General features: G+C 43.7%; 1 protein-coding gene across 1 annotated transcript; it reads right to left on the bottom strand.

Moving 5' to 3' along the window:
• Nucleotides 1-38,526: 38,526 nt before the first annotated feature.
• LOC145341830 (lysine--tRNA ligase-like) lies at nt 38,527-70,572 on the bottom strand. Its single transcript, XM_080186806.1, has 14 exons — nt 70,409-70,572; nt 69,130-69,274; nt 67,255-67,420; nt 61,719-61,812; nt 60,766-60,952; nt 58,337-58,462; nt 56,949-57,068; nt 49,649-49,811; nt 48,847-49,020; nt 46,510-46,595; nt 45,841-45,926; nt 43,499-43,625; nt 41,095-41,238; nt 38,527-39,067 (listed from the first exon to the last, which is right to left on the bottom strand). The coding sequence occupies exons 1-14, from the start codon at nt 70,558-70,560 to the stop codon at nt 38,993-38,995; spliced, it is 1,845 nt and encodes a 614-aa protein (XP_080042932.1). The 5' UTR covers nt 70,561-70,572; the 3' UTR covers nt 38,527-38,992.
• Between the last annotated feature and the right edge of the window lie 1,118 nt (nt 70,573-71,690).

Genomic DNA, 71,690 nt, shown 5'->3' with positions numbered 1-71,690 from the left:
TCGTCATTTCTTCAGGTTTGAATTACTTATTTTGTCCAATTTTTCTGTGCCCAATCTATCTCCTGCTCTTTGTTTTCTGATATTCTTAACTCACACATCCTGGCAAATGCTGCACTACCCATTTATAACTCTTCAAGCTGATTGGTTAAGGAGGCACATAGTTGTTTGCCCTTTTTGCCCAGGTCTGGGTGAAACGGCTCTCAAACCACAGCAGGTTAACGTTCAAATCTCCACCAAGACTCTGGGCAAAAGTGAAAGTAATTAACGGCTTGTGCTATTTATTCTCATGCTGACAGCAAAATCCGGTCCTTTGTACAAAGGTCATAAACAGGAAGAAGACTGTAAGAACTAAAAAGGCATTTTGCCAATAATTTGGGACAGTTTACAGATTTACAGAATGGGTTTCTTCCAGATGCCCTGGTTTCCTTCCACAGTCCAAAAGACCTGCTGGTTCAATGCATTGGCTATACTAAACTCTCCTTCAGTATACAGGGACAGGCGCCAGAGTGTAGCGACTAGGGGATTTTCAAAGCAATTTCATTGTAGTGTTAATGTAAGCCTAATTGTGACACTAATAAACTTTAAAAAAACTTTAGTAAAAGTACCAGAACAAATACGATCAGAATGCTAATCTTTCTTTGTAAGTCCAGCTTATTTAGGTCAATATATTTACTACTAATTGGGCACATAAATTTAACTCGCAACTGAATTCAGATTTTTTTGACTCTTCCCACTAAAGTCTGATTCTTCTTTATGTAGGGCAAAGAAAACTCTGAAGCTGTTAAACCGCAAGTTCAACCCGATGTAAAGTCGTGATTCACTGTCCCACTTGGTGTCAAAACTGATACTTCTGGGAATCTTGACGAAGCCAATCATTTCATACAAACTACATCCCGGTTTAATGTTTTACTTGAAAATGATATGCTTTTTGAAAGTGCCGCACTCTCGAAAATGCCTTTGGGAGGTGCCTCCCTAAATCATGTGAAGTTATTGCTATAAGCGAGGGGATTTTTGACCCAGTTTCAGCGGAAGAACCGATTATACAATGACCAGACTGAGATGCTGAGACATTTCCTGGTGTCCCCCGTGCACCCCAATAACGGACCACCGCCGCATCCAGAGAAGCGAAAGCACTCGCGGGGGTGATCGATACCGAGAGACAGCGCTATCCGCAGAGCGCCATGGGACATGTAGTTCATCAGGGCATCACTCCCCCTTCACAGCTGCCGCAAAGAACTACAGAGTCCAGCATGCACCGCGCGAAACTGACGCAATGCACGAGCAGAGAAAGGGACGCGCGAAAGGACTGTTAATCGTTGGGACAGTCCCGGGGTGAATCTGACTGGAATCGGGAATCCGCTGCCGTTACCTGGAAGGCGAAAAGGGCGCTCAGAAGCGGGGTTACCTACTTTTTGCTCAGTTTGCTGTCTTCACCGCTCGCTGCTGCCTCGTTGTCCGCCATGTTTCAATAGAAACTGAAAGGAGCGTTTCAGGTTCGCTTTAATTCCTTCCGCGGCGCCGACTAGCCTCCGGTTATTTAAATACTCGGATCTGTGGACGTGAAGAAATGAAATATTCTCGCAGTTCAGTATTAACGATGAAACTCATTTGGGTTTAAGAATGTTACAAACTCCAATTAAAGTAATTTTCACCTCTTCAATTTCTCTTTAATAATAATGAGCTTCCCACCCACTTATATGTTTACAATACTCATAAGTGTGTTGACTAGAAAAGTTATGAAAAACTGCCTGGTATTAGGGTCCTGGACTAGAAGCCCAAGGTATATTATGAAGCCAGACTGTACCACAGCAATTATTCTATTTTGGAATAAATGTGAGGAAATGATGCTTAAGAACATAAGAAATAGGAGCAGGAGTAGGCCATCTAGTCCTTCGAGCCTGCCCCGCCGTTCAATAAGATCATGGCTGATCTGAAGTGGCTCAGTTCCACTTTCCTGCCTTCTCCCCAAAACCCTTAATCCCCTCTCTTATCAAAAACCTATCTACCCACGTCTTAAATATATTTAGCGATGAAGCCTCAACCACTTCAACGGGCAGAGAATTGCAGAGATTCACCACCCTTTGAGTGAAGAAGTTCCTCCTCAACTCTGTTCTAAACTGCACCCCCCCCCCCCTTATCTTGAGGCGGCCTCTTCATTCCAGGAGTAATTCCACTACCAAGTTTGGGACTTTTTAAAAGCAAAACAAAAGATTAACTACAACTCCAACAAAATGAAGCAATTTAACAGTTGAACAATCTTTAAACATGAAAAACTCTATTTTCTAATATATATCATTGTTACAGTTCCAAACAAGCAACAATCTTCATACAGACTTAAAACCCACTTTAAATATAGTTAGCAATCGTAAATGTGCTTGATATGAATGTAGATAACCTTAATAGTTTTCAGAGCGATTTAGATGCCTGTTAAATTCTCTCATTCGACCAGAGATGTCCAACTCCTTTCTGTAAAAGCCTGTTTTTCTCTCCCACGGATCAAGGACTGGATGCAAACCACAATATCACATAACTCTGTCAATCATTTTAATCTAAAATCTCTTGGGAATTTAAGTAAACAAAAGTCCATTAACTCTATTTAACCACTTGCAAGGTTGAAATGAGTCACCTTCTGTGCCCGTTGAGCACCGCAGGGGCTGAGGTGCATTATAGATCCCGATAATCACATTTTGATATGATGTTTTAAGTTTCCTTTGTACTTTATTTCTGTTCAGGCTGTTCTCCCTCCTTTTGGGGAGCTGCCTCTTTTACTTTGTCCTTGAGTTTATTTGAGTTGGTTTATTTGGTTTGCTCTAAAAGACAATTACTCATTTCAACCTTTTTTATCAGTTGACTTCCAGACTTACCAACCACCTGCAGAAAAAAGATGAACTTTAAAACATTCTCCTGAAACATAAAAAACTATAATTTGTGCTTTATGATGAACATCCTGAACAATACGTTTTGTCTGTACAGCATACAAGAAACAAACTTTTCACTGTATCCTGATAGATGTGACAATAAATGAAATAAATTAAATCAAATCATTGGGAAGTGGTGTATATAAAGCGGTAACTGCACAACACAGCTTTCACCAAGTGTAATCAGAGGGAAGCCATTTGACCCATCATGTCAGCCTTGCAGTCCCATTCCCCTACCCTATCCTGTAGCCCTTAGTTATCTCCCCTAAGTATCTATCCACTTTTGATGTGGAGATGCCAGCATTGGACCGGGTTGGGCACAGTAAGAAGTCTCACAACAGCAGGTTAAAGTCCAACAGGTTTATTTGGTATCATGAGCTTTTGGAGCGCTGCTCCTTCATCAGGTGAGTGGAGAGTTGGGTTCACAACTAGAGCACGTATAAACCACTTCTCTTTTGAAATCATTGATTATTTCCATTACCACCACTATTTCAAATCTCTGCAAATTTCCTGCAGATTTTCTCAATTTTGTCCCATATTCAGAGGGCATTGGAATTCACTAGTATAATTGTTGCTTCTCAACTCAAAACAAAACTAAGTATATTCTGACCTTGTCCCCTCCTAATCAATACCATCATCCCAGCTTCTTTTCTTTTCCCTTCACAATCTTTTTTGAACACTTTGGGTGAATTCTGAAGAGAAATAAATACGGACACTAACTTAGATTCAGAATGGAGTGTGTATTTGACACAGCCAATCTGTGTGCTTAAAGATACTTTGTGTAGCCTAAAATGTAATTTGTGCTAATCTCAAAATCAGTATTTGTTAAACTAAGGGGAGAGTAAAGGATTATTGGCTAGGATTCTCAGGGAAAAAAAATTAAGTGCCCAATGGGGGGGAAAACGAGAGTATTTCCTGCCTGTTTCTTTGGGCATACTTACCAGAATGAATCTCCAACACTCTAAGCAATGCAGAGTGCCTCAGCATGATTACTTCTGGTAAGTAGAGGGTGGGACTTATTCCCACCTGAGAAGCCAGCAGCATAATGCCAGTCATGAACCTCACTAAAGGCTCCCTGCTGGTGTCCCCTGACCATTACATCATGATCCAATTTTTCATGTTTAATAATTTTTGTTTTCTTGTTGCTAAGACTAATTAGTGGTCCTGCCACTCTGTTCCATACATTTTATAAAAAGTACTAAACGTTTTGGTGTTTTGAACCAGAGCTCAGTTCTGGTTGATTTTTTTTCTGTACAATTATAGCACAACTGGGATCATAGCAAGAGGCCAAAGTGAACATTGACCTCCTTAGCAAATGAGACAGGGGAAATAATAGGGAACCAGGAAATGGCAGAGGAGTTAAATAAATACGTTGCATCAATCTTCACGTTGAGATAGACTGATTTTTTTTCTATCAATAAGCAAAACAACAGTTATAGGGATAAGACAGGTAAAGTGGAGTTCAGGGTTATCAGACCAGTTACAATCTCATTGAAAGGTGGAACATACTTGATGGGCCAAATGGCCTACTTCTGCTCTGATGTCTTATACGAGTTCTTCACTAAGTTTTGTTCAGCCTGTCATCCCATTTTTGGACTTATTTCTTTGATTTAATTTATTGTCTCACGTATTAACAAAGTGAGAAGTATTGTTTCTGGCACTGTATACAGACAAAACGTACCGTTCGTGGAGAAGGAAACGACAGAGAGTGCAGAATGTAGTATCACGTCCCTAGCTAAGGTGTAGGGAAAGATCAACTTAATGCAAGGTAAGTCCAAAAGTCTGACAGCAACAGGGAAGAACTTGTTCTCAGGTCAGTTGGTACATGACCTCAGACTTTTGTATCTTTTTCTGACAGAAGAGGTGGAGGAGAGAATGTCTGGGGTGCGTGGGGTCCTTAATTATACTGGCTGTTTTGCTGAGGCAGCGGGAAGAGTAAATGCATGGGAGGCTGATTTGCATGATGAATTGGGCTACATTCACTGCCTTTCGTAGTTCCTTGCAGTCTTGGGCAGAGCAGGAGCCATACCAAGCTGTGATACAACCAGAAATTATGCTTTCTCTCCTAGTCTTTCATAGTAAAGTAAACCTATTTGCTCCCTATTAAAGGAATCTATCTGCTTTTTGAATGGTTCTCTTTGATCTATATTCATTGTGATTTGTGATAGCTATTTCATTATTTAAAAGCAAATTAGTAGTTCCTTAAATTACATGTAGCTCACTGATACATTTGTTTATAATCAAGTTCCTGTCCAACAAAAAAGCTTAAAAATTGCAGCATGCTGCTGTGCAGAGGGACCTGGATGTTCTTGGGCATGCATCACAAAAGGCTGGTTTTATGGTGCAGCAGGTAATTAAGAAGGCAAATGGAATTTTGTCCTTCATTGGGGAAGGAATGGAGTTTAAAAACAGGGAGGTTATGTTGCAGCTCTGTAAGGTGCTGGTAAGGCCACACATGGAATACTTTGTACAGTTTTGGTCTCTTTACTTAAAGGATATACTGGCACTGGAGGGGGTGCAGAGGAGATTCACTAGGTTGATTCTTCAGTTGAGAGGATTGACTTATGAGGAGAGACTGAGTAGACTGGGGCTATACTGATTGGAATTCAGAAGAATGAGGGGAGATCTTATAGAAGCATATAAGATTACAAAGGGAATAGATAAGATAGAAGCAGGGAAGTTGTTTCCACAGGCAGGTGAAGCTAGAACTAGGGGGCATGGCCTCAAAATAAGGGGAAGCAGATTTAGGACTGAGTTGAGGAAGGACTTCTTCACCCAAAGGCTTGTGAATGTGAGGAATTTCCTGCCCAGCGAAACAGTTGAGGCTGCCTCATTGAATGTTTTTAAGGCAAGCATAGATACATTTTTGAACAGTAAAGGAATTAGAAGTTATGGGGAGCAGGTGGGTAAATGGAGCTGAGTCTACAAAAGGATCAGCCATGATCGTATTGAATGGTGGAGCAGGCTGGAGGGGCCAGATGGCCTACTCTGCTTCAGGTTCTTATGTTCTACCACTTCAATTCACTTTATGATTTCAAACTCTTTAGTCCCAATTCTCATTTGAATTGTTTTCTTCCAATGAGACAGATGAAGTTTCCTAGTTTACAACTCGTTAATTTAAAGCTTAATTTGAATTTCATTGCCTTTCGTTAACACTTGCCGGTACATCCATGTCTTTGAGTGCATTGAACCAAACCGGACACAAGTGGAACAAAGAACAAAATCAGCCCGGGAAACAGGCCCTTCAGCCCAACGAGCCCGTGCCGCCATCTCAACACCACCAGTCCACCTCTCTACCCATGACCCCTATCTAATGTTTTATGGCCATCCAGATTGAGGGAAACTGATTTAGGGACAATTTATTCCTGCCAATCAGCCCAACAGCACATCCCTGGGGTGCAGGAGGAAACCACACCACTAGTGACAGACCTCCAGCTAGAAAAAGACCCCTCCACAACTACTCTCTGACTCCTCTTTGCAAGCCAGTTCTCTACCCATCTAGATACCTGACCACATATCCCATGAATTTTAATCTTCTGTTCCAACCTACCATGAGGGACTTTGTCAAACGCCTTACTGAAATCCATATAGACGACATCAACGGCTCGTCCTTCGTCAACCGTTTTTGTCACCTCCTCAAAGAATTCTACCAGATTCGTAAGGCAAGACTTCCCCTTGACAAAGCCATGCTGCATATCCTTAATCAGATCGCAACGCTCCAAGTGCGCATACATCCTATCCCTAAGAATCCTCTCCATCAACTTACCTACCACTGATGTTAAGCTCACCGGCCTATAGTTACCCGGGCTATCCCTCCTACCCTTTTTAAACAACGGTATCACGTTCGCTATCCTCCAGTCCTCTGGGACCTCACCTGTGTCCAAAGAAGAGACAAAGATTTGCGTCAGAGGCCCAGCAATCTCATCCCTTGCCTCACTAAGCAGCCTAGGATAAATGCAATCAGGCCCCGGAGATTTATCTGTTTTAATGCCCTCTAAGAGCCCTAACACTTCTTCCCTCGTAATCAATAGATCTTTCAATCGGTCTACCGCTCCCTCAATGACCGTACTAGACATCAAGCCCCTCTCCTTCGTGAATACCGACGCAAAGTATTCATTCAGGATCTCCCCCATTCCCTCTGCCTCTAAGCACAATTCCCCACGTTTGTCCCCGAGAGGACCGATTTTACCCCTAGCCACCCTTTTGTCCTTAAGATAGGAGTAAAACGCCTTTGGATTCTCCTTAACCCTACCTGCCAAAGCCATCTCATACCCCCTCTTTGCTCTCCTAACTCCCCGTTTGAGATCCCTCCTACTCTCTCTGTATTCCTCCAACACTCTCTCCGTTCCCAGCTGCTTAGACCTGACATACGCCTCTCATTTCTTCCTAACCAGGTATTCTATATCTCTAGTAATCCACAGTTCCCTAATCCTACCTTTCCCATCCTTTCTCCTAACTGGCTTCTCCAGCTTCTGGAATACTTCCTCGACTTGCACTTTACAGATCTACTTATATACCAAAACGTTATGTACATCTTAGCAAATTGTCAATTAAAGAGACCAAGATGATACGTTAAGGAAGTCTGGACTTACTAGCGAATGGCTCATTCACACCAGCGGTTTGAGAACTCATAAAACTAAAAGGAAAACAAGATTTTGAAGCACATAGTTTAAAAGAACAAAGACACTTGTTTAGGATACTTGTTTGGATTCTCAAAGAGTACAGTGTACAGTTTTCAATGTATTATACGGTGACCTATTAACTTTGAAGGGAGCACAAATCTGGTACTGATAATCTTAACATGGGGAAGAGAATGTTCAGGACAAACCTCATTAAAGTTTAAGATTCCAAGGGGTAAATGGAATCCTTATGTTTTTTCATAACCAAAAACATTATAATCAAGAGGTACAACTCGACCTCAGAAGTGAAGGTGTCCATTTTACAATTTTCACGGTAGATGAGGAAATTCACATTACCAGGAAACTGAAAAAGCATCAAGGAATGGAAATTGGTGAAGTTAAGGGAAAAAAATTTAAAAATCAAGGCACCAATAGGGGACAAGGAAACTGATTTAGAAACATTTGTTAATCTGATTGGAACATTCCAGGTTCCTTTTGATATTGCTTAAGGCGATGCAAAACTGGCTTGAGGAAAATAGTACAAGGCAGGGATACATCCTACTATTGCACTCTTGCTTTATCAAGCAAAATTCACTACCAAATCCTTGTATGTGCACACTAAACTTTTAAAAATTATATAAATTTCAATAAAAGTGAGGTGTTTCATTAGGGGTCATTGTTTAAAAATGAGGGTCGCCCATTTAAGACAGGTGAAGATTAATTGTTCTGAGAGTTGTGAGTCTTTGGATCGCTCTTCCTCAAAAGGCAGCGGAGGCAGAATTTTTCAATATATTTAAGGCAGAGGTAGATAGATTCTTGATTATTAAGAGGGAGAGTGAAAGGTCAGGGGAATGTGGCGATGAGGTTACAATTTTGAGGAGATTTTCACAGTAACTTCATGTAAGCTTACTTGTGAACTAATAAACTTTAAACAATCGGATCAGCCATGAATGGAGGGGGAGGCTTGAAGAGCCAAGTAGCCTACTCACCCCCCAAATTTCTATGTCCACGACTTCTGTCAACCAAGAATCTACCTAACCCAGCCTTAAAAATATTCAATTACCCTGTCTGGTGAAGAGAGTTCTACAAACTAATTATCGTCAGAGCAAAAAAATTCTCATCTCATTCGATGGGAACTTCAAATAACAATGCTACATTGGCCTGGATTTTGTAGTTGATCAAGTGGTAAGGCCATCAGAACTCATTATTAGATATTATATCAAAAGCTGTGCAATAGCAGTATCAAACCAAGAAATGGCAAGACCAAGGAAAGGCTCAAAATGAAGTATTTGCATGTTGGATAAAGTGTTGGGTTGTCTCCATTCACGTGTAAGCATATTTTTAACAACATGCTAATTATTGCCAAACAAAACACACTGCTTAAGCTGCAGTGGCCAGCACCCACAGAGAAAAAGCACTTGCTTTCATAGAAACACACTGCATCGACTCTCTGAAAGAGCATTTTATCCAGCTACTATCACAAGACAATGCAGCCAGCTAACTCTCCAAAGCTCAGCATAGAAACAAAGTGAATGAACTGGAGATGAATCAAAACCTTGAAGCTCTGGATGCATTCTACTGTGGAAGTGTTGAACTGTCACCAAGGGTGAAATATTCACAATGATCATTCCTCTCCGCTCCAACTCGTCACCTCGGATGACGCCATGTATATCAGGAACCACCGTCATCTGTTTCAGATACCTGAGTCAATCCAGCTAAGTGTGCCACAGAGGCTGCCACACCGAGTTTGAAGCCAATGCCTCCTACACCGGCTGGGACAGGCAGAGGCAGATTTACAATGAAGCACACCCTGCCTTGGCACAGGGCTTTGACCAATCGGGGAGGGGGAAGGGGGCATGCCAGTTGGGGTGTGCAGCAATCAGAGCCTAACAATACAGCATTTTCTGGTAAGCATGCAAAGTACAGCAACATCAGACTTTGGTCCAGTCCCCTTAAAGTGGAAAAACAGACTGGTCCGAACATTGAAGCATGAGAAATGAGAAGCAACTAGGCAAGGAAGGAGAGAGGCAAAGGCAAAAGATTCTGTGTTTTACATTTGCAAAAAAGGTGTAGCCAGCAGGTTTCTGGACTCAGGGCTGAGGGCAGGCCAGCCAGCAGCAACGAAGTGAGGCATGAGGTACAGGGCAAAAGCCACGAGCCAAGGTAAGCCAACCAGTCAGAGGCTGTCAAACAGCGAGGAGAGCGGTTGAGGGAAGACTCAACCCAGCCAGGGCTGAGGGGAGACCACCCAACAACAGCAAGGTGCGAAGCGCTGAATCGTGCCTTACCAGCATGAGGAGATGACGAGTGAGGCAGGACGCTGCCTTGAAAACCCAGGAGAGCAGAGTCGGTGAGATTTTGACAATGGGAAACTGAGGGGTGGGGGTTAACTGCACAGATGCAAATTGTGTGTGTGGGGGGGGAGGAAACCAGTGGAGGAGGGCAAGTGAGGGGGTTTAGCCAGGGATGCAGTCTTGCAGGGAGGGAGTGTGTTCGAGGGCCAGGTTGCATTTTGGAGGGTGGGAGAGTTGTTGAGTTCATGTGGGGGGAATGGGTGTGAGAAGAGTAAAGTGCATATTGTTTGAAATCCAGAGACATAGCTTTACAATTAAAAGCTGAATCCAATTTTTACAGAGCTTGAATTAACATGGGATTGACTGTACAGAAGCCTGCTCTTTCTGAAAATTCATTACAGTCAAGATCAGTTTCTTTAGCAATATGAAGCGACACTATTAATCCGGCTGTCAAAAACACAAAATTGAAGGCAAGGCAAGTGGGCAATGCTAGGCAAAAAGACAGCTTGCCATTTTAAGCGTTTTGAACAGTGCCAGTTCATCCTATTTTGTGGCTTCCACCTTTGCATTCTGTGGGGTGAGGGTAGGTGGCGGGGGCAGAAATAAAGATGAGCGCAGGGCTCCACTAACTAAATCTGGGGGCCGTTCCTGCAGCCATCATAGCACCAGGCGAGCCTGGTGTGGGTATCAGCCATGTGGACATTAACCCGGCTGCCTTGGTCTACGAACCAACTTGAATATATGTTCTGTTTCTGAAAAGTGGAAAGGAAGGGAGCGACATATTTGGGCTTTGCACCAGCTTTTAACTCGAGTGCATGTTCTGTGTACCAAAATTCTTCACTCTTTTTTACGACCATTTTGATTTTTTTTTGCATACAGTTAAAAATGGCCCAGCTAAAAATGGGGAGATGTAAAATTCATTCACACATTACCAAATGACCTGTGCACCATAGTGATATGATGTGGGAGAGGGCACCAGATGTACCTCCTACATGGCTACAGGCATGGCATGTAAGATCTATCAAGACCTGTTATAAACAATCACCAGTGTCCTCAACATAATACACTAAAATACTGTACCCTATGCATGTAATCACCAGTGTCCTCATTCCAACACGATACACTAAAATACTGTACCCTATGCATGTAATACTATGCAGACAGAGCTGAAGTAACTTGTAAAATGAAATAAATCATTAAATATAAAAGAAATACAATATTTATATGTTCTTAAAAATCACACTAACTTCAGTACAATAATTTTAGATTGACCAAACTCCATCTCCTGGTAGAAGTTGGTTGGTGTTGGAAACTACTGGAATCCTTGGACTGTCTGCACTGACTAACCTCTGCCATTAGATGGAGCCCAGAAGTTTCAGTTCAGAACTGGAACCAGCAGTAAAGTCAGGAGGAAAACAGCTAAAAACAGACCTTTGGTGTGAACGTGGGAGGGAGGCTTGTGGTGGGAGGGGAGGCGGGGGGGGGGGGGGGTGTGGCAGGCTAGAGAGCAACTTCAGAGGGTGGAAAAATGCTGAGAGGTAAGGGCAGTATTGGGAGAGAGAGCAGAAGTGCTGCAGGAAAGGTTTTGGTGAGTAGACAGGCTACAGAAGTAGTAGTCTGTGGCAAACGACTTTAAAGTCAAACTCAAAACACTAAATGGATATACTAATACTCCTTATAGTGAAACGACATTAACAGAGTTAGTTTTAAGCAAGGACTTACTCTAGTTGGTGCACATTGGCTACTTTGTGTGCTGGTGATGTTAGAAATCAACACTTAAGATGGTGGATGAGGTACCATTCAAGTGGGCTGCTTTGTTCTGGATGGTATTGAGCATCTTGAGTGTTTTTGGAACTCTTTGAGGCAAATGGAAAGTATTCCATCACACCCTGACTTGTGCCTCGTAGATGGAGGAGAGATTTTGCAGGATCAGGGAATGAGTTACTTGCCACAAAATTCCTAGCCTGCTTTTAGCCAGTTCACCTACATTGTTGTGGTGAACCTCTCTCTTCATAACATGGCCCTCCAAAGGGGAGCGGACAGTGAAAAGGGCGAAACGCTGGAACAACACAACTCATGGAGGAAAAGGAGGAGAAAGATAAAAACAGAAAGGTGCAGGGGGGTGGCCAAGGCTAGCACAGGACTCAAAGGTCTCATCAGGATGGTGTCAATGCTAGGGAACATCTGATTGAAGCACATCTCACCTAAGCACTTCTAACCTGGCAGGACTGCATTTTCTGGAATTTATTTTGGGCTTTTTGTGTGCGCACTTCCATTGTTGAAGCCATTTTGAACAGATCCACTCCTAGCACTAATGCATGATGCACATCTGTCCAGATATCTCATTGTCCCTTTCAAAGATCATTGCTCCCCTTTACACTTACCAAGTATCATACAATTTGAAACTAATTGCAGATTTCAGTCAATAATGTGTTTTTATGATTTTGGTTAGGTGTAGAAATAGACTTCCTGTATACTGAAACTTTTTGATTAATGACACAGGATACTTTTCATTAAACCAAGGCTGGAAATCAATGACTGTGTGTAATTGGTAAATATATCCTGTAGCAGTGATACAACCAGGCAAAGTCTGGGTTATTTGGTTGTTGGGATCCCTGTCTGAGGCAGTAACTGAAAGCTAATGTTACTATCCGATTAGTTACTGGTTTGATATACTAACTAGCGTAAAGCAAAATACTGCAGATATCTGAAATCTGAAAAAAAACAAATGGAGTTTTGACAAAAGATCATTTACCTGCAAAACTAACCGTTTCTTTCTTCACAGCTGTTACTGAAGTGGTCCAGCATTTTTCATACTATACTGTGCTTTGATTGGAGCTATTATATGTTTGGACGAGTTTACTTAAACTCGTTGACATCATTCATCATTCTCAAGCAAAGTTTTTGGGTGAATCTTTTAGCTCCAAAGGAAAGTTCAGCAGGATTCTACTAATCTATTTCCTGAACAATCTGTATGTTCACAATTTACATTAACTGAGCGACAAAATGGTTAACAATCGTTATTCAAAGTCTGTTGGTATTTCATGGATTGATGAAAATTATATCGAAAGATTACATTTTGATTGTAAGGACTTTATTCACTTTGGGAAGGATTTGTTTCTTTGAGGTTTTAATCACAGGTAAATAAATTTTGCAGTTAATAACCTATGTTTAGAATACAGCCTGACCCCAACTTGTATCGTATTCCAGCATTTCAAAAAATGGCACACTCAGAAATGATTTCACCTTTACAACTTGCCTAGTTATAAATGATTTACAGATATGACTTAACAAGTCAGAGTTTCAAACAATCCCAGTTCTGAAGAAGTGATATTCAACGCAAAACGTTAACATTTCTCTTCACAGATGCTGCCACCTTTAAGTTCAAGTTTATTTATTAGTGTCACAAGTAGGCTTACATTAACACTGCAATGAAGTTATTGTGAAAATCCCCTAGTCACCATACTCAGCTGCCTGTTTGGGTACACTGAGGGAGAATTAGCATGGCCAATACATCTAACCAGCACGTCTTTCGGACTGTGGAAGGAAACAGAAGCACCTGGAGGAAACCTACGCTGACATGGGGAGAACGTGTAGACTCCACAGACAGTGACCGCAAGCCAGGAATCAAACCCAGGTCCCTGGCGCTGTGAGGCAGCAGTGCTAACTGCAGGAACCCAAGAGTAATAAATTGTGTATGGTAATTTGTACATTTCAAATATTTACCAATGTTTATTTAAAATTCTGCACATCTACAGCCAATGTTATAATTTGTTTCTCGACCACGTCAAGAAGTTTATAACAGTTCTAACTTTAAACTCCTCAAATAGGTCCAGATAATTTCTGTTTTTATAAGTTGAATCTATAAAAGAAAAAGTCTGCAATGAGACTTCCCAGCCAAACAAAAAAGACAAAATATAGTTTTCACTGCTGAAAATTTGCTTCTTTGGGGGAAAATCAAACATTGATTTATAATTCTGGTTATTCAGCCAAGAATTGTGTGGCTAATTTTAGATTGTGCAGCAAAAATCCAACACAGGTCATCTTTCACCAGGTCAAGTAATAATTGTATATTTCTTAATTATAAGATTTTCCAGAACCAGAGTCTATTGATTTTAAATAAAACCAGAAAACGCTGAAAAAACTCAGCAGGTCTGGTAGCACTGGTGAAGAGAGAAAGAGTTAACATGAGCCATATTAACCTGCTTTCTCTCTCCATAGATGCTGCCAGAACTGCTGAATTTTTCTAGCATTTTCTGTTTTAATTCATAATTCCTGCATCTGAAGTTGTTGCTTTTATTTTCGCCCTGATTTTATCTTGGGATGGAACATGTTAACTCTCTTTATCACATTGAAGCGGTACTCTGTCTAGAACTGGCAGATAGCAGCAGCAGCCTGTGCCCAAAAGTGTGCCATGGGAAATGTGTTCAGCATGGCTTTGTGATTAAAGTAGGGGCAATTCTCTGGTTAAAGTTTCAATCAAGCTTTGACAACAAAATTATAACCCAATCTGCATAATTCAAAGAACCTCTGTGGGCTCCACTGACTCGAGCAGATAACTTGAATTAGAAATTGAAGGGGAAAAGCACGCACCCTTGGCAGTAACATTTCTACCAGCTAAATTGTTGACCGACATATGCTTTCATAGAAACTGTAAATTATGTTGCAACACTTTAGCGGTCTTTATTTTTGTTTAAATCACCACATCTGAAGAGTGGATTTGTGGTAGGGTACAATTCTGTAGATAATATTATCCCTGCACAAAAGTAGAAAATGTTGCAAGTACTCAGCAATTCTGGCAGCAACTGTAGAGAAAAAACAGCTAATGTTTCAGGTCAATAATTTTTTTGTCAGAATTTGACACTTTATTCCTGGCAGCTGTTCTGCCAGTATAAGATCTGTCAATTCAAACAGTAAACCCTAGTTACATGAATGCAATTTTTACATTTTCAATACAGATAATTCAATAATTTCCCTTGTTGGCATGTGAAAGCAGCAGTTCAACTCACCTTGAGATCTGAATCACTTTTAGTTGATATCAATCTCGAACTAGAATCAGCAGTGTGATAACTTCCTTGACATCTTGTTAACTACAACATTTTAATTCACGCACCATTATTTTAAAAACTTGCATTAAATGAATATTTTTGTAAAACCATTTTTTTTGAAGAGCCCTCAGGTCATTACTATTGCATTGGCATTCAAAATGCTCCTACCTGCCTGTCTCCAATTTCCTTATGGTAACAAAACACGCTGGTTCTACGGGTTGGCAGAATTTGATCTGCTTTGTTTACTAACATGCTTCAGGAATTCTGAATTATTAAGATCACTGTGTTAACCATAAATAAATTTGATTGACTCAAGTCAAACAGTAATCTTTTTGTCATGTTCCCTAAGTACATGCAAGTTCTAGGTTTCCATGCACCTCATACCTCTCCTCCTGTGCCTGGTTATGGTGTTATTTCCAACATGTATTTTCTTTTGTTTCCTTTTCTCTCAGTTTAAATGTGGTTTTTGATGGAAGAGCTGCAACAAATTCATCGGAATGCATTTATTAAACTATTTTCTGTTACTTTTTCTAAAGCACTCCACAGAATCTTAAATCTATTTATCTTTCAGTAAATAGCTAACAAAATGATTTAAAAAAAAACAAAATTGAGACTATTTAATTTAATACTATTTAATATTATTCAAGCTTCAAATGTTTACAGAATTAGAGAAGGAAATTTAGGTGAAAGTATTGCCATATAGTTTGGAGTGTATCCAACTTGGATAAAATCCATAGCAAAATTTGACATTGGCCTAAAATAAAGGTGGCCACAGGAACCCAGCATCATTTTAGTGGCTTGTTGCTACAAATTAAAACTAACAATAAAGATACAACACACAGGGAGATGCACTCTGTAGACCATAAATGTGTGTTATTAGCAAGTTTTCAGAATGACTTGCCAGAATTTCCATGACTACAAGCAATCATTTCTGGGTCACTGGTTGTTACCATAGAAAGTCCAGACATCCAATTAGGTAATGAACTCACAAAACACTTAATGAATCTGTGCAATGTGTATGATGTGTTGCTGCACTATAAGTGGCAATTAAAAGGCTGAAATTGGGCCCATGGATCTAATAGAGCAAGCATGCGCACACTATAGATTAGTAACCATCTGCTTCCCATTAGTATTACCGATTTTCACCTCTGGAAATGAGATTGGTCTTTTTAAATAGTGCTTCCACTTCAGAGAACAGGAGAATGATTCACATTTCTAATTACTTCTATTGCCTAAACTCAGAGGTGAGTTGAGAGACATCAAGGCAGCATTTGACCAGGAATGGCATCAAAGGAGCCTTAGAAAAACTAGAGCCCATGGGATTAAGAGGAAAACCCTCCACTGTTAGGAATCGCACCGAGCATAAATAGGGTTGTGGTTGTTGGAGGTCAATCATCTTAGTATCAGAACTTCACTGCAGGAGTTTCTCAGGGCAATGTCCTAGACCTGGTTGCTTCATCAATGACCTTCTGTCAAAAGTGGGAATGTTCGCTGATGACTGAACAATGTTCAACGCCATTCATGAGTCCTCACATACTGAAGCCGTCAGCAGCCATAGGTACTGGGACAACGTGCAGACTAATAAGTAACATTTATGCCATGCACATGCCAGGCAACAAAAACTAGGAGGAGTAGGCAATTCAGTCCCTCAAGTCTCCATATAGTTAAATATAATCATGGCTGATCTCCTCTTGGCCTCATTTTCCACCTTCCTGCCCACTTCCTACATCCCTTCATCCTGCTACTAACTAAAACCTATCTTCAAATGTATTTCGTTCCGGCATCCACTGCCTTCTCGGGTACAGAATGCTACAGATTTAAGACCCTTTGAGTGAGGTAATTCCTCATTTTTGTTTTAAATTTCCCACACCTTAGCCTAAAATTATGGCCTCTCATTGGGATCCACCACTGATCCACAGTGACAGCAGTGTGCAACGTCTGTAAGATGCATTACAGCAACTCAACATGGCACCTTGAAACAGCACCTTCCAAACCCATGACCTCAATCACCCTAAAGGACAATGGCGGCAGATGCATGGGAACAACGCTGCAAGTTCGCTCAAAGCTACACAGCACCCTGATCAGGAACTCTATTGCTGTTCCTTCACTGTTGCTGGGTCAAAATCTTGCAACTCCCTCCTTAACAGAGCTGTGGGTGTTCCTACATCACATGGACTGTAGTGGTTTAAGAAAGCAGCCACCACCTTAAGGACAATTAGGGATGAGCAATAACTGCTGGCCGATGAATAATCTAAAGCAGTTCATTTCATCCTAGTTTCTGAAATACCTACTTTTCTCCTTCGTACTGAAATAAAATTACACATAACAGACTGAAGTCTTTTAGAATTGTCCCCAGGTTCTTCACACAATGTTAGTTATAATGCAGGTAATCACTTAGCATTCAGAAAATTCACAAATTATAATATTATTGTCCTGTTAATACATTTTTGGTTGTGCTTTTTAAGCAAGGACATCAGGCAGGATTTTGTATCCTGCCAGTAGGTGCCTCCAGTCATTTTGATTTGATTTATTATCACAACGTATTAGTATATAGTGAAAAGTATCGTTTCTTGAACGCTATACAGACAAAGCACACTGTACATAGAGAAGGAAAGGAAAGAGTGCAGAAAGCAATGAAGTCTTAGAAGCATACAACGAGAGTAAAAGAATTAGAAGCTATGCTGGGCACAGCTTACGAGAAGCTGCCACGTTCTGGTGCCACTTTGAAAGGTGGAGGTGGGATGGGTGACAGGGCTACTGATCCACATGCAGTATGCGGCTGACAACTCATTAATAATTTATTGAGGTCAATTAAAGGCGGCAGACTGGAGTTTTTGTCCCCATAGATATTGGGACTGGTGTCTGGAGGTGGCTTCCTGGTGGTAGATCAAGAAGCCAACTCTCCAGGTAATGGCTGTAGAGGCCCACACTGCTTGCTCGGATGCAAAAGGGTTCCTCTTTTCTGTTGTGACTCAGCTAGAAGATTAATTTATTTTTAAAAAATTAGGAAAACAAAGGTAGTTTTAAGGGATTTATATTTGTAATGGTAAACATTAGAAATAAGGTATGGTTTTTAAGTGGGTTTAATGTTTCTGCACCAGGAAGGGTAAAATCTATGGTTAGATTCATCCTGAGCAAGTGTGTTTGTATGTGAGGGCATTGACTTCAATTACAATGGTGATTCTATTGTGCGAGGAGAGGTTTGTAGTGTGAAGATTAAATGAATTAGCAGTGATTGCTTAGCAACTTGTGGTCTTGTGAAGTAAAAAAGCTTTTAAGTTTTAGCTGGATATATTGCAGTTGAAGGACACCAGGGAGTGAACAACTATGTCAGATAACAAGCTTCCTAAAGAACTAGTTAGTTCAGGGAAGCAGCAAATTGGGACAAACTATCTAAAGACAACTGAAGAAAACAGCGACTAAGGGTGGCATAGTGGTTAGCACTGTTCGCTCACAGCCCCAGGGACCCAGGTTCAATTCTGGCCTTGGGTGACTGTATGTGTGAAGTTTACATATGTACACTTCCTCTGGGTGCTCTGGTTTCCTCCCACAATCCACAGACGTGTAGGTTAGGTGGATTGGCTATGCTAAATTGCCTCTTGGTATCAACAAGATGAGTAAGTAGATACTTGTGTTTACAGGGAGAGGGTCTGGGTGGGATTATGGTCGATGTGGACTCGATGTGTTGAATGGCCTCCTTCTGTACTGCAGGGATTCTATGATTCAATTTACATCCTCATTACTTAGATTTACAAAGCTTTTACAGCACACAACTCTACCAACATTTACCAATGCTAAGTGTGTCCGGCATGGGGGCAAGTGGGCAAAAAAAATGCAGAATGCAAGCTTTGTTGTATCTAACGCACTTTAGCTCATTTTGTGATCATAAAAGGCACTTTATCAATGCAAATTCCTTAAGCATCTGCCCCAGCAGGAAAAGGATGGAAGGGTTATAAACTAAATGCAGTGGCGAGCAGATGTAGCAACCAACATTCCCAAATTTAAATCCCCAGGTTTGGTGTAAAATGACAAGTAAAATAGTATTCATTGAGACTGGCATAAAGCTTCATCAGAAACTCCCCCAGAAGAGATATAGGGGGCATTAAACACTGGTTCACTTGATTTAAATAACATCCAATTATTCGGGAGGTGCAAGTTCACTGGTATACCAATACAATGTGACACCGCCTAACAAAAAATAACTTGCATTTCTAATGCACCGCTTATGAGCACAAGATATCCCAAAGCAACTCACAGTCAATGACACAACTTTTTCAAAGTGTAGTCACTGCTGCAATACAGAAAACACGATTGCCAATATTCACACAGTAAGCTCAGTGTTTTGACAAGTGACCAGACCAGACATTTCTTTGGATGTTGGCCAAGAAACAGACACCAGCTTCAGGACAACGCTCCATCCTGCTCCCCTTCCAACGATGAATCCTCCATATCCACCAAAGAGACCAGTTGAAGGCCTCAGGTTCAATTGTATCATTCAAAAGATGGCACCTCTGACAGTGTATCAGACAGTATCCCTCAGCACCGATACCAAATTATGGAGCTCAAATCTCTGGGGTGAGAGCTTGAATCCAGTTTGTTGGGGGATGGGGACATAGTGAGCAAGTCTGATTGGTTGACCAAGGCTGGCATCCTTGTGTTAAGACCACAGCATATGATAACATATAGAACCATTATATGGCAGCCCTGCATAGAAAGCATGAAAAGGTTTTTACAGTCAGAGAACAATGTATTTCAGGGCATCAGAGAAACTTTTCCTAATCTTAATCACTGCTCCAATGGCTACTATGAATTCTAAGAGTAATTCATCATATGAGCAAAGATATTCCCTGGTGTTTTAAGCTAGTATTCACTCAATTAATGTATTAGCCTTTCCATCAAGATGCCCAACAGAAAAGTGAAGGGTGTGACTTAATTATATCTCACCAACTGCTATTTGTAGGTCTGCACCTCTTTAACACAGGGCCAGATAAACTGTAGCATGTTTACAGCCGCCTGGAATCATTTCTTAAGTCTGAATGTTCCTTTAATTCTATGCCTATCTGTCACTTTAAGATTCATTGAATGGGTAGGAAATTAGGTACAGCCCATGAGATATTGTAGACATCTCTTGATTAGAGAGAAACAATTGGTTATATAGCTTGAGGGGCAGCATCTTGTATCAAGCATGGGGCCAATGTGGAGGCAGGTCACAAGTCTACCTCAACCACAAGGGGAAATGAACCCATGCTTTTGGAGTTATTCTAAATTACACATCAACCCTTTGAACTGACAGGGCCCACTAATTGAATAATTGTGCCTGGACTGCACAAGATGGCAGATCCACGATATGATAACCTTTCAGCAAATGTCACATCTGTTGTAAATATTTTGAATACAGGTGTGCATTCATAGTACCAGTGACAGAACAGATCAAGCACACTTCAGCATAACCTCACTCATCTTCCTCCTCATAAAGAAGAGAAACCATGCCAAAAAATGGTTCCAGGTCTGAAGAATTTCAGTCATGTGGATAGATTGGAAAAGCTGGGATTGCTCTCCTTGAAGAGAAAGTTGACAGGAGATTTGTTGGAGGTGTTCAAAATCATAAGGGGTCTGGACAAAGTTAACAGGGAGAAACTGTTCCCATTGGCAGAAGGATTAGCACCAGATGCCACCAATTTGAGGTGACTGGCAAAAGGAGCAATGGTGATATGAAGAAAAACATTTCTTCATGCAGAAGGAATGTTATGGAATGCACTGGCTGAGAGTGTGGTGAAGGCAGATTAAAGTATGCCCTTCAAAAAAGCATTGGCTAAACACCTGAAGAGAAAAGAAATTGCAGGGACAAGGCGGAAGACTAAGGACAGGGTGGGCCAATAGGCCTGCTGTGCTGTAACCCATTGTATGATTCTGTTCCAATCAGATAATTAGTTATGTATTTCTGTGGCCACCTGTGAATTAGCATTAGCACAATGTTACCACCCCGTATGTTAATCTCCATCACCAATATTAGCACTCTTCACTATACAAACTCTTGGTGTCTCAAAACTGTGAATTGTTTGAAATGTGTATTAGCACAATGAACCATTTCAACTTTGAGGGGTATTAGCACTTTTCATTGTTTAAAGTGTGCAGATTTTGACACTATTCATTTTCTGAATTCTTAAGGGTTATTACTGCAGTGTAACAGTACATTAGCAAATATCCCTATGCTATTGAACAATATTTGAAAGCAGCACTACCTGCCTCCAGCTTGCCAGTCATTAAACAGTGCAAATTAGACATTCCAGGCACAATGATGGTGACTTACATTGTCTGTACTCCTGCACAAGAGGACATGTCCACCAAATGCATTCTTTTTGCATCAAATATTTTGTTGGAAAACAATGATGAGATCAATTTATTGAGCAGTACTTTCTAGTTAATGTTTCTATCCTCAGAGACTTGAGTGTAATTAGCGTAAAACAACTGAGAGCAGTGGCTGAAGGGTAGAGTGGAATGATGATGATGATCCTGAAACACCAGGTCTCTGCCCTCAAGCTCAGTAAAACTATTTACAATTTTATGAAAAATAATATATAAATTCTAATAGCTTTTCTGCACTGGTGACAAAGGACACAAACGATACAGTTGCTATCCTGAAGTTTTTTCAGATCCGATGAATCATTCCATCATTGCCAGATTTCAATACAATACCTGGCAACAAAAGATGCATTTACAAAATACTGTAGATATTATGGTGTCTGTTACCCAGAAACTCTATTTTCATTTTGAAAGCTGTAGAACAATAATATTAGTTTCCTAAGTTATTTTTGGAAGACATGAAGCCCCACACAAGTAAAACGTTGCTGTTGCGTTCTCCCTGCAACATAAAAATAATTCAATGCACAGCAAAGGAATATCCTGAAAAATGTTAGTACATTCTGATTGTTGTATTGCAAATAACATGATGAATAGGACTGTTCAGTCACAGATGCTGCTGCTCAAAATCACCAACACAAACATCCAATAATCTTCATGCATCTATCTGCGCAGATTCTTGATTAGAGGCTCCCAGATTCACTGTCCTATCCTTATGACCAATCCTCTATTGCCACAGGAATTGGCAGGTGTACCCTGAAAAAACTGGGTGTGTGACCTTGTTTAACGTGGGGACGTTGGTGTGCTGTCATTGCCCACATGATCTTAATGGATTGGTGGTCAGAGTTCGATAATGCCTTTGCAGCCTCCTTCCATCTACGCTGCCATTGAGAAGCACGGTCTCCCTTCACCTGTTGTGATGCTGAGAACTTTTTGAATCAAACTTTAGAACATAGAACATAGAACATAGAACATTACAGCGCAGAACAGGCCCTTCGGCCCACGATGTTGCGCCGACCAGTTACAAAAACAATGACCCACTAGCCTATACCAATCCCTTTTCGTCCATAAACCTATCCAGAGATCTCTTAAACGCCCCCAAACTAGACGCATCTACAACTGCAGCAGGCAGGGCATTCCAATCCCTCACCACCCGCTGGGTAAAGAACCTACCCCTGACATCCGTCCTGTAGCTACCCCCCCTTAATTTAAAGTCATGCCCCCTCGTGCTAGCTTTCTCCATCCGAGGAAAAAGGCTATCACTATCCACCCTATCTAAACCCCTAATCATCTTATATGTTTCAATAAGATCCCCTCTTAGCCGCCTTCTTCCCAACGAAAACAACCCTAGATCCCTCAGTCTCTCCTCATAGGACCTCCCCACCATACCAGGCAACATCCTAGTAAACCTCCTCTGCACCCTCTCCAACGCCTCCACATCCTTCTTGTAATGCGGGGACCAGAACTGCACACAGTACTCCAAGTGCGGCCGCACTAGAGTAGTGTACAGTTGCAACATTACACTGCGACTCCTAAATTCAATCCCCCTACCAATAAACGCCAAGACACCGTACGCCTTCTTGACAACCTTATCTACTTGATTCCCAACTTTCAGGGATCTATGTACACACACACCTAGATCCCTCTGTTCATCCACACTATTCAATTGTTTGGCACTTTCCCTGACCTTGTTCCCCGTGACTGGAATGCCTGAGTCAGGACATCGTTCACTTCCCTGCCAGCCTGGTCAGTGAACCTCTGCAACTGTCCAATCTCTAGGTTGCCCTGAAGTTCCTTATACTCAGGAAGGTATAAGTATGTTCGTACATTAAGAGCCCGACGGGCGCGAAATCATGGTAAATTCAGGCATCGGGCCTGCAACGCGATCTGCACCCGAAATGGGGCAGATCGTGCCTTTACTGATACCCGTTCTGGGCGCGGATCATCGGGCAGCGCAACAATTTAAATGCATTAGCGTGCATTTAAATCAACTTAATGAACCGTGTGCCCAACTCTACCGCCAAATCCCATTTTACCGTCTTTGGATCTGCGCTGTTATCAATCTGCAGAATAAAAATTGGAAGCGGATTCCTGTTCTGCAGGGGAACCTCCAAAGCCCATCCTCCTCGAACACCCTTTGCAGACCTCCTGCTAACCACCATGGCACACCCGCCCCCCCCCCCGGCGATCCGAACCCCCTGGGAGGCAGGCCCCCCTCGGCAAAGCACACCACCCCCACGATCCACCCCCCGGCACGGTCAGACCCCGCCCCCCGCCAGCAAAGCACACCCCCAACCTACCTGGATTGCTGCTGGTCTCCACCATCCTTCTGACCTGCACTCATCGATGTGGAGATGTTGGCGTTGGACTGCGGTAAACACAATAAGAAGTCTCACAACACCAGGTTAAAATCCTGTTGGAGTTTAACCTGGTGTTGTAAGACTTCTTACTGCAGTCGTTCGAGAGCCTGCAGCACCTTCATGGTCTTCTGCGGGCATCTGCTTTCAGGCACAGATGGATCTCTGGCTGGGGAGTGGGGGGGAGCGGGCTCAGCTGGATCTCTGGTTTGAGGGGGGCGTGGGGAGCGGAGGGCTCAGATGGCTCTCTGGCTGGGGGGAGTGGTGGAGATTCTCCCAATCCATCCTCCTCCCATCTTCCACCACCTCCCCAACCAGACGCCAGTGGAAGGTCATGAAGGTGCTGCAGGCTGTCCAACGACTGCAGTAAGAAGTCTCATAACATCACTCCAACAGGACTTTAACCTGGTGTTGTGAGACTTCTTACTGTGTCCACCCCAGTCCAACGCCAACACCTCCACATTGACAAGTGCAGGTCAGAAGAATGGTGGAGGGACAGCAGCGATCAATGTAGATTGGGGGTGTGCTCTGCCAAGGAGGTGCCTGCCTCCTGGGTGGGGGTGGGGGTGGGGTGGGGGCGTCTGCCGAGGGGGGCCTGCCTCCCGGGGGGTCTAATTGCGGGAGATCCTCCCCACCCTAAGTCTGCAAAGCTTGCACACGGATGAAGTTATTGTACTATTTGTTCACACTAACTCTTTATAATGGATATGTTTTCAATTTGAAGTCCTCAGTCAAAGAACTTTATTGCTTCAAGAAACACAAAAACGTGGGCTCTCTGGGGTGTTTCCTAATATCGCAATTGCATTGCATAGTTTTGTCAGTTTGCCTGCATCAGTGGCTTCAGGTGAAAACACTTTCAACACGTTGAGGCAGGTAGAGAACTATCACTGTTCATCTATGGGGCAAGAGTGATTGAATTGTCTCACCATGCTTAACATCGACTGTGACATGGACCACTGTTCTCACCCCCTCCTTTCTTCCCAGAACCAGGATAGGGTGCTCCTTGTCCTCACTTTTCATCCCACCAGCCTTGGCATTCAAAGAACTCAACACATCTTCCCCTCACTCCCACTTGCAGCATTCCACAGGGAATGTTCTCTCCAGGACAGACTTGTCCATTGCTCCATCATACACAACACCTCACCCCCTGCCCACAGCATGTTTCCATGCAATCACAGAAGGTGCAACTCCACTCCCCAACCACACTCCCAACCTCCCCACCCCCACGTCACCCACCCCCAGTCTCCCCACCCCCACGTCACCCAGCCCCAGTCTCCCCACCCCCAGTCTCCCGACCCCCACGTCACCCACCCCCAGTCTCACCACCCCCAGTCTCCCCACCCCCACGTCACCCACCCCCAGTCTCACCACTCCCACGTCACCCACCCCCAGTCTCCCCACCCCTACGTCACACACCCCCAGTCTCCCCAGCCCCACGTCACCCACCCCCAGTCTCCCCACCCCTACGTCACCCACCCCCAGTCTCCCCAGCCCCACGTCACCCACCCCCAGTCTCCCCACCCCCACGTCACCCAGCCCCAGTCTCCCCACCCCCAGTCTCCCGACCCCCACGTCACCCACCCCCAGTCTCCCCACCCCCACGTCACCCACCCCCAGTCTCACCACCCCCACGTCACCCACCCCCAGTCTCCCCACCCCGTCTCCCCAGCCCCACGTCACCCACCCCCAGTCTCCCCAGCCCCACGTCACCCACCCCCAGTCTCCCCAGCCCCACGTCACCCACCCCCAGTCTCCCCAGCCCCACCCCCAGTCTCCCCACCCCTACGTCACCCACCCCCAGTCTCCCCAGCCCCACGTCACCCACCCCCAGTCTCCCCACCCCCACGTCACCCAGCCCCAGTCTCCCGACCCCCACGTCACCCACCCCCAGTCTCCCCAGCCCCACGTCACCCACCCCCAGTCTCCCCAGCCCCATTCTCCCCACCCCCACGTCACCCACCCCCAGTCTCCCCACCCCCACGTCACCCACCCCCAGTCTCCCCAGCCCCACGTCACCCACCCCCAGCCTCCCCAGCCCGTCACCCACCCCCAGTCTCCCCACCTCCACGTCACCCACCCCCAGTCTCCCCAGCCCCACGTCACCCAGCCCCAGCCCCACGTCACCCACCCCCAGCCTCCCCAGCCCGTCACCCAGCCCCAGCCTCCCCAGCCCCACGTCACCCAGCCCCAGCCCCCCGTCACCCAGCCCCAGCCCCACGTCACCCAGCCCCAGCCTACCCAGCCCGTCATCCAGCCCCAGCCCCATGTCATCCAGCCCCAGCCCCACGTCACCCAGCCCCAGCCTCCCCACCCCATCACCCACCCCCAGTCTCCCCAGCCCCACGTCATCCACCCCCAGTCTCCCCGCCCCCACCCCCAGTCTCCCCGCCAACACACCCACCCCCAGTCTCCCTGCCCCCACGTCACCCACCATCAGTCTCCCCACCCCCACGTCACCCAGCCCCAATCTCCCCAGCCACACGTCACCCAGCCCCAGCCTCCCCAGCCCCACGTCACCCAGCCCCAGTCTCCCCAGCCACACGTCACCCAGCCCCAGCCTCCCCAGCCCCACGTCACCCAGCCCCAGCCTCCCCAGCCCCACGTCACCCAGCCCCAGTCTCCCCAGCCACACGTCACCCCAGCCCCACGTCACCCAGCCCGTCTCCCCACCCTCATGTCACCCAGCCCCAGTCTCCCCAGCCACACGTCACCCAGCCCCAGCCTCCCCAGCCACACGTCACCCAGCCCCACGTCACCCACCCCCAGTCTCCCCAGCCCCACGTCATCCAGCCCCAGTCTCCCCAGCCCATCACCCACCCCCAGTCTCCCCGCCCCCACGTCACCCACCCCCCGTCTCCCCACCCAAATTTCACCTACCCCCAGTCTCCCCAGCCCCACGTCACCCACCCCCAGTCTCCCCAGCCCCACGTCACCCACCCCCAGTCTCCCCAGCCCCACGTCATCCAGCCCCACGTCACCCAGCCCCAGCCTCCCAGCCCATCACCCACCCCAGTCTCCCCAGCCCCATGTCACCCAGCCCCAGTCTCCCAGCCCCACGTCACCCAGCCCCAGTCTCCCCAGCCCCACGTCACCCAGCCCCAGCCTCCTAGCCCCACGTCACCCAGCCCCAGTCTCCCCAGCCACACGTCACCCAGCCCCAGTCTCCCCACCCCCACGTCACCCACCCCCAGTCTCCCCAGCCCCACGTCATCCACCCCCAGTCTCCCCAGCCCCACGTCACCCACCCCCAGTCCACCCGCCCCCAAGTCACCCACCCCCCGTCTCCCCACCCAAATTTCACCCACCCCCCGTCTCCCCACCCCCAGTCTCCCCAGCCACACGTCACCCAGCCCCACATCACCCCCTTCCCAACCACCACGTCACCCCCTTCCCAACCCCCCTCCCCCCACGTCACCCCCTTCCCAACCCCCCTCCCCCCACGTCATCCCCTTCCCACCCCCCTCCTCCCACACGTCACCCCCTTCCCACCCCCCACGTCGCCCCCACGTCACCCCCTTCCCACCCCCCTCCCTCCCACATCACCCCCTTCCCACCACCTCCCCCCATGTCGCCCCACATCACCCCCCCTCCCCCCCCACATCACCCCTTCCCACCCCCTCCCCCCACGTCGCCCCATCACCCCCTTCCCACCCCCTCCCCCCACTCGCCCCCCCATCACCCCTCCCCCCCACCACATCACCCCCTTCCCACCCCCTCCCCCACCACCACACCCCCTTCCCACCCCCTCCCCCCCCACCACATCACCCCCTTCCCCACCCCCCTCCCCCCCCACCACATCACCCCCTTCCCACCCCCCTCCCCCCCCACCACATCACCCCCTTCCCACCCCCCTCCCCCCCCACCACATCACCCCCTCCCACCCCCCTCCCCCCCCACCACATCACCCCCTTCCCACCCCCCTCCCCCCCCACCACATCACCCCCTTCCCACCCCCCTCCCCCCCCACCACATCACCCCCTTCCCACCCCCCTCCCCCCCACCACATCACCCCCTCCCCCCCACCCCCCCACCACATCACCCCCTTCCCACCCCCCTCCCCCCCACCACATCACCCCCTTCCCACCCCTCCACCACCCCCCCTCCCTCCCCCCCCCACCACCCCCAACCCCCCCCCCCTACCACCACCACCCCCCCTTCCCCCCCCCCACCACCACCACCCCCCCTCCCCCCCCCCACCACCACCACCCCCCCTCCACCACCACCCCCCCCCCCTCCACCCCCCCCCCCTCCCCCCCCCCTCCACCACCACCCCCCCCCCCCTCCACCACCACCACCCCCCCCCCTCCACCACCACCACCACCCCCCCTCCCCCCCTCCCCCCCCCCCTCCACCACCCCCCTCCCCCCTCCCCCCCCCCCCCTCCACCACCCCCCTCCCCCCCCCCCCTCCACCACCCCCCCTCCCCCCCCCTCCACCACCACCCCCCCTCCCCCCCCCCCTCCACCACCACCACCACCCCCCCTCCCCCCCCCCTCCACCACCACCACCACCCCCCCTCCCCCCCCCTCCACCACCACCACCACCACCACCACCACCACCACCACTCCCCCTCCCCCCCCCCCCCACCACCACCACCACTCCCCTCCCCCCCCCCTCCACCCCCACCACCACTCCCCCTCCCCCCCCCCTCCACCCCCCCCTCCACCCCCCCCCCCCTCCCCCCCCCTCCCCCCCACCACCACCCCCCCCCCCTCCCCCCCCCCACCACCCCCCCCCCCTCCCCCCCCCCTCTCCACCCCTCTCCACCACCACCACCACCACCACTCCCCCCCCCCTCCCCCCCCCCCTCCCCCCCCCCCTCCCCCCCCCCTCCCCTCCACCACCACCACCACCACTCCCCCTCCCCCCCCTCCCTCCCCCACCACCACCACCACCACCACCACCACCGCCGCCGCCGCCGCCTCGCGCTCCCCCACCCGATCCAAACCCAGCCGCCCCTCCCACTCCCCCTGGTCTCGCGCCGCTCCCCACGAACCTCTGCGCACACTCCCGTGGGGCTGTCGAAGTGACGCCTCATGGCGCCTGCGCAGAGAGCCCTCCCTCCTCGCATACGGGATAAACCGCGAAATCAAATTCCGCGACGGTTACTCTCGTGAAGAAGGAAAAAACACATCGCTGCGTTTAGAAAATGGGGAAAACACTGCTCTGTTTGGAAATGAAAAACACCCCCACGCAGTGTGTAAACTCTGCGCCATTCACCGCTGCATTGCAAAAACAAACCACTTTGTTCCATCATTAACCGTTTGTTGGTCATTGTTTACTCCAACTAAAGCCAGGAAAGAGCCCGCAAACAGAAGTGGAAAAAAACCCAGCAAGAAGTCTCACAACACCAGGTTAAAGTCCAACAGGTTTATTTGGTAGTAAAATCCACTAGCTTCTGGAATGCTGCTCCTTCATCAGGTGAGTGGGAAATCTTTTCACAAACAGGGCAAAGGCACAAACTCAGTTTACAAAATAATGGTTGAAATGCGCGTCTTTACAGCTAATCAAGTCTTAAAGGTACAGACAATGTAAGTGGAGAGACTCTGCGCTGTCGTGTGTCGAGCAGAGGCTGATAGCCAAGTTCTGCACGCATGAGAATGGCCTCAACTGGGATCTTTGGTTCATGTTACACTATCTGTAACCCCCATGACTTGCCTGGGCTTGCAAAATCTCATTAACCGCCCTGACTGGAGCCATAAGAACATAAGAAATAGGAGCAGGAGTAGGCCGTCTAGCCCTTTGAGCCTGCCCCGCCATTCGATAAGATCATGGCTGATCTGTCGTGGCTCAGTTCCACATTCCCGCCCTCTCCCCATAACCCTTAATCCCCTCGCTTACCAAAAACCCATCAACCCGCGTCTTAAAAATATTTAGCGAGGCAGCCTCCACCACCTCAACAGGCAGAGAATTCCAGAGATTCACCACCCTTTGAGTGAAGAAGTTCCTCCTCAACTCCGTTCTAAACCGCACCCCCTTTATCTTGAGGCTGTGCCCCCTAGTCCTACTGTCCTTTCTGAGCGGGAAGAGTCTCTCCACCTCAATCCTATCCATCCCATTCATCATCTTATATGTCTCAATGAGATCTCCCCTCATTCTTCTAAACTCTAATGAGTACAAGCCTAGTTTATTCAGCCTCTCCTCATAGCTCAACTCCCTCAACTCCGGTATCAGCCTAGTAAACCTCCTCTGCACTCCCTCCAAGGCCAAAATATCCTTGCGTAAGTACGGCGACCAAAACTGCACACAGTACTCCAGCTGCGGCCTCACCAATGCCCTATACAGCCGCAGCAAGACCTCCCTACTTTTACATTCAATCCCCCTCGCTATGAAGGCCAGCATCCCATTCGCCTTCCTGACCACCTGCAGGCTGGGTTTTTGCGACTCATGCACAAGGACCCCGAGGTCCCTCTGCACCGTCGCCTGCTGCAGTTTTTCGCCCCGTAAGTAATAGTCCTTCCTACCATTATTCCTACCAAAGTGGACCACCTCGCACTTGCCAACATTAAATTCCATTTGCCAGTTCCTGGCCCATTCGCCCAGCCTATCTAGATCCTTCTGCAGACTCTCCACACCCTCCGTGCAATTTGCCGTTCCACCAATCTTGGTGTCATCAGCAAATTTCGACACCATACACTCGGTTCCCTCCTCCAGATCATCTATATAAATGGTAAATAGCTGAGGCCCCAGCACCGACCCCTGGGGCACTCCACTAGTCACCAACCGCCAATCCGACAATACACATCTCTTTAACCTGTGGTTAATGCTCTCTCCACTTACATTGTCTGTACGTTCAAGATTTGATCAGCTGTCAAGACTCGCATTCCAATCATTATTTTGTAAATTGAGTTTGTGTCTTTATATGCCCTGTTTGTGAAAAGATCTCCTACTCACCTAATGAAGGAGCAGCAAGCGCTCCAAAAGCTAGTGGCATTTGCTACCAAATAAATCTGTTGGATTTTAACCTGGTGTTGTAAGACTTATTACCGTATTTACCCTAGTCCAATGCCGGCATCTCCACGTCATGAAAAAGGTCAGACTTTGAAATGTCCGGTACTGGTCTGAACCAGCATCGGAGTTCCAGTTCAAACCATACCACTCATTTCCAGTATAACAAATGAAAAATACTGCAGATGCTGGAAAACAGAAATACAAACAGAAAATGCTGGAAAAGCAGGTCTGGCAACATCCGTGGACAGAGAAACAGTTAATGGGCTTGATTCTCCAACTTTGCTCACAACTGGGATTCTCCTGTCCTGCTGTAGTGAAAGAAGGTTTGGCCAAGTGCCAAATTCTCTGTGCTTGCTGTCAGTGTCAGCAGGGCTTGAATGGCTGAGGGAGAATTTAGTACAGCCGATGCACCTAATCAACACGTTTCAGAGTCCTTGGAGGTCTTCATTCAGAAAATTTGCTGCTGTGAAAAAAAAACAATTTTCTTAAAATATCGCCTTTCTTGCAGGATATCTGGTTAATCATCTCCAACCAACAGCATGTTTTAGCTTGAGTATGGCTCAGTTCAGAGGGACACAGAGATATCATTGAACATGTGCACAGTGGTTGACTGAATCCAGTCATGGTGTCACGTGTGGCTGAGGCTGATGCTTTATTTGTGTCACAAGTAGGCTTACATTAACATTGCAATTAAGTTATTGTGAAAATTCCCTAATCACCACACTCCACCACCTGTTTGGGTACACTGAGGGAGAATTTAGCAAAGCTATTGTACCTAATCAGCACATCTTTTGGACTCGTGGGAGTAAACTAGAGCACCTTAAGGAAACTAATGTAGAAATGGAGAGAATATGCAGACTCTGCATAGACAGTGACCCAAGCCGGAAATTGAACCTGGGTCCCGAGCATGGTGAGGGAGCAGTGCTAACCACTGTGCTGCTTTGATTGGATGACAACTTCCACAGTCATGTGTGCTAGAATATTTGCCATTAGAGGCAGAAACACATGACGCTGCAACACTCATTGCTGTGGGGGTGTTGCTTAAAGTTCAGTAGATCTGAAGAACTCTTTGTAGTCATAGGTGGGTGAACTATTTGAAAATATAAAGGATACAAACTAGGAGTTGTCTCCGTGCTTGCTGCTACACATGGTTCTGTCCAACACTCAATTCCACTGGGTGAAGGTCATGTGATCTCAGTCTCACATTAACCCTATGTAAAAAAAGACTCTTACATCTTCCCCCCAATTATTTATCCAGAATTTCCCAGTAATGGGAATAAGATACCGAACCCTTCAATATCTTATTCCCATTACTGTCAGAGGAGCAATTGGCTCTGTCATTGCTGATTTGCTCAGTTCATTTGAAGGTTGTTCTGGCATCTGGTTATCTTTTCAACCTTCTGTTGTTTCATATTGAACTGCTCTGGTTTGGTCCGGTTGCGCTGATCAGTGGTTTATGTCCTGTCATTTTTTGTGCTCATCTCCACTGTCTGTGGACCATTGCGACATATGTGGAAGTTTATGTTTCGAGACTAGAACCCTTGTTCCTACTTGTTTCAAAACCAAATTTTTGAACACTCTTCTTTCCAGTAGTTTTTTAAGCTTAGGAATTTTTTTCATTCAGCTCAGCAATAAGTCTGGTAATTTGAGTTATCTTTGTTTTAGAGTTACTTGTATGCTTATATACACTTGAGAGCTTCACCTGGCCATTCAACTGTATTCAGAATCTTTCTTCCATGATCACTGACTGCTCCTCGGACTCGATCGATTCACTTGCTAGATCGTCCGTTCTGTAGGATTTCTCTTATTTGCTTTCAAAGTCTGGATTTGTTGTTACGTATTGTGTTTCTCCATTTTCATATTGTTCAGGCAGACTGAAATTCAAGAAGTTCATCAGGTTTGGTTGATAATTCTGCTTTTAAGCAACTATTCTGATACATTAGCAATTCTTTCTCCTTTGCATCTATACTTTCGTCATTTAAGTATTTCAGGTCCTACTTCAAGCAGCCTACTCACTGTGAGCGACGTTCCAGTGTTCGCATTTTTCCTTCATAATTTCATCTTTCATGCTTGAAGGTTGATTCTATATGCTCATCAGTTGTTCTTTAGCAGAGCATAACTCCTCTATGCAATCCTTCATGTTCATATTCTGGAATCCTCTCTGGCCACAAGGGAGGTGCCAGAGGACAGCTAATGTGGCACCATTATTCAAGTAGGGAAAAACAGGTACAAATTACAGGCCAGTGAGTCTAATATCAGTGGTAGTAACTTACTGGAAAAAATTCTAACGGACAGAACTAATCGCTGCTTGGACAGGCAAGGATTAATCAAGGATAGTCAGCATAGCTTTGTCAGAGAGCGCATGCCTAACAAATTTGATTGAACTTTTTGAGGAGGTAACTAAGTGTGTAGATGAGGTCAGTGCAGTTGATGTAGTCTACATGGACTCCAGTAAAGCATAAGGCTTTTGACAGGATCCTGCATGAGCATGAGATCAAGAAGGTAAGAGGACTCAGAGCAATTTTGCAAACTGGATCCTCAACTGGCTTAGTGGCAGGAGGCAGAGGGTGATGGTCAATGGTTTTTGTGAGTGAAAGCCTGTGTCCAGTGGTGTACTAGAAGAATCAGTGTAGGGGTCCTTTGCTGTTCGTGGTGTACATTAATGATTTAAACATGAAATTGGGAGGCTCGTATATTACATGAAAATTGATGGTGTGGTAAATAACAAGGACAGATTACTGGTCAGATGGGCAAAATAGTGGCAAATGGAATTTAAGCCTGAAAAGTGTGAGTGATGCATTTTTGAAGGACTAACAAATCAAGGGGTACACAATTAACAGTAGGGTGCCAGGAATTACAGAGGACCAGACAGACCTTGAGTGCACATCCAAAGATCCCTGAAGGCAGCAGGACAGACAGATAAGGTGGTTAAGAAGGCATATGGGATTTTTGCCTTTATTAGTCAAGGAAGAGAATATAAGAGCAGAAAGTTTCTGATGGAGCTGTATAAAACAGTAGGTGGGCCACAGCTAGAATATTGTGTACAGTTCTGGCCACCACTCTGTAGGAAGGATGTGATTGTATTAGAAAGGATGCAGAGCAGACTGAAGAGGAAATAAAAACAGGGGCCTTAATGAAGAGAGAGCAGCCCTCTGACAGAAAGTGGATAATCAGTAGAAGGTGGAGAATCTGAGACTATGAACCTTTATCTACAGGAGAAAATTGTCAAACTGTTAACATTCTATCTCACCTATTTTTATTTTAATGTTACATAGTACACCTCTATGACCAGTGCAGCTGTCTAATCAGAAACATGATGTGGGTATGCCGGCGTTGGACTGGCGTCAACACAGTGTTGTCAGACTTTTCACTGTAATCAGAAACAGGCAGTGGATTAAACTGAAGTCACAAAAATGACCTAAGACTTATAGCTAAGTAATGCCAATTGTTTTTCATCATGTTTGAGTAAGAATCTCAGACATGACCAGGCAAGGCGATATACCCCCAGCACCACCCAAGCAGAGGCATAAGGGGGCCTATGTGGAGACTGAGGAGTCCAAAGAAGCCAGAAAGCTAGACTTGAACTGCTGGCGAGGCAATCATTCTTCTAATTATTTTTGAAAACATTTGATCATCACTGTTACTTTCAACAAAATGTGTATCATTATGATAGTAGGTTCAGTATTAAAATTGCCTCCATCGCTAATGACTTGTCATTCAGTGAGTGCGAATTATTGAATTAACTCATATAGCATCTATTGTTAATCTGAGTCTATTACCTTCCAATTTTGTATTTAGGATGCTGAGTATGTCTTGATTTTATTTACATGCAGCACAACCAGGTGGTATTGAGATGCCAAAAGGTGTGTGAAATACAGCATAGAGCCCAAGGACAAGTTCATTATTCATCAAGTCCTTGACTGCGGGTATCTCGGGGGTCTGATGAACTGAAAAGGTCAGTCACAAGAGCCTGCCACAATTTATCAAGCCATTGCTCTCGTCACAGAAGTTAAATGCTATCAAAAGCAACACCACATTTCCACGACGAATGGGGTAGCACAGTGGTTAGCACTGCTGCCTCACAGTGCCAGGGACCAAGGTTCAACTTCCAGCTTGGGTCACTTGTCTGTGCAGAGTCTGTACGTTTTCCCTGTGTCTGCTTGGGTTTCCTCCCACAATCCGAAAGATGTGCTGATTAGGTGCATTGGCTATGCTAAATTCTCTGTCAATGTACCCAAAAAGGCGCCAGAGTGTAGTGACTAGGGGATTTTCATAGTAACTTAATTACAGCATTGTGACACTAATAAGTAAACTTAAATAAATATAAAGCTTGTATTTTGTATTTCTGTGATGCCCAGTGGTTTCCTTCATGCAGTGGTTTCCAAATAGTTGATTGCAATCAACAGATTGATCCTGGAGTCTTAAAGTCGATTGTCATTGCGTGGCACTTGGTTTTCTTGTGAAGATGAGCGAACAGTTCATTGATTGCTGCTGCTGAAAATGCATAGGAATATAGCTTCTTGTGATGACAAATAAATCAGCTCATTGACTACCAAATCGCAGGCACCAAAACATGCACCAAGCTGAGTGATAACAAATTGATGAGTGAGAAGCTCTCTCCCAAGAGGGCAAAAACCTACCATTTCCACCAGGAATGGGAAAGTGAATTTCTTTTTATGAATGTCAAAGGCAAGACCATTTGTCTCATTTGTCAACAGAATGTAGCCTTAGGAAACGAGGTAATTTGGACATGCAGCATTTCAAGAAAATTTCCCTTTAAACAGTGCCATAGAAAGGAGAAATTTGGGAAGTTAAAGGGAATGTTACAAGATCAACCATCACTTTTTTCAAAACCTTTGGCTAAAGAAAGGGCAAACAAAAGGTGTCTTTTCTCATTAGTCATCTGCTGGCAGAACATAAAAAAGTTATCAAGGAGGCTCTGATATTTGCTACCGTCAATTTGTTCAAAGACTTTAAAAAGAAAAATGAAATTCTGACAGCCATTATCAGTAGCCAGAAGGGTGGAATTGTTGCCCAACGATGTATCTCAGTAAATATACCAAGACTTATCAGGCTATGAATGTTTCTCACTGCGGTTTGATGAGCCAGTAGACACGATGGATACAACCCAGCTGATTGCCATGCAAACTAAAACATTCAAATATGCAACAACAAAGGAAGACTTTCTAACTCTTGCCAAACAACAGAGGACAAGAGGCAAGGATGCCTACAACTAATTTAAAAGATAAACATTCTGATCAAAAAAACTGGTTTCAATCACAACTGCTGCAGGCTTTGTTGCACTTTGCAAAACTGATCCTGAATTCCCCTCCTTTGTCAGTTACCATTGTTTTCCACCAACAAGCACTATCAAGCAAGGTTATTGACTTTCTCATGTAGTGACAGTTGATGTCAAGATCATCAACTCAATTCCTGCCAGAGCTTCTTCAACTTGACATGACCTATGGTGAACTGATCCTTCATGCAGATGTGAGGTGGTTAAGTCAAGTAAAAGTTCTCCAGAGATTTTTAGATCTGCTCCCTGTCTTCTTTCCTTCACTCAAGAAACAAGATACTCTGAGCTGTCAGATAATGCATGGTTGCTAAACTTGCTGTTTCTTATACACGTAAGTGCAAAATTGAATGAGTTGAATCATAAACTGGAGAAGATCATAAGCTTGTCATACACGATCAGTGAACGTGTTCAAGTTGAAACTGAGCCTACAGTCTTCTCAGTTAAAGAACAAGCTCACTGGGCATTTCCCAAATCTGGAGAAAATCCTACAGGTCAAACAGAAAGGGTTTCATCCAAACAAATTCTGTACCACCTGAACAAATTGGAAAAAGAATTCAACAGACGATTTCAGGAGCTTGACAAGATGGAACAAATCATGGTTGTCACAAATCATTTTCTTTAAATGCACACTGAAGAACAGCAAATTTTCAGCAGGTGTTCAAATAAAGCGGTGGACTTGACCTGGGAATAATCACTGTGTAAAATGTCAAGAGCTGAAAGCTAAATCAAAGGGCAAAAACTTTTGGGGACTTGTAATCCAAGAGAAGTACCCTCTTCTGACGTTACGTGCATTGAAGGTGAATGCCTACTTTGGTTACACGTACTCTGTGAGGTGGCTGTTTCCCGGTTGAAAATCATCAAATCCAATTATTGCACTCGTCTTGCAAATGCCCACCTGACGGATTGTATGTGCTTGGCCATCTCAGACTATGACCCAGACTTCACAGCACTGAGTGCAAGCATATGTGTCACACTAAGAATAGGCGCGTGTTGTGCATAAGTACATTTTTGGGGGGGGGTTAAGTGAAGTCAAAGTTTGAGTAAATTTGGTGCTTTATTTTGATTTTAAAAGCGATCCTGTGATTAAAAAGGTTGATGATCACTGCCTAGTAAACTGAGAAGTACTGACAAGGATTAATTGGTTTTGTTAGGTTCCAAGAAATACCCAGAATTACTTGGGTTGTCATGGGGATGAACTGCTCAGAAGAAATGGGGGTCAACGCTTTTCAAGAATGGTTTCATCGGACAGGGTTTTCTGGCCCTCCCGTGGAGTGTTTTCCACTGGCAGAGGTGGCTCGCTTTTGCTTGCTGGCAAGATCTTCCAGTCTCATTGGTGTCTACAGTGTTTTACATGGCTCTCCTATCCCGCTGTTGGGGAATCCACCTTCGGTGGGACTGGAAGATCCCATGAGCAAGGAAGTCTGGAAAATCCTGCCCATCATCCATCATGTATTTACACCTGCAGTGAAATACCCTGGGGGCGATTCTCTCATTCAGACTTGCTAATTTTTTTGGCAGGTTGGAAGATGCATATGTGTGCCAATTTGCGGAATTTGCACGTGTTCCCAATGCCGAGAGTCTGACATGGTCGGGATCACGCAGGAAACCAGCGGGAAGGCCAGCTAAGTCAGATAGCAGGATGTGCTGTGTGTGTGTGTGTGTGGTGGTAAATCACCTATTGATTTACATTGGCTGTATACTTAAAATAATATTGGTATATAAGACATATGGTTGTAACTGATAGCATCTTTACAAATCTGGTTCGCCCGGGACTGCCTGTGGGAGCTGAGGGTAGCAGTGCAAGGGTCCCAGGCTGGCCAAAGATTGAGGTGACCAGCAAACAAAAAACAATCGTGATTTAGACCATTTCTCCTGCCAATTCAGCACTTTAGAAATTTTTTTTGAGAATCAACCTGTATTTTAGAAAATGAGATGAATCTGAGGTTAGCAAAGCTGTTCTAGCATTTAACAGTCAACCAAATTACTGTGGCTCTGGAGTTGCATGAAGGCCAGACTGGGTAAAGGCAGCAGATTTCCTTCCCTTAGCGAACCAGATGGGATCTTACAACAATCGACAGGGGGTCAGTAGTTGCTCCCCGTAAGTAACAACATGCAAGTTTCCGCCAGTACTGCCAGGCAGCTCCTTTTGTTCAGGGTTAGTCAGACACAGATTCAACCATTTAAGGATTTAAAAATTTTAGAAATAGCCACATCTATAAATATTTTACAAAAATGCAAGATGAGTCAACCTCAATTCCTTCCTACCCACTTGTTCCCAAACTATCCAATACCCTCAACTTACTTAACTCCAGGACAGGCCTTCCTTCTTAGGACTGGTTGTCATCCTAGCAGCACCCACTACTGAGATTTTAGCATTGCAGGACTGCTGGCCACTCCAATTGACCAACAGTCACTGAGGGCAGGACTTCCTCCCGAGTAAGGGTCAGAAAGCCCACTGTCCAATATTTTAGCTGTTCACAGCAGTGTGACTATGGGTTGGGCTTGAATGGAGTGAGTAGGCTTCTAGGCAATTTTTCTTCTGGTTGGGTGAAGTGGTGTGTGAGTGTGGTGAGCTGTCTGCACCACCACCGCCAATCCCTTCCCCCCTGCCAAGTAAAATGTAGCCCTACAAGTGATTGTCCACTGCGCTTTTAAAAGGAGTCCAGATGTATGTTGCAGCCCACTTAGTATATTAGCACATAATGCTCCATTACATTGCCATTGTTTTATTCAGTGACTCACCAATATCATTGCATTTATCTTAATATCATAGCTCAGATGCATATAAGAAACAGCTGGATATATTGCAGAATTAATAAAAAGGTGTCAAACAGCATAATTAAAAATCTAGTTCTCCTGAAGTGACTTACAGGGGTTGAATACTTGTTGCAGAATACAATTTGTCAATGTTGGCATAGCTGAAACTACATTTGGTAGACACTATAAATTTACAACATCTCCAGTGTACATTGTAAATATGAACATGTGTCCAGGACATATTTTGATAATAAAAATCTCAAGGGAGGGGAGAGGGAAAAAAAGAAAAATTAACACTGAAGTTCTCAATCCTTCACATCTTTGCAGCTTACTGAAAAGGCGAAAAATGGTGATACAATCCAAGCTGAACAGCAATGCTCCTATTCTGCAGATTATGCATTTTCAGTTGAATCCACAGTCTCCTTTTTGTTGTCGTCTGGTTTCATTGCTGGGAAAAACAAGACTTCCTAAAGTAGCAAGATAAAACGTGAAATTAACTTCTGCTTTGGTTATTTCAGCGTCACAGACTAACATCCATATTCTGCCAACAACATGGATATGGTTAGCAATTACCAGATAATCTGTTTTTTTTTTGTGATGTTGATTGAGAGATTGACCATACACTGGGGATAGTTCCCCTGCTCCTCTTCAAGATGGCAGTAAGGGATATTTTACACATCCAACTGAAGGCAGATGGGACCTCAGTTTAATGCCTCATCCAATCAGTGCAATGCTTCCTCAGTACTGCATTGGGATGCCAGCCTTGATTTTTGTGCTTATGCCCTGGAATGGGGCTTAATCTGGTACTTTGCAATTCAGAAGTGAGAGCACCACCACCGTGACATTAACATTTGTATTACAGCTGTTAAAAATATTTAAAGATATCTTCACTCAGTTATTGCTATCAGTACGGATAGGCAACAACACCTGCTCCAGGATCATCCTCAACACTGGTGCCCCACGAGGCTGTGTCCTCAGCCCCTTGCTATGTTCCTTATACACCTAATGAGTGGCCAAATTCCCCTCCAACGGGGTCAGATCTCAAACAAACAATGACAAGACAGAGTACAAGAAAAAGTTAAGAGAATTTGGTGAACTGTTGCAACGACAATAATCTCTCTCTGAACGTCGACAAGACAACTTCAGGAAACGTAGTGGAGGACATGCCTTTGTCTATATCAATGGGGACCAAGTAGAAATGGCTGAGTGCTTCACATTTTTAGATGTCCAGATCACCAACAACTTGTCCTGTTCCCCTCATGTCAACACTACAGTTAAGAACCTCACCAACACCTCTACTTTCTCAGAAACATAGGAGAGGAATAAAAGGCATTATTGGAGTGTTTTTCTAAAAATGTTCTTGGGTATGGATGATTTGGGCAAGCCTGCATTTAGAATTGACTGGAGCAGACAGTGGTGGGTGGTTGCCTGCATAATCTGCTGAAACCCTTGTAGTGTTGATGCCACATAATGGAGTTCTACGCTTCTGACCAGTGACAGCGAAGGACAGTGTATATAATGGAATCATACAAGGGCAGTCCCATTCGACAGCAGGAGGAGAGATGATAGTGGAGGTTGGTTTGGGCAATCATAAAGGAGATTACGAACTATTAATATACAGTCCCTTAGAGGACACCCCTTGTAATTATGATCAGGGTCATTTTGGTATTTTAAGAAATCAAAAAGAGCTCCAGAAGAAATGGTCATCCAACAGGGAGGCAATAACATCTTCAAAGACCTTACAGACTGGAGACTAAGCAGCTGTCGAGGATGAGTAGGCTGACATGATTTTAAGAAGGGTGTGGGGTGACAGTAGTTCTGAAGGAAAGGAGGACCGTGTCAGTGGTATTGGTACATCAGCTAGTAATCTATTAAAGGATTCCTGTGTTAATGTGTAAATATATATTTCATTTAAAAAATTGTCTCACCTGCTGAGGAGTTATAAGCTCATTTTATTTAAAATAAATCTAATGCTATCAGTAAGTTACCACATTGTTAATTATCTCTCATCCCTACTACCTGGCGCTTTGGAACATTTCTGAAGTTGTCCAGTCCCATGTCGCAACTGCTCAAGAGCCAAAAAGTATAACAGCCAGGTCTAGTCCTAAAATAACGAGCACACGTTTGGATTTCCACCAGAGGAACCTGTCTCATTTTCTTTCTTTTCTCCATAACCCACAGATACCAAGTTAACCTCAATTGCAGCATCCTTACTGCTGCCTCAAAGATAATCCAAACAAAACTTAGGTTTGAACTCACATTTTGCCAGATTTATATGGCCCAGCAGCAAACCGAAAGCAGAAGAAAAGATTTGAATAGTGAAAGCAACGGTACGGAACCAATTTGATTCAATAACGTTTTGTACAACTACCAGCAAGAAACTTGTGATTTGACAGGCCAATTGAATAATTCTGAACAACGTGCTCCGAAATTTGAAACAAGCCATAGAACCATTGCCCTCATGTTATTTTAAATTTAAAAAACTTCAATTTACCTTGATATTGTTAGAGTCAGTTAGGAACATGGTGAGTCTGTCGATGCCCATGCCCCAGCCAGCTGTAGGAGGAAGACCATACTCCAAAGCAGTACAGAAGTTGTCATCAATAAACATGGCTTCATCGTCACCAGCAGCTTTAGCCTGCAACAAATTTAAAAAGGAGTTCAATAAGAGAATAAAGTCACAAAATGAAACTAAACCCATTTCTTTGTAATATTCATTTGACCTTGAAAGGGATCAAACTTACCAAATTGAAAAAAAACAGGGTCCTTGTTCATTTATCATTTCACGGTTATAAGCCCAAATCATTAAAAAATTAAAACAAAATTCATCAGAAGAATGGACTTGTATACAATTTATTTGACAATTTTCTGTGGCACCGTACATGGGAAGATCAAGACTGTGTAGTGTTCAGGTGAAGCAAGGGGTAATCTGACCAAGTGCAGACAAATAATTCAACCTCCATTGGAAAGTCACATTCCAGAAGAGAAATTAGGGGACAAACAGGACAAGAATTGGTGGGGTGGAGGATGGTTAGAATATTGATTGCTGCAAAGAACACAGGTAGGGCCAATTATAGGAGAAGACAGCCAGAAACGAAATTGCACGATTAAAGATAACCTACGGAATGAGAAGTGGGGCAAGTTTATGTAGCCTATTTTCAACACAGCTATCAGATTTTTCTCTCTCATTTCTCCACCTCCACATATGCAGGTGGATGTCATTTGTTGCTATCAGTCATTATGGAAAAGTACAATATTTAAAATGATCCATCAACAGAGAGGTTGCTTATGTCATAAAAAGTAGCAGCGAGCAAGGGGGGAATTCAGGAGGCAGAAGGCTGAACAAGATGGAGGGGGTAGGTGGTTCCCATGTGTTGATGGACAAGTGTGAGAACGGATGAGATGAGGCAGAGCGAGGCATTTCTGATACTTTGAACCAACAAATGTCAGACTGCAGAGTGATGTTTCTCAAGAAACTGGAAGGAGAGAAATATTTTCTTTTAAGCTCACGTCAACAAAACTCAGCCTGGTTTTCTAAAGCATTAATTCACACAATATTATACACAACCAGCAATACACTGACATTCAACAGTTTTACCTACATAAACAACTGATAATGCATATTATTGAAACTTTCATAATGTATTTCCCATGGGGATGGGAACACAGGAATTCGGTGCTTTTTAAAATGGTGTTGCTACTTACCCAACTTTTTTTTATATAGATATAAATGCAATTTACCCACACTTACCTACACTGAAATATATATAGTCATATCCAATTGTGATATTTAGAGTACATTTCCATTCATATATCTAACCAGATAACTGGAAGAGTGACAAAGGGAAACGTGTTTAGTGAGTTCAAGTAAAATGCTGTGAAAATGGAAGTTTTGTTTTAATGAAATGCAACTTTAATTAGGTTCAACAGTTCCCCAGATCAAAGTAAAATTCTCCCTACCTTGTTCTAGCAATATGGTTTAATACAAGTTTCAATATAACAGTTTTTTTAAAAAAACTTCTGAATTGAGGTTGGCAATTCTGTAGTAACATGTACCTCTCTGTTACGGGAGTCCCCAGTTAAAGTTGCGATTGCATTGCTGAAAATCACAACTTTAAGTGAAAAAACTTGAAAGTGAATTGCAGGTTCCCATTGGAATCAAACCAGGATTAGGTTCCTTTGAGCATTTGTCATCCAGAAAAATCAGTGCACCTGTTGAAACAACATACCATACTTGTGGCATACTGGGCATTCCCAGCTGAGATAGCTTGCAAAATAAAATACATGGTTAAACATTAAAAAAATACAAAAACGAACGAAATCTGTTAAAAATGCCATCTCAGTAATTTTAGGTTGATTCTGCGCCCTCTAGTGGCAGGAATTGGATGGGGCAAGAGGTTGCTGGAATCCTGTGACTACCTGCTGCCACTAGATGGAACCCAGGAGCCTGAAATAGAAGGAGAGCCAACAGGGAAGGCAGGAGTAGAATGGCTGAAAATGCAGCCTGGTAAGGTATGTTGGTGGTGGCAGGCCAGAGGGTAAAGTTGGGAGGTGTGAAGTGGTGGACACAGGTTGGAAAACAGCTCCGGGAGGCAAGGATGTGTGCGAGAAGATGAGCGCAGAAGCAGTACGCAAGGTTTTGGTGCCCAGGCAGACTACAGAAGAGAACATCTGTGCCAAATGACATTAAAGAGAAGCTGAAGTTAAATAGATAATACTGACACTATATTAATGTTGTTTCACTTCAAAATTGTAAAGTGAGTCAAAGTTAAGCAAAGACTTACTCTATTCAAGATGTATTTTGATTTAACAGATGAGGATCAAAGTTTCTTTTCTCCACCTATTACAAATAGTAAAGTATCAGCACTGCTACTTGCAATCTCAATAAAAATAATCACCTTGGCCTGATCTTCAAACAGCTCTTTTTGTCTAATAGGATCATTCAATTCTGTATATGCATTGCAAATCTCCTTTTTCATAACAAATAGTTCAAAGCGCTCTGTCAAACCCTTAAAGGAGCGATGCCTAAAACAGAACAAAAAGCAAATAAGTACATTTACAACATTTACTGCAGTATTGTACAAAAAATAATTCACAGTCCTTCAAACAGAATCGTGTTTTAAAATTAATGGTAGAACATTAAAAAAAGTTGGTATGATTTTTCTTTTTGTTCATCTTATCCTCCAGCTTCATGTTAAATAATGGTCCTAATAAAAATACATGGGATTATGTTGAAGTTGAAAGCAAATTTGGGAAAAAAAACAAATTACTGCAGATGCTGGAATCTGAAACCAAAAAAAAGAAACTGCTGAAAAATCTAAAATCTCAGCAGGTCTGGCAGCATCTGTAAGGAGTGAAAAGAGCTGACATTTTGAGTACAGATGACTCTTTGTCAAGGCTAAAGGTGGGAGATATTTATGCTGCAGGATGAGGGAATGAAAGATGAGTTATAGCCACACAAACCAGGGGAAGACTGCTAATGGCTGTCTAGAGAGAGAATAAAGGACGCAAATGGCCAAACAGCAGAAAAGCTGAAATCAAGCTGTGACAGATGAAGATGTGGATGATTGTGTGTGTGTTGGGGGGGCAGAATGGGTGGGAGAGAGGTAAGGAAAGGGGGATAAAGAAGGGGAAAAGACTGGAAGGAAAAGAAAAATGAAGAAAAACAAAAAGGAAATAAAAGACAGAACAGTAAAAAAGAAAATGAAAACGAAGCAGTCGAGGTGGAGTAGAGCTAATCACCTGAAGTTGTTCAAAAAAATGTTGAGTTTCGCAATGGAGAAATTTAACATTTCACAAACAATGCATATAATTTTTCCAGATTCAGAGAGGTTCAGCAATATTGAATAGTGTAAACATGGAAGTTCTCGTCAGTGCAGCGATTTCTAACTGTAGCATCACTGACAGCAATGTCTGGATTCCCATGATTAACTGCATGTGCAGATTCCAGAAGCGGCTGCCACTTTCAGAGGAGTAACAGTGATGCATACTGGAAGATTTGCCCTTGTTACAATTGCAAAATCTGGGCCAGTTGTAAACTGCAACTGTAGGATCATTAGGCAATTTGACAAACATGTATAACACTTAATTTTGATTTGAAGTTGACTCTCCCACTTTGTTTCATCTACAGATCTCGTCCATAACAAAATTGTGGATTCCCAACTTAAATCGAGCCAGACTGCAATTTCGATCATTGTTCCACATTTCTTCACTTCTGCTGTGAGTACTCAGTTTCACCATTTGCCAAAAAGCTCATTTAAACAGGTTACAGGCAAGAAAGGAGGGGTCAAATAGTTCCCCTCTTTCCCCACTCCCTTACTGGTCAATGGATCGGCATTTTAAACTGACCCAAGTTAAGTAATTAAGGAAGATTGTAGCCTCGCATGTAGAAATTCAAAATATTCTAGCACTGTAAACCATGAGAAAACCTGTATGGAATTTTTAAAAATACTTCCAAGGATCAATTTGATTTCCAGCTTCCAATTCCCTGTTTGTCTGTGGCTTTCAGCATGGATACAGTGGCCCCAGATTTCTGGTACAGTCAGGCAAGGAAGAATTGAATGGCTTCCCTCATTTGATCAGAACATGTTTTTAAAAAAAGGATATGCATGCCAATTCAGTGAATGTTTAACTGTTTATGTGCTGCGACTATAAAAAGACAGGTTTCCTTAAGTTTGTAAAAAGAGAGAATAGTAATAATTGTACTTAAAACCATACCCAAGAAAAATAATAAAAATGTTCCAACTTTTGTGATTTCAAGTCATTGGAGTGTGGTTTTAGTTGCTTTAAAAATTCAATTATCGGTTTCCAGCCTGTAAATTCATACTTGTTCTATTTTCAGAATGCATGGCTTCATAATGCTGGATATGTAAAACCTAGACATGAACAAATCAGTTATCCTGGCTATGTCTGGGGAGGAGTTACAGGCAGTTTAAGAACCACTAAGCAGTCACATAGTGTAGTCTCCCCATGGATGTATCTCCATAGGGACACTACACTGTGTGACTACTTAGTGATTTTATCCCAAATTTAATACTAAGAAAATTTTTTTTGTGCCATACAATTACACATATGACATCAAACCTGAAGACTTAAACACCTCATAAATAAATTATATTATTTAGTAGCGATGCTAACATCCTAGCAGACTATGTCTGCACAGGAGTGGGAGAGAACACCACAGATTTCCTCTGCCTAGTCCCAAAAATGTTACACCTGGTCTTATTAGTTCAAAACTTACCATTTGGCCAGTGGGCTCATGATCTGAGGGTGATCGCAGATGAATGTTGGATTAATACAAGTAACCTCCAGGAATTCACCAACCAACTGAAAGAAAAGGATGTGAATTAAATGAAGTCAAAATTAACGCTGTTATTTAATATAATATAAACCTCACAAAGTCAGTAAAGCAGGTGTTCACCGAGGTGGTGGCAAACTAGCTTGTGGAGGATTCCTTATTTCAGGGAATTGGGATTTAAGGGAAAAATGTTTTAGATAAAGGATTCTGCTTCATGCATTGTATACATTGACTTTGCGACGGCACGGTGGCACAGTGGTTAGCACTGCTGCCTCACAGCGCCAGGGACATAGGTTTGATTCCCAGCTTGGGTCACCATCTGTGTGGAGTTTGCACACGTTTTCTGTGTCTGCTTGGGTTTCCTCCGGGTGTTCCGATTTCCTCCCACAGTCCAAAGATGTGCGGGTTAGGTGGATTGGCCTTACTAAGTTGCCCCTTAGTGCCAGGGAACTAGCATGGGGAATGTATGGGTTTATGGGGGATAGGGCCTACGAGGGATTGAGGTCGGTGCAAAATAGCACAGTGGAGCCGTGACCCAGAAACAACTGGAGTGTCGGGGTCCTGATCTGGGATTGAAATTCCAACCCAGGGTCTCTTAATTTCAATTCATACCTTGTCCAAAAGTCTGGCTGTAGACCTTGGGGGTGGACATTCAACACCTTTTTGAATGCATATATCATCAAAGAACTTACGGGTCTCTGTTCACACAAAATATTAAAATGTTATTTATACAGCAGGTAAAACATACAGCCAACAAAAACAGATAATCTGATTTGAAGCCTTTTTCTATTTTTTTCATTTTTTAATGGAAATGTGAAAAAGAAAAGAGAAGAGTTGGGGGTCCAAAATGAGACCTACAGGTGGGAGCAGAAGGCATGGCTGAGATACTAAGTGAATACACTGCACATCTTTACCACAGACGATAATGCTACAAAAGTCATAGGGAAAAAGAGGGAAGTAGCGGAGGTCTTGGATGGATTAAAAACTAGAAAAGCTGACTATCGCCAGGATCAATGGGATGTTCCTGAGGACAGTGAGGGAAGTGAAAGTGGAAATTGTGGAGACACAGGCTACGGTCTTCTACCCCTCCTTAGATACAGATGTCAGAGGACTGGAGAACTGCAAATGTTACAACTTTGTTCAAAAAGGTGCAAGAATAAACCCAGCAAACAACAAAGCAGGCAATTAAACTCAGGAGGTGAAAAATCAATTTGAAACAATAAATCCAGAGGAAAATTAAGAGCCGCTTGAACAAATGTGGATTAATTAAGAAAAACCAATGCAGGTTTGATGTGGAGATGCTGGCATTAGACTGGAATGGGCACCATAAAAAGTCTCACAACACCAGGTTAAAGTCCAACAGGCTTATTTGGCATCACAAGCATTTGGACTGCTGCTCCTTCATCTGGTGAGATGAACTGATGAAGGAGCAATGCTCTGAAAGCTCATGATACCAAATAAACCTGTTAGACTTTAACCTGGTGTTGTGAGACTTCTTACAATACAGGTTTGTTAAGAAAAAATTATTTTTAACTAACTTAATTGAGTTTTGAGATTTTAGATTTTAGAGAGGATTGATGAGGGTAATGAAGTTGATGTGATTTGGTCTTCCAAAAGCATCCGAGAGAGAACCATATAATAGACCCGTCAGCAAAGATAAAACTTATGGAATAAAAGGTGCAGTAGAAACATGTATATAAAGTTGTCCAGGTTCCAAGAAATAGAGTAGAGGTTAATGGTTGTTTCTCAGACTTAGGAAAGGTACGTGATGGATCTAGGAATTGCTCGGACCATCGCTTTTCTTAATCTACATTAATAACTTAGACATTTGTATACTGGGTCCAGTTTCAAAATTTTCAGATAACAGAAACTTTGCAGAGTATTTTGAACTGAGAGGAGAATAATGATAGATGTGATGAGGACACAGACTGGATGAACGAACACATGGCAGATTAAATTTAACGCAGGGAAGAAGTGTGAAGCGATACGTACTGGGACGAAGAGTGAGAAGAGGTGATAAAAACTAAAGGAGACAATTCTAAAGTGGCAGGTGGTGGTTGTAATGACAACAACAAGATGCAGAAGGTTGGGCTCTTGGAATCTGATCTCTTTGATTGATCCTCACCTGTATATAAATATGGGAGTGTCAAGTCCACTGGCACACTTGATTCTGACTTTGTACCTGGCTCGAGGCCAAAAGGATGCTGAGGTTGCAAACAGTGCCTAGCTTAGATGGGGAGGGGAATAGAATTGGTGGCTAGGAACGGAGTTTGTGACTCGGTGCACAGACATAGGGTGGGATTTTCTGACCTTTCCTGCCAATGGGATCTTCTGGGGTTCATCGGCAGCAGAGCGAATGAGCCATGCAAAAGCCTGTAGACCTGGTGAGACCGGAAGATCCCACTGGTGGCCAGTTACTCATTGCATCTACCATGGGAAATCCTGTCACAGAACAGGGTGGCAAAAAATCCCTGCCATAGGCATTAGTCTTCTCAAATACTTAATGAAAAGTAATTTTGGTTCGTGCAGAACTAAATGACAGAAAAGTAACCTGAGCAATGGAGGTGTCTGAAGCAGTGGTGGGAAGGTTGAGCTGGTTGTCGTCAGTATGTATGTGAAACATGATGCCATGACTTTGAATGACGGCACTGATGGACAGCACGAGAAATATGAGGTGCAAGGATCAATCATCAGGATACTCTACAGGTAATAGTGCAGGGATTGGGGAAGAGGTGAATTAGAGCAGATTTCTCTCGCTACGAATGGAAAAGAGGGCACTTCATGCTGCGAACAAGAGAGGAGAGCTGCTGAAGGAAGACTGTGAGATTATTTCTTTGATCCTTAGAGCAGTTAAAAGCTGACAAGCAGGATAGAGAAGCAGCTAGCAACATAACTGGCTACTTGGCTCTCTAGTTATAAACAATACCCCAAGTGAAGGGTTACTCTTACCTTCAGTCTCATATTGATCAGGAGGTGGAAATTTCACTCCCACAATTTTCTCCAGATCTGTTGCTAAACTGACACGTTTAAATGGTGGTGTAAAGTCAATCTCATAACTCTGACCCTGAGGTCCTTCAGGGTGGTACGTGATTTTGTAACTGCCTGTGACATGCTTGACCATCCCTACAAAAAAAAGAACAAAAAAATTATGCTCATGTTCTGAAAAGTTCTGACTGACTTCAGTGCTAGGTTAACGTTTTTTCGAGACAGTAGTTGGAGCTGCAATTTGCCTCAGTGGCCCTGAAATTCATGGCAGAAAGGAAGAAAAGATGCAGCCAGATTTGTCGCTCCTGATTATTATGCAGCATTTCCTGCTCAAAAGCACAGCTGTGGCTGTCAGAATAGGGTTGAACTTTAACTTTAAATTTAAAAATCTCACCAAAACTCATTGTTGAGACTCATTCATGAATAACTAACATTTGGACCCAATTGCAATATCAGAGCATTATTTTCCAACCAAAACACAAATGCCCTTGGGATAAGTAAAGAACATAAGAACGTAAGAAATAGGAGCAGGAGTAGGCCATCTAGCCCTTCGAGCCTGCCCCGCCATTCAATAAGATCATGGCTGATCTGTTGTGGCTCAGTTCCACTTTCCCGCCCTCTCCCCATAACCCTTAATCCCCTCGCTTATCAAAAACGGAAGGAACCAATATCACATCATCCAGAAGACAACAGTAATCATTCTTTTATAGTTTGTAATGCAATTTTCCTATGATTCCAGTACATCACCAAGAATCACATTACGAACCTGAGAGAAGTTTTTCCGTGATTTGCATCAGGTCATTGTAATCAGCATAGGCCATGTAAAATTCACATGTGGTAAATTCTGGATTGTGAGTAAGATCAATGCCTTCATTCCTGAACTGGCGACCAATTTCATACACTCTATCAAGACCTCCTACAACCAACATCTGAAAAGAGAAGATATTTTATTTGGAGGATATCCCTTTGGGTTATACAATAGACTGAAATTATCATTGCTTTCTACAAATCAGGCTTTAACTGAAGACCACAAATTGCAATCAGCGTTTGTATATTTATATGAAAGAATTTATAGCAAACATGTTCAAACACCAAGTAGTATTTCAATAAGGGAGAAACTGAGTAGAATATTGTTTATAGGATTTAGTGAGTTTTCTTTAAAATAGTGTTCACAGATTTTCAGTGAACAATTTTTTAAACCTATCCCTTCAGTTTTAATTTATAAGCATTCCTAAATAATTGATCTGCATCTTGACACTGCCCACAAACAAAAATTTAACAGTCAATTTATGGAACAAAACACTGCGATTTAGATTTTTCCTGATATAGGCCCAGAATCTCCAGGTTCCCCAGCATCACATTTGCGGGATACCCCAGTAATGCACTGGGGAATTCCTCCATGAAGTTCCCACGCAAGAGTTTGTCTGGTAATTGCCCAGAACTGGCAGGCACGTTCATTAACACTGCTGCCTCACAGTGCCAGGGAACAGAGTTCAATTCCAGCCTTGAGTCGCTGTCTGTGTGGAGTTTGCATGTTCTCCCAGTGTCTGCTTGGGTTTCGTCCCACACTCCAAAGGTGTGTGGGTAATGTGGATTGGCCACACTAAATTGAACCTAGTGTCAGACGATTATTAAGGTAAACACGAGGTATGGGGATAGGGTTTGGGCGGGACTGATGTTGGTGTAGGCTCAACGGGCCAAATGGCCTCCTCCGGCACTGTAGGGATTCTAAGTGCTAACTTCCCCTGGACAAATGTGCTGGGAACCACCCTTTAAAGCAATGTAAATTGCTAACTTCAGATGGTACTGCCAGTTTTGCCCTGTTACTCTGAAAGAGTTAGTAGGAAATGAACACTAACTCCAAAGTAATGATTTAAACATCACCATGTCTATCTCTTATCTCTCCCGTCAGGGACAACATCCCCCCCAGCAAACCATGTATCACTGAAATTTACCTGCTTCATGCTAACACTGCCATAAAATAGCAGTGTTTCTGTGCCCCAATTACTCTGCACTGACGCTGTTGGAGGCACACTGCACAGCTCCTCTCTCACCCAGCCTATGTAGAAAGTTGAGTGAGACAGGAGCTGTACAATTACAAGAAGGGCAAGTCTGTCAAAAGTAGCAATCTGACGGAGATTGCCCCTTGCAGAAGTACAGGCTGTAGTATATGAATAAAATGTACTTCAAAGATCTTTTACATGAAGTGAACTCAATATCCAAAACCCATTTAGCTTCCAAATAATAAATAAGGTTCTTCTTCCCATCTTTTAAAGTACCGTGTTAATATGGATATTGGAGCTCTACACAGAAACAAGTTCCTATAGAAGGAAATTAATTACTATAACATTTTATTAGTGATCAGTAACAGAATCCCTACAGTTCAGAAGGAAGCCATTCGGCCTATTGAGTTTGCACCGACCACAATCTCACGCATTTACTCTGCTAATCCCAAGGACACTAGGGTCAATTTAGCATGGCCAATCAACCTAACCTGCGCATCTTTGGACTGTGGGAGGAAACCGGAGCAGCGGGAAGGAACCCATGCAGACAGGGAGAATGTGCAAACTCCACACAGACAGTGACCGGAGACCGGAACTGAACCTGGGGGCCTGGCGTTGTGAGGCAACAGTGCTAACTACCGTGCTGTCCCAATCCAATGAAAAAAATTATGTACGCAAGCTCTGATACACTGGAAGACTGAAAAGGTCAAAATCCGTTCGAGGATGAGCAGCTAAACCTGTTCGGAATCTATCCCATTTAACAAGCTGGTGGTGCCACACAACATGGTGCGGGCATTTTCAATATAAAGAGGGAACTTCACCTCCACAAGATACTATTTTCCCAGAATCAAAGTGATTCTTGAGGCTTTCTTTGCCAGGTAATTTCTAATCCCAAAACTAACTTTCATAGTGAGAGACAAGTTGGAGATTCTCCCCTTTAGGTAAAGCTAGGCAAATCTTCCAGTCTTGTTTAAATACTCAAAATTGACCGAACACTACTTCAGGAGGCAATTTCTATGAATTAGGGAAGGTTCCCCCATCTCTCATTTAAATTAACTGAAAATGTGCACCCACTTTACCAGGTCCCTTAAGCAACCAGAACCAAACTGATTTAGAACATAGAACATTACAGCGCAGAACAGGCCCTTCGGCCCACGATGTTGCGCCGACCAGTTAAAAAACAATGACCCTCTAACCTAAACCAAACCCTTACCATCCATAAACCTATCCACGGATCTCTTAAACGCCCCCAAACTAGGCGCATTTACAACTGCAGCAGGCAGGGCATTCCAATCCCTCACCACCCTCTGGGTAAAGAACCTACCCCTGACATCCGTCCTAACTACCACCCCTTAAATTTAAAGCCATGCCCCCTCGTGCTAGCTTTCTCCATCCGAGGAAAAAGGCTATCACTGTCCACCCTATCTATACCTCTAATCATCTTATATGTTTCAATAAGGTCCCCTCGTAGCCGCCTTCTTTCTAACGAAAACAACTTCAAATCCCTCAGTCTCTCCTCATAGGACCTCCCCTCCATACCAGGCAACATCCTGGTAAACCTCCTCTGCACCCTCTCCAAAGCCTTCCTATAATGTGGGGACCAGAACTGCACACAATACTTCAAGTGCGGCCGCACCAGAGTTTTGTACAGTTGCAACATGACGCTGCGGCTCCTAAATTCAATCCCCCTACCAATAAACGCCAAGACACCGTATGCCTTCCTAACAACCCTATCTACTTGATTCCCAACTTTCAGGGATCTATGTACACATACACCTAGATCCCTCTGTTCATCCACACTATTCAGAGTCCTACCGTTAGCCCTATACTCAACACATCCGTTATTCCTGCCAAAGTGAATTACCTCACACTTTTCCGCATTAAACTCCATCCTCCACCTCTCGGCCCAGCTCTGCAACTTGTCCAAGTCTCCCTGTAGACTAAGACACCCTTCCTCACTATCTACCACACCTCCGACTTTGGTGTCATCAGCAAATTTACTAATCCACCCAACTATACCCTCATCCAGATCATTTATAAAAATTACAAACAGCAGTGGCCCCAAAACAGATCCCTGAGGCACACCACTCGTAACTGAACTCCATGTTGAATACTTACCCTCAACCACCACCCTCTGTCTCCTATCCGCCAGCCAATTCCTAATCCAATTTCCTAGATCACCCTCAATCCCATACATCTGCAATTTCTGCAGAAGCCTTCCATGGTGAACCTTATCAAACGCCTTACTAAAGTCCATATATACCACGTCAACTGCCTTACCCCCATCCAACTCTTTGGTCACTTTCTCAAAAAACTCAATAAGGTTAGTAAGGCACGACCTACCCTCCACAAAACCATGCTGACTATCTCTAATCAATTCATCACTCTCCAAATAACTATAAATCCTATCTCTAATAATTTTTTCTAAAACCTTGCCCACAACAGAAGTAAGACTCACCGGTCTATAATTCCCGGGGAAGTCTCTGTTCCCCTTCTTAAACAACGGGACAACATTCGCTAACCTCCAATCTTCTGGCACTATACCGGTGACCAACGACGACCTGAAGATCAGAGCCAGAGGCTCTGCAATCGCCTCCCTTGCCTCCCAGAGAATCCTAGGGTAAATCCCGTCCGGCCCAGGGGACTTGTCTATTTTCAAACCCTCAAGAATATCTAGCACATCCTCCTTATCAACTGCAATACTGTCCAGTTTACAACCCTGTAACCCAGTGTTCTCCACAGCTACATTTATGTCCCCCTGTGTGAACACCGAAGAGAAATATTGGTTCAATGCCTCTCCAATCTCTTCCGGTTCCACACATAAATTCCCACTGCTGTCTCTAACTGGCCCTAATCTTGCCCTAACCAACCTTTTGTTCTTAACATACCTATAGAACGCCTTAGGATTCTCCTTAATCCTATCAGCCAAAGTCTTCTCATGTCCTCTTTTAGCCCTTCTTAACATAAGAACATAAGAAACATAAGAAATAGGAACAGGAGTAGGCCATCTGGCCCTTCGAGCCTGCCCCGCCATTCAATAAGATCATGGCTGATCTGTCGTGGCTCAGTTCCACATTCCCGCCCTCTCCCCATAACCCTTAATCCCCTCTCTTATCAAAAACCCATCAACCCTCTTCTTAAAAATATTTAGCGAGGTAGCCTCCACCACTTCAACAGGCAGAGAATTCCAGAGATTCACCACCCTTTGAGTGAAGAAGTTCTTCCTCAACTCCGTTCTAAACCGCCCCCCCTTTATCTTGAGGCTGTGCCCCCTAGTCCTACTGTCCTTTCTGAGCGGGAAGAGTCTCTCCACCTCTATCCTATCCATCCCATTCATCATCTTATACGTCTCAATGAGATCTCCCCTCATTCTTCTAAACTCTAACGAGTACAAGTCTAGTTTATTCAGCCTCTCCTCATAGCTCAATCCCCTCAACTCCAGCGTCAGCCTAGTAAACCTCCTCTGCACTCCCTCCAAGGCCAAAATATCCTTGCGTAAGTACGGCGCCCAAAACTGCACACAGTACTCCAGCTGCGGCCTCACTCTTTAACTCCCTCCTGGCCAATCTAAAGCTTTCTAGTGCACTACCTGAGCCCTCAAGTCTCATCCGGACATAAGCCTCGTTTTTCTTTTTAATCAGCGAATCAACTTTCCTAGTGCACCACGGTTCCCTAGCTCGACCAATTCCTCCTTGCCTGACAGGGACATACATATCAAGGACTCGCAGTAGCTGCTCCTTGAAAAAACTCCACATTTCGGACGTTCCGAGACCCTGTAGTCTCCTAGTCCAACCTATGCTTCCTAATTCTCTCCTAATAGCCTCATAATTACCCTTCCCCCAGCTAAAACTACTGACCCGAGGTTCATGCCTATCCCTTTCCATCACTAAGGTGAACGTAACCGAATTGTGGTCACTATCACCAAAATGCACCCCAACTTCCAAGTCTAGCACCTGGTCTGGCTCATTTCCCAGCACCAAATCCAATATAGCCTCACCTCTAGTTGGCCTATCAACATACTGAGTCAAGAAACCTTCCTGCACGCTTTGTACAAAAACTGACCCCTCTAATGAGCTAGAGCTATAGCTATTCCAATCAATATTAGTAAAGTTAAAGTCCCCCATAACAATTACCCTATTACTTTCACTCCTATCCCGGATCGTCTCCGCAATCCTTTCCTCAACCTCTCCAGAACTTTTAGGAGGTCTATAAAAGACTCCCAACAGGGTGACCTCTCCTCTCCTATTTCTAACCTCAGCCCATACTACCTCAACAGACAAGTCCTCATCAAACTTCCTCTCTGACACCGTGATACAATCCTTGACTAATAATGCTACCCCTCCTCCCCTTCTACCTCCTTCTCTACTCCTACTGAAGCATTTGAACCCTGGAACCTGCAACAACCATTCCTGACCCCGCTCTATCCATGTCTCTGAAATGGTCACAACATCAAAGTCCCAGGTACTGATCCACGCTGCAAGTTCATCCACTTTATTGCGAATACTCCTCGCATTAAAGTATACACATTTCAAACCCTGCTCCGCTTCAGCCCCACGATGCCGTGCATTGCAGTCCCCATCTATGCCCCCCTCACTTTCACCCCCGCTACTCAGGATCCCACCCCCCCTCCGAATCAGTTTAAACCCCCCTGCATAGCCTTAGCAAATTTTCCCCCCAAGATATTGGTTCCCCTCTGATTCAGGTGTAGACCATCACTCCTGTAGAGGTCCCACCTTCCCCAGAATGAGCCCCAATTGCTCAAGAACCTGAACCCCTCCCTCCTGCACCATCCCCTCAGCCACGAGTTCAAACTTTCCCTCTCTCTGTTCCGCTCTACACTATCCCGTGGCACAGGCAAGAGTCCCGAGATAACCACCCTGTCCGACTTGGCCTTAAGTTTCCACCCCAACTCCATAAATTTCTGCTTAATATCCCCTTCCCTTAACCTCCCTATGTCATGCGTCCCCACATGAACTATGACTTGGGGTTGATCCCCCTCACCCTTAAGAGTCCTGAACACCCTCTCTGAAACATCCCAGACCCCAGCCCCTGGGAGGCAACACACCAGCCCTGAGTCCCTACCATTACCTCTGACTCTCCTATCCGTCCCCCTAACTTTTTCAGGACTAAGTACCTTTCTCTTCAAAATAACTTCTAATCCCAAAATTGAGCTTTACAGCAAGGGTTAAATTAGAGATTCCTTCCTGTAGTTAAGTTAGATGTTTCGTCCAATCTTGTTTAAATCCTTTTGAACTCAAGTCTCTTCAATTAGAGCATAAGCTTCCATTTGTGTTATTGCATGGCAAACCATAGAGACTTGCTGCCTTTATCTCTTTCAAATTCTTGCAAACTGACATTGTTTGTGAGATTCAGAGATATTTTACGAAAATCTGGGACGTATAGGAAAACCCTGCGACTGATCCTACAATGACATTATATGGACTCTTCTCATCTCAAAACCCATATCCATGTTAAAGCGAATCACATGGGCCTTGTATCCAGGTAGAAATGCTAATGAACTTCCCCTTTGGACTACTTCTTCATTCTGCCTTGGAAGTAAATAAACAGTTTAAAGTATAACCATTTACAAAACCTATTGTTCCTAACAACTTGGAAACTAACGGTCTATCCACCATTAGCACTGCTGTCTGACCTTTGTTTACAGTTGTGAATATCTTACGCCTTCCTCCCAGCAACAACTGGGCCCTTCATTAACCTTTAACAACCAAGCCGTTGTCATCAGCAGAATTATAAACAGGTCACACAACCATCTTTCTTGTCTAATTTTAACCTAAACTAAAGACACAGCTCTGAAATGCAACAATCTCAAACCTCATATGATATTGCCATGGATAGATGCATCAAGCAAGATTAATTAAGGATGAAGTCAAAGTTTTTTTTGCTCTTTACAAGTTACTGTAGTGCATCTTGTAGACGGTACAATTACATTTCAGACTTATTTTATTGGCTATGAAGTGCTTCGGGAAGACATCCCAAGAACATGAAAGGTGTTCTAAAAATGTTGATCTTTTTTCACACCAGAGAAACTGTCTGTTCTTGTACCTTATGGTAAAGCTCTGGAGCAATTCGCATGTACAAATCCATGTCTAACTCATTATGGTGTGTAATGAAGGGCTTGGCAACTGCCCCACCAGGAATTATATTCATCATGGGCGTTTCCACCTGTTTAAAAAAAAGTTAAATTTACATATATTAAGAATAATACTTGATTCCATAAAGAAAAATCTAATGTACTGTAGGTAATCCACTAAAAGACAAATTATGCAAAAGTTAAAACTACATTTAATTGATAATATTCACAGAACACTTTAGACAAGAAAATAAATCGCAGCAAACATCCAGTATTAACAATAAATATGTTAAATATTCATCAAGTCTGCCGAAGTACTTCACACACACTTTCAGTTCTAGAGACACCAGATTGTCAAAGGTGAACAAAGATGCTTTAAAAGGAGTTTAATCGGCAAGTAAAAAATTCACAATTTCTGCTGCCTCGGGTCCATGGTGGCGAACAATCCGTCATCGATGCAGAACTTATTTCCCCCTAAGAAAGCAGGTACCTTCTTTGGCCAACTCACGAAAGATATATAGAATATCAAGCTTATCCTGTGGGTTAAGCTGATGGTTTAGGTCTGTGTGTTCCTTCATCTTGCCACAGGGCTGTGAATCTCAGATGACTTCGGTGATCAAGAAAAGCTCGACAATGACCAAATTAACTGTTTGCGGTGCATTGCATTATGGGTATATCCTAGCATTCCAAAATCACAAAAACAGCACTTCTCTCAAAAAGAGAGCTCCCGTTTGTTAGCACTTATCAACCCGAGACAAGAACTCCCGAATGGTGGGGCAGCCAGAATCAGATGACCAATAAATCACCCAAAGTTCCGCTTCAAGGATGCTTGCATGCATGACATTGAAGGCCTTCGAAATTGATGACAAGACCTGGGAGTCAGGAGCTGAAGACAGCGGAAAACAGCAACACTTCCTGTGGGCTGATGTGCCAATGGCTACAGCAGCTTAACAGCTGATGCCAGCACCAAAAACAGCAATGCACAATCATACTTTGTAGTTCAATGTGTGGCACTTGTGATAAAACCACCAAATATATGTGATTTGATAGTATGATACATTTGTGAATAAGAAAGTACAAAGGAATTTGCCTCAAGGATTGGCATCTTCAGTCATCAGCCAAGGTGCACCATCTGAAGGCATTCAATCTTAAATTGGTTTGCTCTGTGCCATCACCTTTCATATGTGGAAGGATGCCTTAAAAGCAAACTCTCTTTCAACTCACTGGTTGAGAGTTTTGAGGCACACACATAAAAAGTATTAAATATCACAAATATCATTACTATAACTTCTTAAAAATGTCCAGTTGCACACTCACTTTAAAAAAAATCTACAATGTTCAATAATATGATACAACTTGCCTCAAGAAATCCCAGATTATCTAAAAATGTCCGTAGATATGTGATGATTTTGGCCCTGTTGATGAACTTCTGCCTCACATCATTGTTTAAAATCAGATCCAAATACCTCTGACGATATCTAGTTTCCTGTTAGAAGTTAAGAAAGAAAGAATAAACATAGATGCCAAAAGCCCCCCAAAAAGATTGCTACTGTCCAAGAAGCTGAATATGAAATTTCTTCCCTGACATTTGAAAATAAACTGCTACGGAAGAGGAACACAGGTGCAACATTAGGCTGATTTCCCACACTTGGTACTTTCTATTGATTGGGTAAGCCCAGAAGAGACTTTAACTGAAAATTATGTGAGCAAATTGCAATTGCCTAAAAATGAAGCACCATGAAGCTAAAGCTAATAAAATAAGTAGTAACCATACATGGGTTTCAAACACAGTTGGCTGTGAGTACAGCGTAACAGAATTTGGTATCCAATACATGCATTATTCATCCAGGTCTTGACCCACTACTTTATGGCCACTGCCTGACTTTAGGAAGAACCCATTTACAGTTAATGTTATTTCTTTTGGTTCGGCAAAATAGATTGATCAAGATCTAGGCTTAACAGAACCATATACCCCAGACAAATGAAACAGACCAAAAAATAAATATGCTCGAGGCATAGTGAAGATATATCTAGTTTAAGCTGGGTGCAAGGTCAGGCACTGGGCTGGAAGAAAAACTGCAAAGAGGAGATCTAAACATTCTGGGTAAAGCAGACTGTATAGTGCTGTCAGCAGGTGGAGATTTTGCATTTCTTTTAAAGATCTTGAGATATGGTCAAATGTTAAGATGCAATTCTTCTAGCTCATTAGATTTTACTAAATAATAATGAGCGACACTGTGACTTGTAAAAGAATTGAATTCTAAAAAATTAAGGATCTAATGAATGACCATAAATATGAAATTATCACTGAGTAGAAACCAACAGAAATGCAATTTTAAAAACAGCTTCTGAATGAAAATTTCAGGTACATGTTCTTTGAAGAAAGTGAAAAATTCATTCCTGACACGTGGTGAGGGCATAAATATACTTCGAACATGAGACTCACCATCATCAGTGAATTAGCATGTATAATTGTGCACCCTGATGGATTTATTTACTCTTGGAATAACATCTGAAATTTTGTATGCTACATTATAAAATAACAGGTTGAGATTTGGAGACTTTAGGTGAAAGTTATGGGAGCAAATTGGAATTCTGTAGAGTTTGAAAATTCTAAAACTGAACAAAAATGAGAAATACAGATTTTGGGTTTAGATTATACCCTCGATCTGACCCAGGGATCTGTTCTAGGACCCTTGCCGTTTGTCACTTTCATAAATGACCTGGATGAGGAAGTGGAGGGATGGGTTAGTAAGTTCGCCGACGATACAAAGGTTGGTGGTGTTGTGGGTAGTCTGGAGGGATGTCAGAAGTTGCAGCGTGACATACATAGGATGCAAGACTGGGCAAAGAAGTGGCAGATGGACTTCAACACGGATAAATGTGTAGTGATCCATTTTGGCAGGACCAATGGGATGAAGGAGTACAATATCAAGGGTAGGAGTCTTAGCAGTGTTGAGGAGCAGAAAGATCTTGGGGTCTGGGTGCATAGGACTCTTAAATCGGCCTCGCAGGTGGAGGATGTGGTCAAGAAGGCGTATGGTGTACTGGCCTTCATTAATCGAGGGATTGAGTTTAGGAGTTGGGAGGTAATGCTGCAACTTTATAAGACCCTTGTCAGACCCCACTTGGAGTACTGTGCGCAGTTCTGGTCGCCTCACTGCAGGAAAGATGTGGAAGCTATTGAGAGGGCGCAGAGGAGATTTACAAGGATGTTGCCTGGATTGGGAGGCATGCCTGATGAAGGTAGGTTACGGGAGCCAGGTCTCTTCTCCCTGGAGAGACGAAGGTTGAGAGGCGACTGACAGAGGTTTATAAGACGTTGAGAGGAATAGATAGGGTGGATTCTCAGAGGCTATTTCCCAGGGCTGAAATGGTCACTACGAGAGGACACAGGTTTAAGGTGCTGGGAAGCAAGTACAGAGGAGATATTAGGGGTAAGTTTTTCACTCAGAGGGTGGTGAGTGAGTGGAATCGGCTGCCGTCGGTGGTGGTAGAGGCGAACTCGCTGGGGTCTTTTAAAAGACTTCTGGATGAGTACATGGGATTTAATGGGATTGGGAGTTACAGATAGTTCTATGGCCTGGTAGGTATGGATGTGATCGGCAAAACTTGGGGGCCGAAGGGCCTGTTTGTGCTGTAGTGTTCTATGTTCTATACAATACTTACAATTAATTACATGATCCTAATTTGTTAAAAGGAAATATAATGGTTTTACTCAGAGTACGAATCATTAATCGTTTTGACTTTAACACTCTGAAGCCATTTCCATTTGAACAATGCATTTACCTTGTCGCGGAGTCCAAAGTGTAAGTGAGGCAGCATGTGCAGGCAAGGAGATAGAAGCATCATTTCTTTGGGGATTATACTCAGCTCTCCCTTTTTGGTCTTTCCTGGGTTTCCTTGCACTCCAATAATATCACCACGGCGCAGTTTATTGTTTATCTTAACAAATTCCTCTTCAGATTTGTAATTTCTAAAATAATTATCAAAAAACTCAGGAGTTGCACACTTAAAAAATTCATATAATTTTCCTGATTCCTACAGTAAACATTAAAAAGCATTCTCCAAGTAGAGGCTGCTAAAAGAAGAATTAAAATGACAAGCTTCAGTTTGACACACTCTTTTGGTGGTAATTTAAGAAACAGCAAAATAAAAAAACTACTTTAAGAAGTAAAGGTACTGGCAATTTTAAATTTCAGAAGTAGACAAACTGAATGCAAGATTTTGCAACACTCAAACAAAACTTTCGGCGCGGCGCAATGGTTAACATTGCCTCACAGTGCCAGCAACCCGGGTTCAATTCCAGCTGTGAGTCACTGTCTGTGTGGAGCTTACACGTTCTCCCCATGTCTGAATGGATTTCCTCCTAACGTTCTGGTTTCCTCCCACAGTCCAAAGATGGGCGGATCAGGTGGATTGGCCATGCTAAATTGACCCTTGTATCAGAAGATTAGTAAGGTAAACACGTGGGATTGTGGTCAGTGCAGAGTCGATGGGCCTGTGGCCTCCTTCTGCACTGTTGGGATTCTATGATTTGTGAAATGGACCCACTTTTAGAGAACAGTTCACTCCAATCTGGAACTTAATTCAATGAGAATATACCTGCACTTGGAACACTTGCTTAGGAAATAATGGACAAGACTTACTTTTATTTAGATTATCTCGTGTATGTAAAGAATAAATGTAATTAAATAGAACATTCGATTCCCCCAATAAGTAGTATCTGCACCCCAACTTACGTGGAATTAGCCATAACTTGTAGTTTGACTCCTTCACCTCTGAGGTCATAGAAAATTAGTTTGGCACCAGAGGCTCGTTTAGCATGGACACGACCTAGGAAAGAGAGCAAGTATTGCAATTAGCTTCAATATAATTTCCTAAATTTAAATCTGTAGAAACGGGTGCCGTGTTAAATGAAGATTTTTTTTGCAACAGAACTTACTGTGTAGAGAAAGTGAAACGGAAGTCAATTCTGTTTACATTTAAAATTGGAGAAGCAATACTGGATAATCATCATAAAGTAACAAAGTGTGCAAAGTTGGAGAGATGAATTTTGTGGTTGAGTTAGTGAGTTTCAATTAGCAGTCAATGACAATCAAACTGATTCATGAGCAAAGACCAGAGAACAGTACAGCACCGGAAACAGGCCCTTCGGCCCTCCAAGCCTGTGCCGCTCATTGGTCCAACGAGACAATTCGCTTGTATTCCTCCATTCCCAGTCTGCTCATGTGACTATCCAGGTAAGTCTTAAACGATCCCAGCGTGTCCACCTCCACCACCCTACTTGGCAGTGCATTCCACGCCCCCACCACCCTCTGTGTAAAAAACGTCCCTCTGATATCTGAGTTATACCTTGCCCCTCTCACCTAGAGCCTATTGTAACGAAGCTGAAAATAATGCTTTGAATCAGAGTTTAGAGGCTCACTTCACTGCAATTTTGTCTTTCACTCAGTGTTAAATGCTATGTAAATGGGACAACCCACAATGACAGCTCATTATGATGACCAACTGTCTCCACAGGCTTCTTGGCCTGCAGATCAGGGGTTACTGGGGAAAGGTACCAATACAGAGCCTTGCACCTTTTACTCCTCTTCTCCAGAAGAGATTGGATAATAAAAATAGGTTGGTGGTGCTTTGTTTTATGTTTAGACATTCTAAACTTGTTCAAATACCCAACCTTTTTTCATGCTAAACAAGCAACAATTTGAATTGATCCAAACAAGAACTGGGACCTTATTGGCATGCTGAAGTAGAATAAAACTGTTGATTTTTAATATAGTGGAACTGTTGCTGATTTTCAGAGCAGCTGGACTACAGTGGCATCTAGTTTCCTCTGTACAGCCTGATGCCATTTTGAAGGTGGCGAACTGTGCATTGATAAGAACATAAGAACATAAGAAATAGGAGCAGGAGTAGGCCATCTAGCCCTTCGAGCCTGCCCCGCCATTCAATAAGATCATGGCTGATCTGTCGTGGCTCAGTTCCACTTTCCCGCACCCCACAGCTAACCTGGAGGGAGTGAGATTTGTTGAGTTGTGAGGAACTGGAGAAACAAAGAGACAGTTTATAAATGGCTACTTAAACTGTGGCTCATCGTGTTTTCACTATTAAATTAGCTCTATATCTGAATATGTGATTCATTGTAATACTGTTGTATTTTGATTTCACCTCAGCAAACTTATTGTCACATTCAATGCAGAATTGCATTTATTGACGCATCAATAGCGTACCAACTAGACAGAGGCAGATTTATCTCTGCAGTGCATGGATATAAATCTTCACCTGGCTGCAGCGCATTCGGGAAAATTGAGTGGGTAGGAGGACTACATTTCTGTGGCACAGCCCGCTTAAATTTCTCTCCCTAAAGTAGGCAGGCTGCTTTTCATTGATCCTCTGCAATTTGTATTCCTTGGAGCTAATCTCAAATTTCTACAAACTCTTGTTTCACTTTCATTTCTTCTTCATCGTGTCATTTGCTTTCTTTAATCCCTTTTGATATTCACGGTGTACATCCAATTAAAAGTTACCAATTTTTAAACTTATTGTACGTAGGTGTTCAATCTTAAAAGTATTTTTGATTTGGACATGTTGTAGGTTTGCATTTCATTCCTGAAAGTACGTTTGAATTTAAACTAATAGTAATTCTTAATTTTTTTTAACCATCGTGAAGCGAATCATTACTATGTGTGTAAAACTGACATGCAAGCACGTGTCTATACAAGCACGCGCATATACATGCATGCAATTAATTCCCTCATCTTACCACTGCTGGTGATCAGCCGGTAGTGCCAGGAAAACCACCTGATCGAGGGACCCAGCGTTGGAAAAGCAGTCTAACAGAGAGCCATGCTCTGGCCTTTCTTCAGAACCCCCTAGTTAGCATAGCCACCAATCTTTCCCTGCCCTCAATCATCTGTGGTATGCATCCCTCAGCAGTCCTGGGACTTTGGATGTTACATTACTGGCAGCTATCACTCTTTCTGGTGATGCAGCCAGGCAATAGAGGGCTGCCAACCTCTGGTTGGTAGCATTCAGATTACCAAATCTTGTGGAAGGCCTGCCACTGGCCAGTTAATAAGCATTTAATTTGGATGGTCCTCACCCAATGGAGGCAATGCCAGGGTCCTGAATTCTCCATCTGACAGGTAAACCCTGTTACCAATAATCAAATTACTTTGTTGCTTCAACAGTCCAAAGACCCTTCCTGTAAATTATTTGTTTTATGTTAACTGTGTCTCTTATCAATAAATATATTCCCTCTCTTTTGCAATTTCCCTATAATTTCTAAAGATCCTGTGGCTAGGAATGTTTAGCTCCCAATCTTGGTCAAGCATTAGCCATGCCAATTTATCCAATCCGTTCCATTCCTTTGTTCTTTCCCCATAACCCCATAGATGTTCCTTTTATGAACATATTCACTTCTTCTTTGTAAGTTACCATTGAATCTTTCTACTACCCTTTCAGGCAATGCATCCCAGATCATAACAATTCATATCTGGCTTTTTGCTACTTATTATGTGTCCTCTGGTTACTGACCCTCCAGCTAATGAAACAGGTTTTCCCTATTTGCTCCATCAGAAGTAATCAATTTTAAGCTTTTCTACTAAATCTCCTCAACCTTCTTTGCTCCAAGGAGACCAATCTCAGCTTTCCCAAACTCTGCATAGCTAATACCGTTATAAAAAATCTCCCCAAAAACTTGACACACTTTCTCAAACTTGGGGGCCCCAGAAATAGAACAGCTCCTTCCCTTCTGCCATCAGACTTTTGAATGGACCTACCTTGCATTAAGTTGATCTTTCTGTACACCCTAGCTACGACCGTAACACTACATTCTGCATTGTCTCCTTTCCTTCCCTATGTACAGTATGCTTTGTATAGTGCACAAGAAACAATTTTTTCACTGTATACCAATACATGTGACAATAATAAAATCAAAGCAAATAGGCACAATAGCAGAGGTTTAACCAGTATTTCGCAAATGTTTATCAGAATTTGCCTGCTTTTATACTTTATGCCGACAGACTGGACAGACTGACAAGCTCGACAGACTGGAGGGGCTGATTGTGGACAAGTCCCCAGGACCGGATGGAATGCATCCGAGGGTTCTGAAAGAAATGGCGGAGGTGATAGCGGATGCCTTGGTGGTTATTTTCCAGACGTCGCTGGATTCCGGGGAAGTGCCGGAAGATTGGAAAACGGCTAATGTTACGCCGTTGTTTAAGAAGGGTGCCAGGCAAAAGGCGGGGAATTATAGGCCGGTTAGTTTAACGTCTGTTGTAGGTAAAATGTTAGAATCCGTCATCAAGGAGGAAATAGCGAGGCATCTTGAGGGGAATTGCTTGATAGAGCAAACACAGCACGGTTTCGTTAAGGGGAAGTCGTGTCTGACAAATTTACTGGAGTTCTATGAGGATGTGTCTAGGGCGGTGGATAGAGGAGAGCCGGTGGATGTGGTCTTTCTTGATTTTCAGAAGGCGTTTGACAAGGTACCTCACAAGAGGTTATTGCAGAAGGTCAGGGGACATGGAGTTGGGGGTAGGGTGTTAGCGTGGATAGAGGACTGGTTGTCAAATAGGAGGCAGAGAGTGGGGGTCAATGGGTGCTATTCGGATTGGCGGTTGGTGACAAGTGGAGTGCCCCAGGGGTCGGTGCTGGGGCCTCAGCTATTTACCATTTATATAGATGATCTGGAGGAGGGAACCGAGTGTATGGTGTCGAAATTTGCTGATGACACCAAGATTGGTGGAACGGCAAATTGCGCGGAGGGTGTGGAGAGTCTACAGAAGGAGCTAGATAGGCTGGGCGAATGGGCCAGGAACTGGCAAATGGAATTTAATGTTGGCAAGTGCGAGGTGGTCCACTTTGGTAGGAATAATGGTAGGAAGGATTATTACTTACGTGGAGAAAAACTGCAGCAGGCGACAGTGCAGAGGGACCTCGGGGTCCTTGTGCATGAGTCGCAAAAACCCAGCTTGCAGGTACAGCAGGTGGTCAGGAAGGCTAATGGGATGCTGGCCTTCATAGCGAGGGGGATTGAATATAAAAGTAGGGAGGTCTTGCTGCGGCTGTATAGGGCATTGGTGAGACCGCAGCTGGAGTACTGTGTGCAGTTTTGGGCGCCGTACTTACGCAAGGATATTTTGGCCTTGGAGGGAGTGCAGAGGAGGTTTACTAGGCTGATGCCGGAGTTGAGGGGGTTGAGCTATGAGGAGAGGCTGAATAAACTAGGCTTGTACTCGTTGGAGTTTAGAAGAATGAGGGGAGATCTCATTGAGACGTATAAGATGGTGAATGGGATGGATAGGATAGAGGTGGAGAGGCTCTTCCCGCTCAGAAAGGACAGTAGGACTAGGGCACAGCTTCAAGATAAAGGGGGGGGGGGGGCGGTTTAGAATGGAGTTGAGGAGGAACTTCTTCACTCAAAGGGTGGTGAATCTCTGGAATTCTCTGCCCGTTGAGGTGGTGGAGGCTGCCTCGCTAAATATTTTTAAGACGCGGGTTGATGGGTTTTTGATAAGAGAGGGGATTAAGGGTTATGGGGAGAGGGCGGGAATGTGGAACTGAGCCACGACAGATCAGCCATGATCTTATTGAATGGCGGGGCAGGCTCGAAGGGCCAGATGGCCTACTCCTGCTCCTATTTCTTATGTTCTTTTGCCTTTATTCATAAAGCCAAGGATACCCGTACACTTAACGCAGTGCCACAGTTCAACTCCAGCCTAGGGTGACTGTGTGTCGGGTTTGCACATTCTCCTAGTTTCTGCATGAATTTCTACCCACAGTCCAAAAATGTGCAGGTTAGGTGGATTGGCCATGCTAAATTTCCCCCCTAGTCTTGGGGGGATTAATGGGGTTACATGGATAAGGCCTGGGTCAGATACTCTTTCAGAGAGTTGGTGCAGACTCAATAGGCCAAATCGCCTCCTTCGGCACTGCAGCGATTCTATAATATATCCAAAAGTCAATTTGTCCTGCAAGACTCGTGTATGTAAATCATTGTGTACCTAGATCATTTCCACTGTCATCCCCCCACAAGGTTTTTATTCCTGCATCCACTTTCAAAGTACATAATTTAGATTATATTCACACTCCTCCTTGTTCTTTTCATTTTTAATGTTGAAATCGTCTCATTAAAATTAGGCTGGTGATTACGGTTAGGTATACTTTAGTGTGTGACTGTCTCAAATCATATTCCACTTCAATTTTGACAAAAGTTTATTTGAAGAAAAGTAAAATATAAATGCAAAAGGTGTAGATTTGAAAAGATCTTACCTGCTACAGACAAGATAATATCACAGAGATGGTCACCAGGCTGCAGATTGCTATACTTTTCAATGAACTCTGTTAAGGATATATCGACATGGAATTTATGAGGATATGGATTCTCATTAGTCTCCTTCAGATGTTGGATGGCCTGTGTCCGAATTCTGTAGTATTGCTGAAAAGGAAGAGTATTAAACATGGTCAACATATTTTAAATAAAATATACTCTAATGTGGAAAAATGCCACAAGGCTTTCCTTATTAACATAAAAGGTTGCTACAAAAGGTTAGGGTGCATGGAGTTGGGGGTAAGGTGTTAGCGTGGATAGAGGATTGGCTGTCTAATATGAAGCAGAGAGTTGGTATCAATGGGTGCTATTCTGGTTGGTGGTTGGTGACTAGTGGAGTGCCGCAGGGATCGGTGCTAGGGCCTCAACTGTGTACCATTTATATACATGATCTGGAGGAGGGGGCTGAGTGTAGGGTGACGAAATTTGCTGATGATACGAAGATGAGTGGAAAAGCAAATTGCGTGGAGGGTGTGGAAAGTCTACAGAGGGATCTGGATAGGCTAAGCGAGTGGGCGAGGACCTGGCAGATGGAGTATAATGTTAGCAAGTGTGAGGTTATCCACTTTGGCAGAAATAATAGTTGGAGAGATTATTATTTGAAAGGCGAAAAGCTGAGGCATGCTACGGTGCAGAGGGACCTGGGGGTCCTTGTGCACGGGTCACAAAAACCCAGTCTGCAGGTGCAGCAGGTGATCAAGAAGGCGAATGGAATGTTGGCCTTTATAGCGAAGGGGATAGAATATAAAAGCAGGGAGGTCTTGCTGCAACTGTACAGGGTACTGGTGAGGCCGCAGCTGGAGTACTGTGCGCAGTTTTGGTCGCCGCACTTGCGGAAGGATATATTGGCCTTGGAGGGAGTGCAGAGGAGGTTCACTAGGCTGATCCGGAGATGAGGGGGTTGGACTGTGAAGAGAGACTAAATAGACTGGGTCTGTACTCGTTGGAGTTTAGAAGGATGAGGGGGGATCTTATAGAGACGTATAAGATAATGAAGGGGATGGATAGGGTAGAGGTGGAGAGATTCTTCCCGCTTAGAAAGGATAGCAGGACTAGAGGGCACAGCCTCAAGATAAGGGGGGGAGGCAGTTTAGATCAGAGTTGGGGAGAAACTTCTTCACTCAAAGGGTGGTGAATCTCTGGAATTCTCTGCCCGTTGAAGTGGTGGAGGCTACCTCGCTAAATATATTTAAGTCACGGGTAGATAGGTTTTTGATAGACACGGGAATTAAGGGTTATGGGGAGAAAGCAGGAAAGTGGAACTGATCCACTTCAGATCAGCCATGATCTTATTGAATGGCGGGGCAGGCTCGAAGGGCTAGATGGCCTACTCCTGCTCCTATTTCTTATGTTCTTATGTTCTTAACCAGATGAAAGTGGACTCAGAGCAAAGAAACAAATATTAGCAGTGATGATCAAAAGTTCGGCCAAAGAAACAGATTTTATGGATGATCTTACAGAGGAGAAGCCAGAGAGATTTAGCAAGGGATTTTCAGAGCAGATGGCTGAAGGCAGAGGTACCATGGTGCTCCAAAAGGAGAAGAAAGATGCCCAATGGGTAAAGATGCAGGAATTCAGATTTGGGGATGGACATGTTGGTGGATTGAAGGCAAGTAGAGCGATATGAATGGATACTCTGGCAGTCGAAATCGAAAAGAAAATGAATCAACCATTTCAATTACCATTAACCAAATTGTTTAGTGCAATAAATTGTCTTTCATACTACAGTCACATCCCATCCTGGTTCTTTCCAAAATCACAAAATTCTTAGAACCACAATACTCAGATATTTGCATTACAAAAGTCCTTGCACTCACATTAGGATCAAGGGTTTCTTCATCTCCACTTATGTCAATTCCATCAACTTTCTTGGTTTCGAGCACTTGCTTTTCAGCTAATTCTTTTGCTTTAATTTCCTTCTCGGCAGCTTTCTTCTCTGCTTTCATACGCCTCTTCAGCTCGCTACAAAAATTAGAACATGGAAATATAAAATTAATTCTACAAGTACGACAGCTAGACAGATTTAGTTAAAAAGGAATTATTGTTCTTAAACAGCATTAAAATACTTTGAAACTAGGGGCAAGAAAGGTACCATCATATTAAGAGTGGGAGACAAAGGAAAAGAACATGTCGATTTTCCACAGTAATTATTCATTTGCTTCACAGAGATGCAAAACAAAAGCAATCTTTTTTTAAGATTTGCTATTAATTTAAATTCAAAAGTACTTTCAGAAACAAAATGCAAACCTACAAATTATCCAAATCAAAAAACTTTAATACTGAACATCTACAAACAAATATATGTTTTAATAAGGGCAACCTTTAAATGGAAGTGAGCATCAAAAGGGATTAAAGAAAGCAAATGACATGAATAAGAAACGAAAGTGAAACAAGAGTTTGTAGAAATTTGCGTTTAGCTCTAAGGAATGCAAATTGCAGAGGATCATAGCTGAAAAGCAGCCTGCCTTCTTTAGGGAGGGAAGTTTAAGTGGGCTGTGCCTCAGGAATGTAGTCCTCCTACCCGCTCAATTTTCCCGAACGTACTCCAGCCAGGTGAAGCTTTACATCCAGTACCACAGAGATAAATCTGCCTCAGTCTAATAATTGGTACGCTATTGAAGTGTCAATAAATGCAATTCTGAATATGTATGCTGAGGTGAAAACAAAACATAATAGTATTGTAACCAATCATATGCTCAGATACATAGAGATAATTTAATAGTGAAAACTCAATGAGCCACATTTTAAGTAGCCATTTATAAGCTGTATCCTTGTTGCTCCAGTTCCTCATAACCCAACAAATCCCACTTCCCTCCAGATTAGCTGTGGGGTCTCTATGATAGTAAGCCTGTCAGTGCACACTTGGCCTTCTTCAAAGTGGCATCTGACTGTACACAGTAAGGAAGTGCTATCCCGCTGCTCTGAAAATCAGCAGAAGTTCCACTATATTAAAAATCATCAGTTTTATTCTACTTCAGCATGCCAGTGAGTTCCCAATTCTTGTTTGGGTCAATTCAAATGCTCGTTTAGCATGAAAAAAGGTTGGGTATTTGAACAAATTTAGAATGTCTAAACATGAAACAAAGCACCACCAACCTTTTTTCATTATGCAATCTCTTCTGGAGAAGAGAGTAAAGGAAGCAAGGCTCTGTATTAGCACCTTTCCCCAGTGACCCCTGACCTGCAGGCCAAGAAGCCTGCGGAGACAGTTGGTCATCATAATGAACTGTCATAATGGGTTGTCCCATTTACATAGCATTTAATACCTAGTGAAAGACAAAATAGATAGAATCAGACTATTCAATCAGCATGGTTACTTTGCTCATTCCAATTACAGTAAAGTAACCCTCTAAACTGATTCAAATCATTCTTTTCAGCCGTTGTTACAATATTGTAGGTCAAAGGAAAGAAAGATACAAGATAGAACTTCAGTAAAACAGACTTTACTGTAAAATTTAGGATAAAGGTTTAAGCATGTGCATCTTCACTAATTGTCAGGTTAAAGAACAGGCCAGATTTTTCTGTAGAAATAGTGGAAGGGTTAACAATGCTCACCATTATTAAAGTGTAAACCTGACAGAGGATTTCAGCAGGCCCACAAGCAGTCAAATGTGCTATATTTACCACTTAGATAGGGATCAAACTTGTCAGAAAGATTTGGGGCTTTTCCATGAGTGTTAGTCTCCTTTTAATGGCATGCTTATTCTGTATTATTGCCGAACCATCACTCTAACTGAGCGATAATTTTAACAGGTGTGGATCGTCATTTCTTCAGGTTTGAATTACTTATTTTGTCCAATTTTTCTGTGCCCAATCTATCTCCTGCTCTTTGTTTTCTGATATTCTTAACTCACACATCCTGGCAAATGCTGCACTACCCATTTATAACTCTTCAAGCTGATTGGTTAAGGAGGCACATAGTTGTTTGCCCTTTTTGCCCAGGTCTGGGTGAAACGGCTCTCAAACCACAGCAGGTTAACGTTCAAATCTCCACCAAGACTCTGGGCAAAAGTGAAAGTAATTAACGGCTTGTGCTATTTATTCTCATGCTGACAGCAAAATCCGGTCCTTTGTACAAAGGTCATAAACAGGAAGAAGACTGTAAGAACTAAAAAGGCATTTTGCCAATAATTTGGGACAGTTTACAGATTTACAGAATGGGTTTCTTCCAGATGCCCTGGTTTCCTTCCACAGTCCAAAAGACCTGCTGGTTCAATGCATTGGCTATACTAAACTCTCCTTCAGTATACAGGGACAGGCGCCAGAGTGTAGCGACTAGGGGATTTTCAAAGCAATTTCATTGTAGTGTTAATGTAAGCCTAATTGTGACACTAATAAACTTAAAAAAAACTTTAGTAAAAGTACCAGAACAAATACG

This window comes from Carcharhinus amblyrhynchos, chromosome 4 (assembly GCF_965287045.1).
Source record: "Carcharhinus amblyrhynchos chromosome 4, sCarAmb.v2.hapA, whole genome shotgun sequence".
NCBI classification, from domain to species: Eukaryota; Metazoa; Chordata; class Chondrichthyes; order Carcharhiniformes; family Carcharhinidae; genus Carcharhinus; species Carcharhinus amblyrhynchos.
The sequence above is the reverse complement of the archived record's forward strand: the minus strand, read 5'-3'. Positions and strand labels throughout refer to the sequence as shown.

Bases quoted from the DNA above. Each gene is read 5' to 3' on its own strand.
- LOC145341830 (XM_080186806.1), bottom strand. From the start codon at position 70,560: ATGGGACAACCCATTATGACAGTTCATTATGATGACCAACTGTCTCCG. The intron at 67,421-69,129 runs GTGAGTGCAAGG...CTTCCTTTTCAG, and splicing joins AAGAAACCCTTGATCCTAAT to CAATACTACAGAATTCGGAC. The intron at 49,812-56,948 runs GTACAAGAACAG...TTCTCTTTTCAG, and splicing joins CTCCAGAGCTTTACCATAAG to ATGTTGGTTGTAGGAGGTCT.